This window comes from Clarias gariepinus, chromosome 22, assembly GCF_024256425.1.
Source record: "Clarias gariepinus isolate MV-2021 ecotype Netherlands chromosome 22, CGAR_prim_01v2, whole genome shotgun sequence".
NCBI lineage: Eukaryota > Metazoa > Chordata > Actinopteri > Siluriformes > Clariidae > Clarias > Clarias gariepinus.
Window position 1 is genome coordinate 26,435,105 of NC_071121.1, and position 72,089 is coordinate 26,507,193.

The 72,089-nt window shown below is 38.9% G+C and overlaps 3 protein-coding genes across 3 annotated transcripts; 1 reads left to right on the forward strand and 2 right to left on the reverse strand.

The window, feature by feature from the left end:
• Window positions 1-3,271: 3,271 nt before the first annotated feature.
• e2f1 (E2F transcription factor 1) lies at window positions 3,272-10,179 on the reverse strand. Its single transcript, XM_053481883.1, has 7 exons — window positions 9,069-10,179; window positions 8,280-8,382; window positions 7,959-8,178; window positions 7,146-7,298; window positions 6,811-6,925; window positions 6,461-6,665; window positions 3,272-6,347 (listed from the first exon to the last, which is right to left on the reverse strand). The coding sequence occupies exons 1-7, from the start codon at window positions 9,309-9,311 to the stop codon at window positions 6,097-6,099; spliced, it is 1,290 nt and encodes a 429-aa protein (XP_053337858.1). The 5' UTR covers window positions 9,312-10,179; the 3' UTR covers window positions 3,272-6,096.
• A 5,150-nt stretch (window positions 10,180-15,329) lies between these two features.
• znf341 (zinc finger protein 341) lies at window positions 15,330-28,128 on the forward strand. The gene is made up of 15 exons (XM_053481865.1): window positions 15,330-15,408; window positions 18,438-18,545; window positions 20,832-21,022; window positions 21,154-21,303; window positions 21,485-21,700; window positions 21,939-22,122; window positions 22,291-22,381; window positions 23,424-23,781; window positions 23,968-24,176; window positions 24,505-24,601; window positions 24,777-24,909; window positions 25,686-25,797; window positions 26,421-26,491; window positions 26,761-26,967; window positions 27,109-28,128. The coding sequence occupies exons 1-15, from the start codon at window positions 15,378-15,380 to the stop codon at window positions 27,333-27,335; spliced, it is 2,385 nt and encodes a 794-aa protein (XP_053337840.1). The 5' UTR covers window positions 15,330-15,377; the 3' UTR covers window positions 27,336-28,128.
• A 551-nt stretch (window positions 28,129-28,679) lies between these two features.
• Window positions 28,680-51,794, reverse strand: itchb (itchy E3 ubiquitin protein ligase b). Its single transcript, XM_053482527.1, has 24 exons — window positions 51,676-51,794; window positions 47,836-47,927; window positions 46,227-46,368; window positions 43,695-43,816; window positions 41,396-41,530; window positions 41,107-41,152; window positions 40,863-41,014; window positions 40,622-40,775; window positions 40,436-40,531; window positions 40,087-40,261; window positions 38,641-38,713; window positions 38,379-38,463; window positions 37,804-37,932; window positions 35,530-35,602; window positions 34,571-34,642; window positions 34,260-34,348; window positions 33,947-34,106; window positions 33,286-33,419; window positions 33,045-33,185; window positions 32,788-32,908; window positions 32,281-32,385; window positions 31,328-31,424; window positions 31,076-31,148; window positions 28,680-30,895 (listed from the first exon to the last, which is right to left on the reverse strand). The coding sequence occupies exons 2-24, from the start codon at window positions 47,903-47,905 to the stop codon at window positions 30,796-30,798; spliced, it is 2,544 nt and encodes an 847-aa protein (XP_053338502.1). The 5' UTR covers window positions 47,906-47,927; window positions 51,676-51,794; the 3' UTR covers window positions 28,680-30,795.
• Between the last annotated feature and the right edge of the window lie 20,295 nt (window positions 51,795-72,089).

A 72,089-nucleotide genomic window follows, 5' to 3' on the forward strand; every position in this document is an offset into this window, starting at 1 on the left:
TGTCATGGTTATTTACACTCACCTAGGATTATTATTATTAGGAAAAGGATTATTAGGAACACCTGTTAAATTTCTCATTAATGCAATTATCTAATCAACCAATCACATGGCAGTTGCTTTAATGCATTTAGGGGTGTGGTCCTGGTCAAGACTATCTCCTGATCTCCAGCATTTTGAGCATGGCATGGTTATTGGTGCCAGACGGGCCGGTCTGAGTATTTCACAATCTGCTCAGTTACAGTACTGGGATTTTCACGCACAACCATTTCTAGGGTTTACAAAGAATGGTGCGAAAAGGGAAAAACATCCAGTATGCCGCAGTCCTGTGGGCTAAAATGCCTTGTTGATGCTAGAGGTCAGAGGAGAATGGGCCGACTGATTCAAGCTGATAGAAGAGCAACTTTGACTGAAATAATCACTCGTTACAACCGAGGTATGCAGCAAAGCATTTGTGAAGCCACAACACGCACAACCTTGAGGCGGATGGGCTACAACAGCAGAAGACCCCACCGGGTACCACTCATCTCCACTACAAATAGGAAAAAGAGGGTACAATTTGCACGAGCTCACTAACATTGGACAGTTGAAGACTGGAAAAATGTTGCCTGGTCTGATGAGTCTCGATTTCTGTTGAAACATTCAAATGGTAGAGTCAGAATTTAGTGTAAACAGAATGAGAACATGGATCCATCATGCCTTGTTACCACTGTGCAGGCTGGTGGTGGTGGTGTAATGGTGTGGGGGATGTTTTCTTGGCACACTTTAGGCCCCTTAGTGCCAATTGGGCATCGTTTAAATGCCACGGGCAACCTGAGAATTATTTCTGACCATGTCCATCCCTTTATGACCACCATGTACCCATCCTCTGATGGCTACTTCCAGCAGGATAATGCACCATGTCACAAAGCTCGAATCATTTCAAATTGGTTTCTTGAACATGACAATGAGTTCACTGTACTAAAATGGCCCCCACAGTCACCAGATCTCAACCCAATAGAGCATCTTTGAGATGTGGTGGAACGGGAGCTTCGTGCCCTGGATGTGCATCCCACAAATCTCCATCAACTGCAAGATGCTATCAAATCAATATGGGCCAACATTTCTAAACAATGCTTTCAGCACCTTGTTGAATCAATGCCACGTAGAATTAAGGCAGTTCTGAAGGCGGAAGGGGGTTCCTTTAGGTGAGTGTTTTTAACATGTTAGCTAACATACTTGTTAACATACATGTAATTACGCAATTCAACCTCGTATACACTCGTTTGTCACTTTGTTGAACTTTACATGAACCACAGTATACTTCAAATGAAGGCTCTGCAATGTAAATGCAATATCTGTTTGACAGTTGCGTTGTTTGTCCCAAGCTGACGTTTTTATCGGTGTCTTACTGTGCTCAGTAAAACTTTATCAAATTTGTTCTTGTTCCAAAAAAACTTTTCAATCTTAAGAATGCACTATCCTGAATCGTAAAATGTTTGTTTATAGATGGTGTTCTTACTTATCCAGTGTCACTAGTATTTGTAGAAAATCCTGCATGAAAATAAATAGTAGAGACATCAGAGTGAGTGATGAATAAAAAAAAATAAAAATCCCAGAATGCAATGTGGTGCGATGATGCTATGAGCCTCATTTTGGGTGAATTTTTAGGATAAAACAGATTAATAAACTGTTGCAGTTTCCTAAAAGTGAATTCTGTAATCTTTAAAACAAACGTTTAAGCTAAGATGTTAGGAAAACACATGGAGAGAGAGAGAGAAGGGGAAACTGATTTATTGAGATTGATGAAAAACATTGTATTTTTTTACTTTCACTGTTTGTCATTAAGAAGCCATGTAATAAAGAATTTGCACATTAATTTACTGTAGATTTTCTCCCAAAAAAAAATTTCCCACTGAATGCTGCTTGAAAGATTGAATAGTTTTCTTACAATTCAGAATAAATTGTCAGTTGACTGAATAATGTGACATGATCACACACACACACACACACGCACACCAAACCAGATGAAAAACCCTAAAACTTCTTAAACACACTGCACACCATGGAAACAACAAATAAAACTTTTATACACACACACACACACACACACACACAAACTAAGTGCACACTCGCAAAGTAAAACAAGCTGCCTTTCTGAAAACCTGGCCATGTTCTTTCTCTCTCTCTCTCTCTCACACACACAGACCCTCACACCCACCCACACACACACAGGCAGGCAGGTTATTAGCTCATACTCATGTATGAAGGAAATAGCTTATTAAATAAAACCTCTATGGACTACAAGAAGATATACAAACCCTGTGCTGTGTTCTAATACCATGGACACACACTTGTCGACTTTCCCCTACGTATTTGCCCCTGGCTAAATCCTCCTCACGGTGTTTTAAGAATGTTAAAGAGGAGAATATTACCCAGAAAGCAGGAGGGCTAAAAAAATACTTTTTAACTACTTTTCTTTTAGGACATTTTTACTAGCTAGTAAGCAGGCTAGTTAGCAAAATTACTTTTTATTTAAAAAGGTAAACAAAGGACAACATTTCTGTTTAAATGCTTAAAGCACCTGGAAAATACTCTACAGCTGCAGAGCATTTGGCTGACGCTAGAAAAATAGCCATCTACCTAGCATATAGCTGCTATGTCCATGATATAGACTAATGTAAATATGGAGTGACAGTAAAAATTATACAAATCTGTCGGGAATATCAACATTTCACTCAGATGTGTTGGAAAAAATGCAAAAAAATACTTCAAGAAAAATTGAAGAAAATATGCTCTTAGCATACGGCTAAGCAATCTGTCTGTTGTGTCAGACATGGAAGCTAAATATCTGTGACACTAGTCGTGAACTCTTTCAGAAATCTTGATTTTCTTTAGAATGTTTTTGTAAAAGTGAAGGGAAACGTAACTGTTAAATAAAATAAATGTTAGTTCTCAGGGGAAAGTCGATGAGGCGTGTTTCAATAGTATAGAAACTCAGAGGCTACATTATACCATTATAAAAAATTTTACATTTTAAAGAAAGTAAGTCAATGTTAGGTTGCGAAATTTATATTTTAAAACAACACAAACAAACAAACAAACAAACCCTTTTAACTAAAAGATTTCAAAGTTTTGGTGCGTAAAGTTGACTTTCTGGGAAAACTATGTATATAGCGAAGTAGAGCTGTGTATCATAAGTAGGCCGTCGATGTGATTCGATTTTTGGGCATGGCGATTTTTCTAATCGATTTAACAGTACATTCAAGTTCACATAACAAGTTCATTATCCAATTTGAGATGTTTTTTTTTTTTTTTTTTACAATTTAAACACTGAATATAAACACTGAAATGTTGTGTAACTTATGTTGCTGATAGTTGTTATTTCTTGTACAAAGTGATGATCTTTTTTCCCTTCAAATCTACAGTTCAGTAGGTGATGGTACTGCCCATCAAATCCAAAGAAGAACCAACGATAATCTTACAAAACACGGGTCATTTCTAAAAAATGGAAGCGGTTTGTATTTTCTGGTAAAGTCGGGTTATATTAGGATGAGGAATCCATCAATTTTAGATCATTTAATGTCTGCAAGTTTATAGAAATAATTTAAAAAGTGTGACTAAATTCCAAATCGAAAAAATGACCTATTGATTATAAAAACTGAATCCATCAACAAATGATCGAGTAAATCGCACAGCTCTGTAGCGAAGACCGGCTAGAAAACATACGCAACACAAACATACGTAATTACAGTCGGGGAAAGGGAAAAAAAAAATGCATGAACATGAAATAATTAAATATTTCTGGGAAGTGACTACACTATAATACAGAAGATGATAAGCCACCGTAAAACATCCATTTGAGTACTGACTTTAATCTCGGAATTCTGACTTTAATCTCGGAATTCTGACTTTAATCTCGGAATTCTGACTTTAATCTCGGAATGTTTTTTTCTGAGATTAAAGTCAGATTTCTGAGAAAAATTTAAAACTCAAATATCCTTTTTTGTTTGCCCTAATCCTCTTCCATACTATAATGACAACAAGAAAAATAAATAGAGAAATATTAATAACAAAAATAATTCAAATAAATTCATCTATCGCTGTACAAACACGGATATAAAGAGCAGTTCAGACGTCTGTTTCAGGAAATAAATCTGTTGGAGTTAATCACAGATATGTAATGTAGCTAAACCTAAACTGAACTTTGGTGATGAACTACTGAGAGTGTAATTTCTTCGTTTTTAACCAATCCATACGAAGCTGTTTGTATTGTTTGTATGCAATTAAGCAAGTGATAAAAGTTGTTTAACCTTTAAACAAGGGAACTTGCATACTTGTAAAGACAAATTTGTATTTACTTAAAATCATGAATGTATTAAAACTGCAAGTCTTAGCATGTTTCAGTCCTTTTGTTAGCAGTTGAAAAAAATCATAATGAAAAACTAGAACCTGTATTAAATGGAAAACGAGGACGATCGGGCACGTTGCAATAACATTTGGATGCAAAAAACTAAAATAAAATATACATACAGTACTGTGCAAACTTCTTGAGCCCCCTCCCCCCCTTATTTCATCATATTAAATTCAATTAAATGATGTAGATTAATTCTTTTAAATTAATCTACATCATTAAATTTTTACTGCGATGAGCTGCAAAGTGCCTAAAGATACAATTTCAGGTTAAATTAGTTGTTATCTAACCATAAACATTGAGCTGCAACTTCATTTCCCCGCTCATCTGTTCCAACCTCTCAGCATCACCGTTATACTAATTACCGGCCTGATCAACTGTCATCATCTGCACCCGTTTCTCACTGGCTCATGCCTTAAGTTCGATTTTTTTCGATTTTTTATGCTGGAATGATTCAAAGGTCACTGTTTGGATTAACAAACAAAAAACATACATGTGAAACTGCTCAGGTACAGAGACTATACTGAAAATGAGAGGCAAAAATGAGAGCCGAAAAAGTCCTTTGGAAACATTATATGAAGAAATCTTGGGGGTCAAGACTTTTGCACAGTACTGAATGATGGTTACTTACAAGGAACCTGACTTTTTTGGAGATCATTACAGAAGCAGGCCTGGGCAATATAATGATATCAATTGGAATGATCATTAATCTTGTGATAATTGCATCACAATACTTTTTGAGGATATCGTGATATATTTGATTGTTTTTTTTTTATATATAACAAAATGACTAATAGCAGTTGTCAATTTTACAATTTTGTACTTTTTTTATCTTGTAAAACTTTTTTTTTGTATCACGAATCGTTAAAAAACCTTCAAAAGCCATGATATGATTTCGTTTTTACATTGAACCACTCTGCCCATCCATTTGATTATCAGTTTTATCATATGATGTTATGATAACACGATATTCATTAGACATATAGTGAATATGTACAGAATCAATGCCTAAAATCCTGCTGCAAAGTCTCTGCAATCACTGTGAAGTGAAACGTTAACATCAGCACACGCCAAGCTGTACTATGAAACACTGAAAAGATTTATCGGAAACCGATCGATGAAAAAAACAGCGCTAACTTACAGATGTCCTGCAAACGTACTCTGAAAAAAAGTCCCGAATGAATTCAGGCAACCGACTACTGCAAATCGACGAGGGTGTGTTATAAAACGCTGGACTCGTCTATTCACCTGAGCAAAACCAGTTCGGAATTCTCCGTTTCAACTCTCTACACACACTAACACACACTGTACACACACATCTACGCACATAACTCACAACCCTCTTTACATCTATCTCAAAATTTCAACAATGATAAACGAAAAAAAAGATTACGTTATATACTTATATAAATAAATTAGACTGATTAAGGAAGCGGCTGGGGTAAAGGCTGGTGATGGACGAAAGGAAGCTCTGAGCTGCAGCGGTTGTTAGCACGATGAAGCAGGAAGTGCTGAAAACCTAAACGAGTCTTTTTCCTTTTTTTTTTTTCCCAGATAAATGGGAGAAAAAAAATTCTCAACTTTTTTTGTCAGACAAAATATATATATAAAAAAAAAAGTGCCTTTAAAAATGAGCGCCAATATTTTTAGCCCATTGACACGGGCTTGGTTATAAGTGATAAAGTGATAAAGGAGCGGGACGACTCTCAAAACAGGGGGCCAAGATCAGTGAAGTCGCAGTCGAACAGTTCACTGATGCCCTCGTGGTCCTCCAGACCGAAGTGGTAGTCCTGAGTGTGGGGCGGAGACAAACTGATGAAGCTGTCGATTGGCAGGCCGAAGGGATCCGAGCCGGAACCGGGACCGGCCCGATCCAAAAGGAAGTCCGAGGATTCCAGCGTCAAGGGGTCAAAGTCGGCCATCTCGCCGATACCCGAGAACGGATCCAACATTGCCTCTGGAACAGGAATACACGAATTAGCGTGTGCATGCAATAGGACACTTTTTATCAGTCTTGCGTCTCCATAACTGAACTGTGCGTTATATAATGCTCTAAAATCAAACACTCACCTGTCTCGCTCGCTAGAGGAAGCGGTGAGGCGCTCGGAAGCGTCGCTGATGTCACATCCTGTGCGGATGAGGCCTCGGGAGAGCCGTGAGTAGATGATTTCGCAGGACTGCAGCCTGTTACCGGACTACAAACTCCAGAACTGTCCTCAGGACACAGGAAGACATCGATGGGACCCTTTGTGCTCTTCAGGGAGATCTGGTACCCCTGTGCAACCAAATCATCAGTCAGGAAAGGATCTACTCACACCATTTTTTTACTTTGAGAGACACCAAGAATGAGGCTCTGAGACAGTCCGGGGATTGAAACTCATAGCCCTTTTCCGTTACTAGAATGGAGGTTTGGTTATTACCTCACTGGGCTCGGCGACGGTCATCTGCGTCTCGGGTGGGGCTCGGATCACGATGACGATCTGATCCGGAGGGTCTACGGTGCTGCGCAGGTCCTGACACCTCACATACCCCAGCGTGGTAAAGTGTTAAAGATGAAATCGGACGAAAACTCTTCCACTCGCCATCGTATTGAGCATGTGGGCTAAACGCCTAGGTGATTTATCACTACACACTGAGTATGCAAGTGTTTTAAAATATCACAACTAAAACATCAGTACTAATATATATGAGCTCCTGGGTGCTAGTTCAAGCAAACACACACACACACACACACACACAGAGAGAGAAAGGATATATCTTATTCTCCGAGTCCTCAGTGAGGAGGCGGAGCTGCAGGCCGCACTTATTGATGAGTTTGTCCAATTTATCTTCAGCGTCAGACAGCTCAGACACTTCTTTCTGTAACTCCTGATAGCGAGCGACTGAGGCGCCATCAATATGACTACCGCTGTAACACACACACACACACAGTAAATTTAATGTGCCAGTAAAAGAGGCATGGTCTGTGTCTGTCAATCACGGCAAAGGAGGCGTGGCCTGTATCTCTGACAGTCACAGTAAAGGAGTTGTGGTCTTGGTCTGTCAGTCACAGTGAAGAAAGCATGGCATGTGTCTCAGTCACAGTAAAGGAGGCGTGGCCGGTGTGTCAGTCACAGCGAAGGAGGTGTAGTCTGTATCTCTGTCAGCCACAGGGAAGAAAAAGTGCTCTGCACCTGTCAGTCACAATAAGGGGCGTGGCCTATACATATGTCAGTGAAGGAGGCGTGGCCGGTGTATCGAGCTGACAGACACATAGGCCACAATGAAGGAGGCGCCTCCTTTGTCATGCCTGAGATGCACAGGCCACGCCTCCTTTGTCATGCCTGAGATGCACAGGCCACGCCTCCTTCATTGTGACTTATGCATCTGTCGGTCACAATAAAGAAGGCGTGGCCTGTGTATCTGTCAGTCATGGTGAAGGAGTGTATCTGTCAGTACCTGTTGCAGTTTTTTTTTTTTTTTTTATCAGACCTTACCATAGAACTTGACATAGACACACAGCAGCTCTATAATCAAAAACAATTAAAATTAAAGCGCTATAAATGTACTTAAGCCAGCTGACACGCACAGCCACTGAATGTTGTTCTTGGATTTCTTGGAGATGAGATGAATGCCCTCTAAGACGTTGGTGATGTCGTAGATGCGTCTCTTCTGGACGTCCAGTACCTGCGAGGCCCAGTTCAGGTCCACCACGCCGTCTGGTGACTGAGCCAGCAGGTCCAGGAAGCGCTTGGTGGTGAGGTTCAGGGACGTGTCATAGCGTGACTTCTCCGTGCTCAGCCGAGGGACTGGGGACAGAGAGACAAGCACATGCTAACATGTCTAATGACAGGGAACAGAGTGTATTAAAATCTGTTTAACACCACCTTAAATGCGTGTGTGTGTTTACCTCTGGGTCGCCCGGGTGTAGAAGGAGGAGCAGGAGATGGTGGAGGTGGTCTGGTAGTGCTGATGTACTGGTGATCATTGTCCAAATCCAACTTCCTCTTAACCTGTACACACGTACACAAACACATACATGCACAGAGTGAAAAGAAGACCAGCGATAATTTTAAATGAACCTTCAGATAAACCTTCTGTTTATTCACAACAGAAGGGATGGAACAAAGTAAAGGATAAAAAAAAAAATGCATGAAAAAAGAGAAATATGAATAATTGATGAGCAAGCAGGAAGAAACAAAAAAATGCATAAGAGAAAGTGGGAGAAGAGGAGAAAGAAAAAATAAATAAAAATTAAAAATGATTTAGATGTTTAAAAATGTTTAAAAGGACAAGGGAGAAAAAAGAGGAGAAACAGGGAATATAAAAAAGAGGAAGAGAAGAAAGGACAAACGTAGGAGTGGATAAAGAAAAGGAGGAATAAGTGAACAAATAAGGATAAGAGAAATACAAAATAAGTGATGCTTTGTGCATGTTATTATTGTGAATAATAATGAGTGTGTAAGAGAGAGAGAGAGAAGCTGGGGTCAGCCATGCACGGCGCTGCTGAAGTAATAATGCTTAAGGGCCTCACTCAGGGGCCCGACAGTGGTAGCTCAGCAGTGATGGAGCATGAGCTTCTGATCAATAACCTGCTGAGCCACTACAGTGTGTGTGTGTGTGTGTGTGTGTGTGTGACTGACAGGTGCCCCAGCATGATGTCTCTGTGTGAGCAGGTGTGTGTGTGTGTATGATGTACCGGCGGTCGTCCCGGTGGCACGTCCCTGCGCGGCTGTGCAGGCGCGCTGCTGTGCGGTGTGGAGAACAGCAGCAGGTCCGGTCCTGTGCTCCGGGGCTGGAGGAGCTCCACGCCGCCGCACGCCGGAGAGATGATGACGATCTGATGATCCGCGGTCAGGTCGATGCTGCCGCTGTTCAGGAGAGTCTCAAAGTCTGCCAGGAGGTCCTCCGAGCTGTGACCAGACACCACCGTGTCTGCCATCGCAGATCTGACCTTTCACCTTTTCTTATAAACAATCACTCACTTAGACCAGCTTCCTATCTTATAAGGACGATGATGATGATGAAGAGGAGTGGAGCTGATACTGGTGACCCATTGGATCACTAATCTGCAGAATGTTTTTGTATTTTGAGAACGATGCAGGACTGCACAGTGTACACTTTTAACAACAGTTCTTCAAATGGACTTTATGAAGGTGTTTTAACACCGGAAGTGACGTTTACATTCCTTGTTATTCGGCAGCTCTAAGGAGTGTGGAGAAACCGTCTTTGTTTTGGCATTAATGGTTGAAAATGCACATGCAGTTCAAAGATTAGGCATAAAAAAACAATCAATGCACATGAACATTAATGCATATTATTATTATTAGTATAATTATAATAATAATAATTTATCATAGAGGTGAACTTTACTCTAGCTCAGGCCTGCTCGGTAACAAGTGCTGGTGTTAAAGGAAACTGATGAAAAAGCTTTAAAAGATGAACATTTTTGTGCGTTTTCTAAAATGCAATCGTTTATATGTTCATGCATGAATGAGTGTGAGGAATAAAAACACCTGATGCTTTAGAGAAAAAGTCTAAAAGATCCGGATGTGACAGCACAAAGCTCGCGCGCGGCTCGTTCAGGAAGTTTGTCCGGTTTTAGCAGAAAAGAAAAAAAAACCCAAACAAACAGACCAAATTCAAGAAGCAGATAATCCTCCAGGTGTGAGTGTAAAAGCTCCGGACACGCCGAGATCTCCCTTTAATCCGCTATGATACGCGCGCGGGATCCAGTGGATCGGCCTCGGCGTCGCGCGCGCGCTTGTTTTTGTTGTTTTGTTCCAGCTGATCGGAAGCAGAGGAGCGGATCTTCACGCGCCAAATCCTACTTTGCCGCGAAAACTGGCACGTGCCGCAAAGCCGCGCGGCGATTGGACGTGCCGCCACAACCTCCCTGCCCGGCGATTGGCTACGCCGTCTTGTCAATCATCATCGCCCTTGACAACAGAGAAATCTCCAGAATACAGATATAAAACTCTCGCACCGACCATTTTGTCGAAATGTTGGCCGAATTTGTGTCGTTAAATATTGCAGATATTAATAAAACGTCTTTGTGGTGGATTAAAATTTCATGGAAACATGTAGAACTTTGTAGATCATTAATTGTTGAGAGAATATTGCGTGTTAATGCTGCGGTTTCAGGGGAAAGTTTGCACAAAATGTCGCTGGAAGTTTACCAGAAGGTGGCGTCGTCGAATATTTTGCTAAACAAATTATGATCATTTTTCACACAGAGAATTTTTTATACAAAAAAAATAAAAAATCATACCTAGATGACTTGATGAAGCAAGTTACAGAGACAATGGCTCCATTTTGTTTACTGTAAATATATTAAAGAATTAAGAAACGATACTGATCCTAGATTTGTTCCCAAATACAGTGGCGTACCATCCTCATTCTGTAACAGCTTCCTGCATTTATTAATTGATTATAAAGAAGTAAATGAACAAACAAATAAACAAGTAGCTGATGCAAGTATGATATACTCCTTTATATACTTGATTTTATTTATTCACTAGCATTGGCATGCATCCGTTGATGGTTAAAGAGTTTGTAGAAATAGTTAAAAGTTATTAATAATAATTAAATATTATTAAAAAAAATTAAAATTTTTTAATATGAATTATTAAAAATAATCTGATCAGCCTGGATGTAATCAGTGATATTATTACTTGAAGCCTACATAGATCAAATTCACTTATACCACGTCAGCGCTGTTATTTTAGATGTGAAAATATGAACTAATCCCAGTAAATAAATATTCAGTTTAGCTTCTCTAATTAATATTTATTGGTGCCGGTATATGTTTACATTAGTAGATTATTTTAAAATAGATGATTAACTCTGGGACATAACTGTTCATAACAGTGAGCTTTGACCAATGTACAGATAAAACCTCTCTTATTTATATTCTTCTTACTGTATATAGAGTGCATCCCCGCTATATGGCCCTCTAGACCAGACCAGACTGACTGAAATGCATCTGTGTGATTATTCCAACTGGCACATACCTGCTCATAACTTCACTTCTGCTCAACATTTAGATTACATTTACAGTGCAGGTTAAACTTCAGGCAGATACACAAGTACTTTAAAGGTTTCATTGAATTCTGTCCAGCCAGTTTTGCATAATGCCGTGACATAATCTGGCTGGACAGACATACTTTCTGAGACTGGTCCTACAATGTATGAGACGTAACGATATCACTAAAAGAGCGAGTTCTGACCAATGTACAGACACAAACTACGGTTTATACTGTAGATGTGATAAACAGCTTTCGGCCATCAGTCACAGGTGCTCCAGCAGTTCCAAAATCCTACCACAAGGTGGCAGGCAAGATTTTACACCAGTGAGCGGCCTAGCGTAGAAGAAGAACAGGCGACATATAAGCTGTTGCAGAAGCCCGCGTTACGCGTTGCTTGGCAACCGAGACGCGCCGCGCTGTCACTATGTCGAGCCGTTGGATGGTAAAACTTTGCACTTTCTGTTGTTGTTAAATGTTGAACCCGTGCTGAATTGATTTGTTTATTCAGGTTAAATGTGTTTATAATATAAAACGGGGATGTCCGGACCAGAACATTAAATCCAATACAAATTCACATCAAGAGAAAGTTTAAAGAAGTTTAACTGCCTATTGGAGATAAAAAAACAAACAAACTAAAATTCAACAGTCGTCAAAATCCTAATTATCATCAAAATTTATTATTATTTTTTTTTTTAGAATCCAATAATTTTAGCTTAAATTTTCAGTTTTGTTCCCAGACACTCAGGAATCCCTGATAATGAGCAAGCAGACAACTGGCAAAAAAAGCATTATCTTAAAAAAATTAAAATAAATAAATAAATAAATACAATAAAAATAAATAAACACTCTGTATATTTTACAGATTTAAAACCTATTTTAAATGTACACATTAAAAATAAATGGCAATTAAAAGTAGCCATTTAAAGCGGCTATTTGCTATTTATATCAGCAATTTTAGGTAGCTATTTGTTTTTAAAAAATTAGTTATCAAAGTTAAGGATTTTTTTTTTAAAGATTGAAATGGTTTAGATATCTCAAACTTTTTTTAAAAACCCATCTCCCCCAGATTAAAAAATGTAAAAAAAAAAAAAAAAAATTGAATACAGTTTCCTTTTGAGTGGTTTGTTTGTAGGATTTATGAAGGTTTTTTTTTTTTGACTGTAACCAGTTTTTGGAATTGATCCAGACTTGTTGAACTAAAGTCACAGAAAGAGAGAATAATTTTCCTTTAAAAGGAAAAGCCTTTACACAAGATTTTGCTGCATAGCTCATACACACTTACCTACATGTATACATGTGAAACCCGTTACATATTAAGGTCTCATTGAGCTGAACAACTCTCCCTGTGCACTCCGTGGTCTTAACTCAACAGCTCAGAAGTAATTTAATTTGGGTCTTTTGCAAAACGCACCCAATGGAATTTGATGTACTCCTCCTAGGGAATTTATACGATCGCCACCAAACTGGACCAATTTGATCTCAAAACACTGAATATGAAAAATTGCCAAGGGCTTTTTGATATCTCAAACAGCTCAGCTGTTGCGATGCCTTAAACTTGTGCGGAAAAGGGGCTTATAACTCATCATAACATCATATTGAGTGATCTGAATGGCTTGGCCTTAGGCGTGACACAGGGCCTTCACACCAGATTTTGCTGCATAGTTCATTTATACAATCTGATCTCAAGACATCGAGAGCAGATTTTAGTTTTATTGGCAATGAAACATTAAATGGAAACTAGACTAATCGTCTCCCCTGCTGGGTCTTAGTGCGCGTCTTTTACTAGTATAATTAACATCTGTGTAAACGTGTACTGTTTACTTAAATAGTGTGTGTGTGTGGCAAAAGAGTCTCATTTGAGAGGTTAAAGATCCATTTTCTCTCTCTGTATCAGCCTGCACTTTGTCTGTGCACGTCATTGGACACTGTGTATGGAAGCAAAATAGTCTCATTTAATAATTCACAAAAGGAAATGATGCACACGTGTATCCTAATTAACTTGCGTAAAACCCAATTCACATGCATGAAAAAAAAATTCACAAAAAAACAACTCGCATGCTCAAAATAAATATATATATTCGTAATTTATGTTTCACAAATGCAAGACGCAATTCACAGATCTACAACTTGATAAATTTTTGGAATGTTTAAAATTCACTAGTGTATCATGGACTTCAAATGTGAAAACGTCTTTGTGTGTGAATATCCCTGGATTTGTGTGCGTGTGTATTTGAGACTTTGCTGGCACCAACATGTGTCATTTGTGCTCTTTATTCAATCAGATGTGACCTCACGATTCAACCAATTACAGCTCAAGTAGCTCAGATTTACACACCTTTGATGTATGATGGATATTGATCCTGTTGATGCTTCCTCTATAGCTAGAGAGGATTAACATCTTACTGGATATGCTGAATAAATATGAATGGCGACTCTCAATTGAATAAATTTTTATCAGTAGAAGGATGCTGAGGTTGGAACTGCCAGGCAGGAGGTCTAGAGGAAGACCAAAGTGGAGATTTATGGATGCAGTGAAAGAGGACATGAAGTTAGTTGGTGTGAGAGAAGAGGATGCAGAGGATAGGGTTAGATGGAGGCAGATGATTCGCTGTGGCGACCCCTGAAAGGGAACAGCCGAAAGACAAAGAAGAAGAAGAAAGCTGTCAGATGTGGATCAGATGTGGATCAGATGTGGATCAGAGGTGGATCAGAGGTGGATCAGAGGTGGATCAGAGGTGGATCAGTGTAAACCCAGTCGGGGGAGTCACTGAGGTATTAGTCAAGGATGCTAACTGCTGATGAAGAATAATAATGCATTTGTTGAAGAATGTCGTATCACAATGAACATTGCAGTACAGGTGGTACAAAGTTTCAAGATACCGTTAAGTGTGAAGAACAGGCTTTTTTTGTTGTTTTCACTAGATTCAGTTCCTTAGCCGATTTAGCCGAGAATCTTTATGCAGGTGAACATGCTCATTGTACAGTGCTTTGTGTATAGTAAGTCCCATTCTTTTGGGAAAAGTGTTTGTTTTCAGACAATTTATGTAATCCGTGAGTCAGACAGCAGTGATTCCGTTAGTGCGTATGTTTGTAAGTGAGAATGTTGCCCTACAAGCCCTGCCGCCGATAACCCGCCCCTCTGTTATTCCTGCTGTTAGTAGTTAACAGATTATGGGCCAAACTTTGCTAAGTGATGGTAGAATAATAAAGTTTATTTATTATATATGAGGTTATGAAGGTCTTGACTAAACCAACATGCATGAGGAATCACAACGGAGTTTTCATTTTATGCAAAGGAAAAGTACTATCAGAAGGCAATACTGTAAAGTAACTGATTAGTTTTTAATGACAGTAATTTTGTAATGTAATTAGTTATTTTAAAAAGAAACGTCCCCCAACACTGAAGCGGCTATGGAACAGCATGACATTATAGTCTGGAAAACATGATGGATGTATTTCTGGCTTTGGTGGCAGGTGTAATGTCTTGGTGGAGTAGGACCATAGCTGCAAAAACCCAGTCATCGTCTATTAGAGTAGCTACATGAATCAGTACAGTGAGAACGAGTACGCTGTAAGGTAGAAGCTTGTATATCTACATTATAGTCATAAAGCAGTAAAAAGCCAGATCAACAGACATTTTTTTTTAACTTTCCACAACTCTTTAAATCACTTAGATTATAACATAATATAATATTAGTTCGAATAAACCAGCTTAATATTTGATCTGAATCTGCCATGAAATAGCCTGGGAGGGCACTGGGCTGTATGGACAGACATAGTTTCTGAGACTGGTCCTACAATGTACAGTATATGTGTACAGTACAGCATGTATGTCACAGATGCTCCAGCAGTTCCAAAACCGACCACACGATGGCAGACAAGACAGTGAGCGGTGTAGCGTAGAAGAAGAACAGGCAGAATATAAGCAGGCGAAGAAGAAGCGCGGCTGCTTGGCGACAGAGTCACGGCGCGCCGTCACTATGTCTCAGGCTATATTCGAGGCGTTAGAAGGTAAAAAACTTGACACTTTCTGCTGCTGTGAAGCGTTGAACACGCGCTGAATTGATTTGTGTGCGTGTTTAGTGTTTCCTGAAAGCGGGTGTGTGGAATGTTTGTGTCTTCCGTGTTTTCTTTCTACCAAGCCAGCAGCACGCGCGTTTATTCAGGTTAAATGCGTTTATAATACAAACACAGCGCGCGGATATCTCACGCGCGGCTCAGGGCTGCTGCGTGTTCATCCTACATGTGGGGTTCTATTTATACTGTTATTATAGATAACACTATAGAGAGGGAGAGAGCCTTGAAAAGCCATAACATTCACACACTCCTGGACCACACACACAGCTTAGAATATTAACACAGTCTTAAAGTCAGCAGAGAAGGATGAACTAAAAACTACAGAGCTGAATCAAAGCTTGTTGAAACAAACAAATAAAAACTGTTTTGACAAAAATTGCATAATGAAGGAAAAGAACTCGAGAGATTATTAAATCAGAAACACAGACACTGGTCACACTAATATGCGCCAGCTTTACTGTGACAAACACTCAAACAATATAAACAAGAATTTGATTCACCTTAAATTTGACCTGATTGTTACCTCATTAATGCACCTTCATTGTAAACATTATGTTTCTCCCTCATTACAGTTCTTGTTTGCTGCTTATATATTGTATATTATGTGAACCAGCTGCTATAATGATCCAGTTTCTCCCTGGGATTAATAAAAAGTACTCCATCTAAACAGCTGACGCTAATCACACCAGTTCTGGGATAATTGGAACAAACTGAAATCCAAAACAACAACAAGGATATCTGGACCAGAACATTAAATCCAATACAAATTCACATCAAGAGAACGTCTGAAGAAGTTTAACTGGTTTTAACAAACCAAAACTCCTTCATAAGCAGAACCTTAAAGACGCAGTGAACAACCTGAAACTTTGCATGTTGTTCTGCTCGTGACTGGATGTTGCTTTCCTATTTCAATTCCATTTCTCTTTTATCACTTGTACATAGTGTATGTTTTAAAGCTGAAGTTTTCTATATATGTATTTCTATTTGTATAATCTTATTTAATCTTTTATATTCTTTATTTACATGCTTTCTTTTTTATTATACAGTCGAAACTTGGATTATGAGCATTAGTCTTTTGGAATACGAGGCAAATGAATAAAGTGAATTTGCCCATAATAAATAATAGAAACTACAAATTATTCGTTCCACAGCCCAAAAAAATAAAAACATAAAAATAATTAATACATGATATAAAGTAAAAATAAAAAAATTATCTTGCAATATACCTTAAAAAAATAAATCCAGACAGGTAAGTGTTTGTTTGTGAGTGTAGAAGTAAGAGGAGAGGAGAAATCAGGCCCTCCTGTCTGCCCCTTCTCATCTTACACAGTAAACCTTCCTCTTCTCATATTTGAGATTCTTACACACACTAGCGGAAAGACGCGTGAGCGCATACTAACGGAATCACTGCTGTAAAATAAAAAAAAATAATAATTTAACCTGCACTTTACCTTTGAAAAGAATCACGACAGAGCAGTGTTTGTGTGTAGAGCAGTGTGTGTGTGTGGCCGAGAGGAGGGGGGCGGGGTGTAAAGGCGAGTGTGTGAAGGGGCCCAGTGTCAAATTGCGTGCGCACATAACGAAAGGCTGATACAGAGAGGGAGAAAAAGGATCTTTAACCTCCCTAACTTCACTTTAACCTCACATTCTTTTGCTTTACTTTACGCACACACGCGTGTTATAATAAACAGTACACGCACGCTGTACACATGCATACAAGCACAAAATAAAATGTTTTAAGTGCGCACATGTGGTCACAGTGATCACGTGATACATGATACCCGGTACTCATAAACCAAGACTTGTTTGTTTTCCAAGTAGAAATTTATAAACAAATCTTTGCTCGTCTTATGGAACACTCGCAAACCGCATTACTCACAATCGAGGGTTCCCTGTATTCTTATTTGCATAGTGTTTGAGTACATCTTTTTTTTTTTATTTTGAGGTCATGGCCAGTCGTGTACAAGCATTTCACTGCATATCAAACCTGTTGTATGACTGTGTATGTGACACACACATTTTGAATTTAAACCGAAGAAATCCTCAGGATATGACAGGATCCTGAACGAAATGATCATACACCAGCTTTAAATTCCAATTGACTGTTTTAAAAATCTTTGATCTGGTCCTGGGTGCAGGAATCAAGGTCTAATATCTCCATTTCATAAAAGTGGAGAAATTCGACCCCGATAATCACCAAGGCATTTGTGTGAACAGTAACCTGGGAAAGGATCTTGTGCAGCAAAATTAATGCACAATTTCTGAACTTGCTTACCGAGCACAATGTCCTGAGTAAAAGCCAGATTGGAACTCTACTACACTACCGTACAACCTACACAACCTCACCGAAAACATGTTGGTCAGAATAACTGACCAATTACTTTGTGTAGTCGTTTGATGGAGACAAATACTCTGCTCTGGTAGAAGTTTGTGTAAAAATGTATTATTTCTGACTGAATAGGATGTGTGTCTGAATTCCAATACAACACGTTATTTTTACAGAACGCTGAAACACTTCTCACACACAGTTACAGTACACTGGTTTGACTATATATACGTTGCCCTGTATAGACACGCACAACACACTAGTCTGTCTCAGACGTGTCACCTGGGGCTCTTCTCTTTTTTTTTTTTGGTTTAAACTTTTCTTATTGTTTGCTAAATTATCCAGCTAAATATTCAGTTTTTCACTGAAATTTTATTACTTTTTTTTTGTCTTTTTGTTTTTTTTTGTGCTGTCTTCATGCATTTTGTGCGACAGAAGAAAATAATTCGGGCAAAGCGCTGCAATATCAGCCTCCTGTAATAGCTTTGTTAGTGCTGATGTCATTTAAAAGTGCCCTTATGTTTTTCTAAGAATTTATTTTTTCCATGATCTGTGGCTTTTTGGGGTCTTAACAAGCTCAAAAAGTCATGAACATTAGCAGACTCAATCAGCTAATTGTGTCTAAATCTGTTCTCAGGCATGGACAATCAGACCGTCCTGGCTGTCCAGTCCTTCCTGGATGGTCAAGCTGGCGTCCCTGATCACAACAATCCGAACGTCTCGGGATCCTCCATCCAGGCGATGGGTGAGTAGCGCTTCACATAATCACATACAGTGCTGAGCAATGGAAAACACAAGCTCAGCACTTTCAGATTAGCAGGTGCATAAATGTAGTCATTGTAAAAAAAACAAAAAAAAAATGGTTATAATATTGGTGGGGTGTGTCAGTGTTAAGTCATGCATGTGAACCCCACTTTTGGTTTCTCATTGTACCAGGCGATGTGGTGGCTCGTTATCTAGCTCAGGCCATAGAGCAGTGAAAACACTCTTAATATGGAATTCAAAAGATAAGATGTTGAGAATCACATAAGTTTTGAACTTGGAGACAGAATCGTAGGTACAAAGTAAAAAAAATATTAAACCTCATAAGAGCGTCATTTGAACCTATGAGTAGGAGAGCCTCAGTCTTACTGCTATTTACTTTCAGAAAAACCAAGATATTATTATTATTTTTTAAATCAGAGTCAAGCAAATTTTTTAAAATTAGAAATGTAAACTTGGACCAGTGAAGCCAGTGAACAATTTTAAATTGAACTACTGTGTGTTTAAAGAAAACTCATAAGTAAATTTAACATTTTTTAAAGTCTTATTTTCTTGCCACAGTTTATCTGATATTTGTTCTTATAAATAAAAAAAATATATAATGTGTTATATGATGTGTCTAAATCACTTGTGTTTAATAGATTTTATAAAGCACTAATAATCTGGTTTACATCTATAAACCGAATCTAAGAGGGATGGAGAAGGAGACAAAGGAAAAGAGTCGGAATTACAAGAAATAAAAAAAAAAATCCTTGGCTGTCTATCTATAAAATGTGTCCTGGAAATGTTAAAGTTTTGTTAAAGTTATTTAAATAAGCCAAAGATATTGTGCAATGTGAAAGTCGTATAATGGCACACAACACCACAAAAGCATTATCTGTACAAACACTGACCATTCGGTGGTCCTATCAAAGATGGAGCAGTGAGCTTAAAATGATGCCTAAACTGAGTGCATTTTGAGGTAGTAGATCACACCTAATTTTATTTTGGAAAGTAGAAGCTGGTAATTCGGCTTGTACGGGTCGCATGGTTATGTTTTACCCAAATCCCTAGATATTAAATGTTTTGGAGACTAATCTTGGGATCCAAGTCAGAAAAAACCTTTATCATCCCAATTGGGTACATAAACATTGGCCAGAATAAGAGGAAACTTGTAAACTTGCCCGACTACAATAATATAGCGGCCCACAGTATTTGCGAATAGTAGGTTTTTATTAATCAGAATAGCAGCCCCCCTTGCCTTCGAGTGGAAGTTGGAGTGATGTACTTGTCCGCTCCACCCCTATCGTAATTTATTGGTGTTGCAAATAAATAAAAAAATTTTTCTTGGTGGTTAGATGGTTAAGAGATTTAACATTCCAACTAACAACATTGATCAAACATTCATTAGCCTGTCTAGAAGAAACCTATTTTTGTCGAAGAGTTGATGGAAAAAGTGAGGCTCCAAATTTCCATGTAGCCACAAAAAAAGCAAGCAAGAAAGAGGAAGAGAGAATAATATATATTTTTTTAAAGTACTGCTGACTGGCATAAGCCCTATCACCCATTTAAAACCAGACAACTAAAAAGACTCAATTTAAGTATTTGCTGAGACAAGAGTGCTAAGGGTCAGAATCAGGCTTTGTAAGACGTAAAACAACAAAAACTTTGTAACAACAAATACTTGTCCGCTCTGTGTCGAATTGATTAAAATTTTCCCCGATTTTGCTTAAATGTTAGACCCTAAAGCCTAAAGGTTTAATGATTAATTGTAGCCGGTTCCTTATCACATTTTGTTTTCTCTGTCTCTGTTTCACTGAATAATCCATGACTTTTCATGAATATGTAGGACCTATTGACAATTGGCTTTGATGACACCAGGACTTCTATTGATGTGTCAGCTGTACCAAAACCAATACAGAATAAAATAAAAGTAGAGTCTCATAAACGCTAAGTAGCTTATATAGTTTTATTATATAGTTCTTGCACTATATCTGTGGTTCACTATGTTAACGTTTACTTTCCCCAAATTCAATGCAAAATGCCTGTACCTGTTTATTCTACTAGCGGGGGAGGGAACTGTCCGCTACTAGTTAATCGATCACGGATGGAAGATGGACAGATTAAAAAAATAAATAAATAAATAAAAGGGTCGGCCTGCTCAGGTATACTCTACATGTGGGCAAACCCTGCTGTGCTAGAGCTGGATTATTACCAGTTTATAGTCCAAAGCTTTGTCCAGAAAGTTCACTGCATCAGTTATTTATCATATTCCTTTTTTCCCCTCCAGATGATGACGATGTCTTCCTGTGTGGGAAGTGTAAGAAGCAGTTCAACTCCTTGCCGGCATTCTTGACTCACAAAAGGGAGCAGTGCCAGCAGAACGCCCCATCGCTCGCCACTGTGTCACTGGCCTCCAGCAACACCTACACACCTGTACCGTCAGTCAGCGCTGTGCCACAACCACCAGTCAACAGACAGGTACATATTACAAGGTATTTTGTGTATTACAGGGATAACAACCAAAAAAGGTACTATTCTAAAAACGGAAACGTAAAGGTGGTGTGGTAATTTCATGCACTTCAGGTCTTCGTGTTTTTGTCTCTGTGCAGGTCTCGACGTACATCACGGTGCCGCCATCACCGCTCACACACACCCTGGTGCAGGGCAACGTTCTGGTCAGCGACGAGGTTCTCATGTCTGCCATCTCGGCGTTCACATCCATGGACACGCCAGTCACGGCCATGCAGGCTTCATCTCAGGTGTACACACACACACACACACACACACACACACACACACACACGTTTTATCTGCCCTCTTCTCTTTAACTTGCTTGTGCAAGACTGACATCAGATCTCTTTGTGCTTTTAAAAAGCTTTATGTAGTAATTTCATTTTTATAAAAAAAAGTTTTCCCTTTCTTCCCTCCCTTTCTACCCAGGCCAATTTGAGCATGCCCAGTGCAGCCTCATACCTGCAGCACCACCCACAGGCGTCCCAGGCCCTCCCACTGGCCCAGGCTCCACCCCTTTCTGCGCAGGTTCCCTCCAGTATCAACAGCTCAGTAGTGCAGGTGTACAGCACACTGCCCCCGATGGCTGGAGGAGGAAACGCAGAGGTCCACACACTCGGCCTTCAACCGTTCAATTCTGTTCAGGTACTCTCTCTCTGATTAATGTATCCCTATTTTTTTCTATCTCTGTGTTCTGTCTTTCTTCTTTGTCTTTTTTTCATACTTTTCTTGCTCTCTCTTTTTTTCCATTTCCTTTAGAAAAGAAAAGCTTTTTCTTTTTAACTCTTTCCTATGCTTTCTTTCAGTCTTGATTTTCTCTTTCTGTATTTTGTGCTTACTTTGTTACCTGTCTGATTTATATTTATGTCTCTCTCTCTCTCAGGGTGGTGCTGGTCAGTGTGTGGACAGTCAGACTGCAGTATTCGGCAGCACTCCCGTGTACGGTTCGGCTAAACCAGCGTCGAAGCCGAAAATCTGCAGCAGTACCGTAGCTCTGAGCGAGCTGACCGAATACGACAAGGTCATCATCCCCAAAAAGACCCGCAGTGGCAAGAAAGAACATGACGGTACAGAAGATGGCTTCACCCTCTGTTTCATTTCAAGTAGCAGTTAGAATTTTTTTATTTTATTTTATTAAGAGCCTTTTATTTGGTTAGTATTTGCAGCTTATTTCTGTGCCAGAAAAATGGCAACACACACCTTACTTAAAAAAAAAAAAAAAAAACTGTCCGCAGGTCAAAACAAAGCCAGGTGTCAGAAGCTCCAGTGCAGTTTCTGTGACAAGACGTTCGCTAAAAACTTCGACCTGCAGCAGCACATCAGAAGGTAAACCAGTATAAAGTGCTGCATCCTGAGCTCCCATTATAGTCGCCTTCACATCAACACTACAGGCTGGAAAATAACACACGTTTCTTACAATTATTAACTATCAGTAATTAATGATATACATTTTTATATATATATGTGTGCTTTACTAGTGCTGTCAGTCGATTATGTAATTTATGACTGTAATTAATTAGATTAAATTTTAAATCACACTTTATTACAATTTTAAACATTATGCACCAGCAAAATGTCTTTCCTGTCTTTAACCCCCCCCCAAGGGAATGAGTGCAGTAGTCATTGATTTAGGTGTGCTGTTACACAGAGCTAGTTATGGATACTTAATGATGTCCAGTCTTTTCCAGTAAGTGCAATAAAAGTAGCTTTTGCCAACTGTTTCACTTTCACAGCCTTTTTCAGTGTCTTACAATCACTGTATTCTTGTTATATAGTTTGGTAGTAATATATAAATAGTTGCCCCTTGAAGGTAGCTTGAGCATAAGACTTTGGTTTTATCTAAACTTCCATCCAGAAGTTTTTTATGATCATCGCACCTGGTGATGTTTTTTCAGTCATCTCGGTATTCTCGTTAAACGTGCCGTTATCACTTATTGCCATTTTCCCGCCCTGCGATTATGGGAAGCCATTCGGGTCGAGCTTGGTCATGTGATTAATCGAGAATAATCTAATAAGTGTTATTACTGACAGCCCTAATTAATGTTTAACTGGTTTATTTTAAACAGCATTTAATCAATGTATAATTCTCTAAATAAAAATTCAAGAAAAAGGTGCATTTATGATAAAATGCAGTAAATTTTATGCAAAGTCCAACTAATAAATAATGACAAACGCATATAGTGCAGGTAGTAAAAGGAAGCGTAGTAGGCAGTGTTTCCAGGAAAAATCCTTTTCAGACATCGGTATTCGGGCTACAGGAAGTGAGACAATGTTTTAACGAGTCAGTAAAAGTGAGCAAGCTAATGTCTTAAATTTCATGAAGAACTTTTATTTTTACGCCTGGTTTTCTTTACGTTCTGTGCTGCAGTCATACGGGCGAGAAGCCGTTCCAGTGCATCGTGTGCGGCCGAGCCTTCGCCCAGAAATCCAACGTGAAGAAGCACATGCAGACGCACAAGGTGTGGCCGGCTGGAGTGCACAGCACCATGTCCAGACTCCCCGTCTCGGTGAAAGCGGTCTCCGAGAACACGGCTCAACATCCCGACGCACACGAAGAACAACACGGTAACGGCGTTCCGGATCAGTCCGAGGCGAAAGGATCCGCCCGGGTTCAGAACCAGCAGCTCATCCAGATCGACAGCTCGTACCAGTGCCAGTTCTGCGGCGGCAAATTCAGCAGCTACTTCCAGCTCAAGTCCCACATGACCCAGCACAAAGACGAGCAGGTACGACGAGGTCACCGAGCGACACCCTGTACAGATCCAATCGTAGGCCTGTGTACAAGTTCTTCACAGCGGTCTCCAGATTAACACTGTGTCCTTCCGTTCGAGATGTGTTCCTCTTTTCATATTCGCGGGGACTACTGTTTAAAAAAAAAAAGAAAATTTAAATATTTTTTTATTTATATTTAGGTGTACAGGTGTGTGGTGAAGGCGTGCTATCAGACCTTCCAGAAACTGGAGCTCTTCCTTGAGCACATCCGTTCTCACCAGGAGCACCTGACGTACCGCTGTCACCTCTGTACCAAAGTGTTCCCGTCTCTGTACGAGCTCGGGATGCACCAGTACTCGCACAACTTCTGTCCTCAGCAGAGCACTCGCAAAGACACCGCCTACTACAGGTAAGGATGACGTGGACATGTGTGGAGGGCCGTCATCACTAAATTATTATAATCGCACAGATTTATAGGTTAATGGAGATCAGAGAACTGGGTAAAGGCTTTTGAATCGATGTAAACTCGAAACAGGATGTAGCCTTAAACAATCAAGTTGGATAATATAACCCTTACCCTAGGGGCAATAAACTTTAGTTTATTCTTAAAAGCAAGTGAAAAGAAAAAAAAAAACTTGGGTATATCATCACTGTAAGGGAGAAGAGCGAACAAATCGGTTTATTGTAATGTGTATTGAACTAAAATCAGATTTTGTGCCGTTGTTGTTGTTGTGTAGGTGTAATAAGTGTCAGAGTAAATACTCCACACAGGAAGCTCTGGAGCAGCACATCCTCACCGCCTCACACAACTTCCCCTGTCCACACTGTCACAAGGTACGAGCGCCATCTCACACACACGCACAGCCTGTTGTGTATAAGCATTTCCTTCAGGCTTGTACAAGGCCAAAACTTAATCAGTAAGTTGTATCAAATGACCACCGTTGAGCATCATGAATATATTTGTTACTGTGCTGTGTGTGTGTGTGTGTGTGTGTGTGTGTGTGTGTAGGTTTTCCCGTGCGAGCGGTATTTCCGGAGACACCTGCTCACTCATGGCGCCGTGGGCCGCTTTAAATGCCAGATCTGCAAGAAGCTGTTCAAAACCGAGCACTACCTCAAACTGCACACGCAGATCCACTCGGGTACGGAGACGCTGCACAGAGCGAGAGATAAAACACCGTTCATTAGCACGCGATAAACATCCCACTACACACCTCAGGAGTGAGCCGACTGTAACGTGTCGTGTTTATTAATGAACATCATATATTATTTTACATGTACGTTTTGTCTGTACATGTGTCAGAACTCTGTCTATCCAGATACATCAACTTTTTCATCAGATTCTAATTTATTGAGAAGCACCTGTTTATATTTATTTTAAATCCATGTTCATTTACAGTTGATTTAATCGAATTTTCACAAAACAACTTGGTTCTCTCGTCTATTTTAGTAGATTTAAACTTCGACTAATTCCCTCATCAGTCACCTATTTTTTTCCCCCTCCTTCCTGAAGCTGAGACGAAAACGAAATCATAAAAAAAAGTGTAAACTCCACTTTTCTTCAAAACGACAGAGTGCTGACACTTTAGACGCCTCTACTAATAATGTAATAAACTGCGTATTGCGAGAGACTTTTGAGGGAACGACTGTCTACAGCTGCGTTAACAAAAATGCAAACAGGACCTAACTTGCTTCTTGCATGTTTTACAACATTGAATAAAGTTACAAACAGATAAACAGAGAGAGAGAGAGAGAGAGAGAGATCTAATATAAATATATAATAATGATATAGTATAGATACTGTAAATTATTTGTACTTGTAAGACGTGCATGATTTAATTATTCCTGATAGTCATGGCAGTTACATTTTGTGTGTGTGTGTGCAATAATGTCGTATTTGTGCTCGTCCATGCTGCAGGTGAGAAGCCGTATAAATGTTCGGTGTGTGAAGCCACGTTCAACCGCAAGGACAAGGTGAAGAGACACATGCTGATCCACGAACCCTTCAAGAAGTACAAGTGTCCTTTCAGGTACGGCACAGACTTCACACACGCCCAGGATCATGTTAAGCTTGCATGCGCGCGCGCGCACACACACACACACACACACACACACACACACACACACACACACACACACAACTCTACCCTTAAGTAATATTATAAAATTAAGTACCCTTAAAATTAACTTATAAAGTAAAAGTCAACTAAAACAACAAAATAACAAAACTTTAATAAATCAATTAAGGTGAAATAAATAATAAGTGATGTACAAAAATAAATCTAAATCATAAAACGCACATCAAAATATTAACACAAAAACAATGATCAGAATACAATAAAAAACAAAATGGAAAAAAACTGTACAGAATTCTTAAATATAATTAAAAAAAATTAATAATAAAACAACCCTTTAACAAATAATGGAGAACTATACAAACAAAAACTGCTTTATCGCACTTGAAACAAAAAAAATGCACCTTTTTTTTTTTTTTTTTTTTAAGAAGCCAAAAAATATATAAATAAAGACAATTCTAATTAATTAATCACCGGCAGTGACGATATATTTTAATGCAAACAGAATTGGGTAACATCTATTCTATTAAAATTATGTTGTAATTTATAGTGTTTGTGTGTCTGTGTGTGTGTTTAAGGACTCACGTCGGCTGCACCAAAGAGTTCAACAGACCAGACAAGCTGAAGGCGCACATCCTGTCTCACTCAGGTACTTCATTTCTGAACACATCATGTGTACAGAGAAGGCGTGGCCACTGCATTTCTGTCCATCACTGAAGTAGGCGTGGCCCTGAAGTAGGCGTTGCAGTAAAGATCTGCGTTTCTCAATATATTGAAATATTAACTGAAATTAATTCCACCTTATTAGATAAGTTAGTTTTTATTGTGATTCAGCATGTGGCCAGCAGAGGGCACACTGCACCTTAACTCCAATGTTTTAGCTCGTACATGACTTATTGATTAAATGTGTGTGTGTAGGCATTAAGCCGTTTAAGTGCCAGTTCTGTCAGAAGAGCTTCAGTCGACGTGCACACATGCTCGAGCACCAGCGCTCTCACACCAACAACTACCGCTTCCGCTGCTCCACCTGTGCCAAGGGTTTCACACGCCTCAAATACTACCGCGAGCACCGCTGCCCACTGCCCGCAGCCTCGGACACCACCACCACATCTGGAACAGCTGGAGGTTAATTATTTATTCCTTCTCCTTTGTCAGTCTATTATACCACAAATACAAGAGGAAGGAAACGCCTCAGGATGTGCTAAGAACAGTGTGTTATTGTTCCATGACATTCTGATTATTTTTGTGAACTGTGTATGCGCTTAGGTGGAGAACCCACGGTCGAGGAAGCGGATTACACCGACGCCCCGGAGGAAGATGAAGACAATGAAGAAGAGACGAGCGAAACTGGAATTGTTGGAGCTGAAATGGGAACGGGAGCTGAACTGATGAGCGGAACCGAGGAGGAGGGGGATCACAGTGAAGGCATGCATGAAGATGGAGGGGCAGATCAACTGCTGGAGGAGACGGTGTTTGGCTCGACAGCTGATTGACCGCTCTGTTAAATTCGTCTGGTTTCGCAGGACAAGAAATAAAGCAGATCGATATCGGGAGCGTGACGAGGTTCTCAGGAGGACGCGATCTGGTGTAAACAGCACAGCAAATAAAGCTTTTAAATTTTAATGCTGCAGAGGAAGCACATAGAGATGGAGACGACCCGCGGACCTGTGTCTCTCCATGTGCTTTCATTTTACAGCCTGCTGGTTCAGACTTGGCGGTTTATGCCCGACTTGGCAACAAACTCATGCTCGTTTTTATGCATATTAATTTTTCGTTTTATATTAAAACAGCCCCTTTATTTCCTTTCTCATTGTAGAGAAGAGCAGAGATGAATATTAACACCAACTGTTATACTGAACTGCCTGCCACCTAACACACAGTATGAATGCAGATCAATTCCTGCTTTCTGTTTCACCCAAATGAGGATGGGTTCCCTGTTGAGTCTGGTTCCTCTCAAGGTTTCTTCCTCTTACCATCTCAGGGAGTTTTTCCTTGCCGCTGTCGCCCTCGACTTGTTCACCAGGGACTATCTGAACATTTTGCATTCATACACTTACATTGCATCCAAACTTAAATAATTTTTTTGATTGTGTAAAGCTGCTTTGCGACAATGACAATTGTTAAAAGCGCTATACAAATAAAATTAAATTGAGTTGCTGCTGTAACAGTTCACAGTGTTTGTGTGTGTGTTAAACGAGTGCACTTTATGACTATGTAAATGAGACGTGTAATGTGTCCAGCTTGAGTTCTGGTCCAAATGAAAATAAATTCCCAGATTGTGTACAATGTGTGGTCCGGTCCGTCTCTGCAATATAGAACATTACTTTGTGTCAAACCAATGTTTACTTGTTAGTCTCCATGGATTACTTTTCTTTTCATTTTTTTCATACTTTTCTTACTGTTAACTGTGGTTTAAACCTCCTGAGGGTGTCATACACATCAACATATCAAACTTCTCACACAGATCTTTCTTCTTGCCCCGTCTACATCCACTCCCAGATTAATGGCGGGTCAACAATGACCCCTGACTCCGCCATCATTCCTTTCATACAGAACGATAAAGAGCAAGGACGATACGATCTTCGCGCCTTGATCCGGCTGTGGAAATAGGGCACGAGTTTACTTACAATGTTTACTAGTTAAAGTAAATATAGGAGTGTGTAAGGCAAGTAAGTAACCATGAAATATTTTTTACATGAATATATTTACAAAAAGTAAATATTAGTTGTCAGTTTAACAAATGTGTGTATCTGCGTTCGTCTCCTCGATTCACCTCGTTCTCTTAATCACAAACCTTAAACTCCTGAAGTAAAAGTACCACATTTAACACATTTTATTTACCCATATAATCGTTTATTTAACCTTTTATTTTTTTTTTTACACAAATGTACTGTACATAAGTCAAAGAGGGAGCAGAAACTTTAGAGGAGCCTTCTAAAAGTAATCCCCCCCATAGAGAATTAATCAAATATTCACACAATGTACAAGATTTAGTTCATATATAGTTTACAGAGTTTAGTTTTTCAGTAGCCAGTTTTTTTTAACATGATAGAAAAGTAACCATAAGAGAGCACCACGTTAGCGTTAGTCTCAAGGTAAGGTTCACATACAGCAGGAAACAGATGACTCTGCTCTTATTAATTTTTTTTTTTTTATTCATGATCACAAAAGTCTGTTACGTAATAGCTCATGAGCTTAATCCTGCAGATGTTCAAGAAGAACCTTCCACGTTCTAGTTATAAACCAGGCTACAAAATTATTTTTTACATCTGTTGAGAGAGAGAGAGAGCACATGCGTAGGGGTGTGATTTATTAAAGAAATAAAGTTGTGAAAGAAAGTGCTGAGGTGCTGATCTGGATCAGGTTTAATCTAAACATTAAATCTTTGTGCTTAAAGAGATCCAGATCCAGCGTATACGTCTTCGTAAATGTGACTCTCAGCACTCCAGTGGTCAAGACCAGTATAACAAACGCGCTAAAATCATATTCCGGGAACCGGCGGCTACTCGTGTGCCGATACACACCAGTTATTATTTTTTTTAATCCACAGTTCATCATGATATTGCTACGAAGTTTTGTAATTACTTACTACTTTTAAATATTTACTTACTCCTGTTCTTCCTAGAATTTATCAGCGATGCTTCTTCAACCCTCTTATCCACAACAATAATAATAATAATATTGTACAAACTAAATAGTATGATCTATAAACAAACGGCGATCAGCACGAATCCAGTAGAGCTCCAGAATATGAAAGTAAAAGACATCTTCCAAAGACACCCCCTCTAAAACAGGGGGCGGTAAAGAGCACAGGTGATCAGCACTCGCTTTCCACCTGCCACAAATGATCTGGGTTTTATTGCAGAAGGCAAACAGTGAATGGTGTGTGCGCGTGTCTCTGCTACATGAAGTCTGGAGATCCGTCTGTAAGTTTCACTAGTGATGTTTCTTAAATGTTCTAGAATGTATTGCTCATTAATGTTTTCACTGTATAAACTGATGATTTAAGTCACATTATGGGTTCGCATTAGCACACTGTGTAGCAGTTCAGCTCTCTGTGTGTGTGCAGCTCGACTTATAATCCATAACACACCTGTCACAAGTTCATAAAGTGCTAGGTTTAGTACTAGGCTGGACTAAACGGCGCTCCTGGACCAAGGGTACCAGGCTGGACTAATCAAACAGTGCCACCTAGTACCTTTATCCCGAGCGCTCGAGTTCTAAGGTGCAGGAGAATATCGAGGCCACGTTAAACACGGTCCGAGCCCAGGCTTGAGGGTTCTAGGGTGGACTAAACTGAGTTCTAGGACTCAAGATAGAACCAGACTGAAGACCAGAGCTGAGAGTCCAAGGCTAGACTAAACAAAGTTTAAAAATAATTCTTTGGTTAAAGTGTACCCAAGGCTGGATTACACACGCTCCTAGAACTAGCTCACTAACTATTGTAGTCTAAGCCCAGACTCGAGAGAGGCCGACTCCTACTGTCACTTCTCGACGTTTTATAAGTAGAGCTGCACAAAGGAACATGATAATCATTATCACTGATTTTTTTTTTTCCAGCCGGTCTCTAAACAGTCTTCACCAAAACACCGCAGTCATAATAATGCGATATTATCCACCATGTTTTTTATTTATATTGTAAAAAGATATATTTTTATATATATTACAACTAAATACCCAAAACCCAGTTCTTGTCTTTTCAGTTTATGCTCAGAGAACTCGCAGTAGTGGGGGGGGGGGGGGGAAATAATTTCAGTTCTTGATGATAAATAGTGTGTGTGCTGTTGGTCATGTGATTAATGAGTAAAAATGCATTTAACCCCAGACGGTGTGGCCCAGCGAGAACCTGCGGGTGTTTAACCAGATCTAATAGAAAAAGGTTGCTAGATGAGTTTGAGTTTGTTATTGTGCTGCATCATGATATTATATTCTTCGTGTGTGTGTGTGTGTGTATCACTCCTGCCCGAAGCCCTCGGTCTCCTCGATGGCGAACAGCAGTTTCTCTTTGAGCTGCTCGTAGCTTTTGTACGGAGGCAGGTCGAGGCGGTTAAAGCTGCGAGAGGACACGAGAGGAGGAGTCACAGGTGTGAAGATAATGTCATGTACATATTTTGTTTATAAACTAAGATTAGATTTCCGTAACTGTAGACTTTTACAATTTTTTTTAAGGATTTTGGTCCATGTAGAGTTTATATTTAAAGTTGGGGAGAGTGGAGAGTCTGCATACACTCACCACGTGTGACTGCGGGGCAGCCAGTTCTCCTTTCCTGTTTTCTCGATGCAGAACTTCTGCGGTCCGTTACTTCCTATTATGTAAAAAAAAGGAAAAAATACATCATTATAAACTGAAAATTCCTTCTTGTAACCAAATTGTTAAAAATCGTGGATAAATTAAAGACTTGAGAAAAATGTTTTCTGTAAAGTTGTATAATGGTATATTAATTCATAAAAATATATATTTTTTTAAATAAAAAGACGCACTCACCCATGAGGTCAGGAAATCCGCCGACGGGCAGACGGCAGGTCCCAGTCACAAACTGTAGCAGACGCATTCGTGTCTCGTTGTCCATCTCTTTAACCAGCTACACCACAGGAGGAAAGAGTGGAAAAGTTTTTACCCCTTTGAAATGACATCGTTCAAGTCAAAGCGGGATTGTACAGAATAACAGGACACAGTTCTGAGAGTTAAACGTCATTTTATATCTCTTTATAATCCCCTGCTACACTAAAAGCACTTATCCCAGAGTCAGCTCTCTCAGTACGACGGCACCATGTGATATTTGTAAAACACTATTCGCATGAGATTACTATCACCTGGGGAGCTTGTGTGATTTAGAAATTATATAACTAATATATACAAATTGCCTTGTGTGAGGCAGAGAGACAATTTATGGATGTCCAGTTAGATTTATATATATACTCAGCAAAAAAAGGACCGTCCTCTGACTCTGACTAGCCACATCAGCGGTCCTCATGCCTCCCTGCAGCATGCCTAATGCACGTTCACGCAGATGAGCAGGGACCCTGGGCATCTTTCTTTGGGTGTTTTTCACAGTCGGTAGACAAGTCTCTTTAGTGTCCTGCGTTTTTAGAACTGTGACCTTAAATGCCTACTTTCTGTAAGCTGTTAAGGTCTTAACGACCATTCCACAGGTGCATGTTAATTAATTGATTATGGTTAATTGAACATGCATGGAAAACATTGTTTAAACCCTTTACAATGAAGATCTGTAAAGTTATTTGGATTTTTACAACATTATTGTTGAAATACACAGTCCTGAAAAAGGGACGTTTTTTTTTTTTGCTGACTATATATAAAAAGTGCCCAGTGTTATTTACGTTTCACCTGGTTAAAATCTAATCTTTCTGCACACTGTACTGTCGTCTGGTGTATAGCGATGTGACTCAGCACCCAAAATACTTTTAATACTTCCGTACCTGCCAGAACCACACGATCTGCTTGCTGGTGCGCGTGTAGTGTTTGTAGATGGTGTTTCTCTGCCAGTCTGTCAGATCGATTTCCTGCATGCCGCACAACAACACCTACAAATCGCACGCACACACACACACATTTTTTAAAAATGCAGCACAAACACAGTGTGTGAACGATTTGTTTGAGGAAAAAAAAATGACACGTTTCCATTAAACCATCTTTTTTCTTCAAATTCTGTTTAGTTTTAAAACAAAATTGTATTAGCTAAAATCTAATCATGTTACTTTGTCTTATATAACGATACACTTTTCTAACATACGACAATTTAATTTTATTTGTATGGGGCGTTTAATAATGGTTATTGTTGCAAATAAAAAATAAAACACATAATGACCCTGATGACATCATTCAAGCCGTTATTTCCGTAACAATGTGTCTAAAGCAGTACAAAATCGTACCTCAAAGCAACATGTAGCGAATATAATAATAACGATAAAGATGAAGCGAGTCACCTCGAGTTCTTTGGCATCAAAATATTGCAGGTACTGCTGAGGCAGGACCTCGTTGAAGCCCTCAAAGAACGCCTGCGTCTGTTCCTCGACACCTCTGGACAACCTCCACTCGGCTACCAGCCTGAAGGGCACACAGAGGTCACGCATCAGTTCTACATCCACACACACACGTGTATTAATGTGATCACTGAACTCCAGATAGAGGACGAGTTCAGGTGAGTGATGGAACAAAAATCAGAGTAGAAACGTGTGTGTACTTGATGTATTCCTCCTTGTTCTCCTCGGTGACCTGAATGTTTCCTCCGTCCGGTTTCAGATCGTGTGTCGAGACCTCGCCGAGGATCTCCTTATCCACAGAGAAGAACATCTCCAGACCACACTCCTCAATGTCGTTGTCTCTGTGTACACACACACACACGTATAACATGTTACACGTGTCCTCAGCACTTGTTTTATAAGTATAACCAGTGTGTGTGTGTGTTTGTCTAGGACACTCACTTGATCCAGATGAGTGAGTTGTAGAACTCGGGGTCGATGGACTCGAGGTCCTTCAGAGTCAGGGGTTTGTTGAGAATGCGTTTATAGAAAGGCAGCGAGAAGCCGGTGTCGATGAACTTCCCGTGGAACAAAGCCTGAGGAGTAACACAGTGTGATGAACTGCAGAACATGTTTTAATTAACTTCGTCTGATTAGTTTCTATTCAAGATTCTATTTAAATGTTACTATTTTAGCTGGTTAAGCACCAAAAAATTAAAATTAAGTACAAGGTCTGGACTTGAATTATTAATATCACGAGACTGAGAAACAACCTTACGCCAGGCAATTTTTTATTATAAATCTATTTATATTCTATAAAATATTAATATTTAAGTACCTTAAGTCAAAACATTGTTTTCGCAACAGAGACAATAATAATAATAATAACTGATAATTTTTATTATTTTATTCCTTTTTATGAAAACCTAAATCATTTTCAGAAACGCATTATAATGTGTTTTTGATTTTTAGTCCTGTCTTTGCAAAAATCTGCAGAAAAACACACACACACACTGTACATGCGTTAGAAATGTCTGTGCCGTGGCATTTTAAATAATTCTGAACTACAAAGAGATCTGTGCACGAGCTCATAACAGTAAGGTAAGATATATGCCGAGGTTACCATGGCGATGAAGCGACCGATGAAGCGGAAGTATTTGAGGTGGTCTGGGTTGATGGATGAAGCTGGGTTGATCTGCAGGCAGTAGTTGTCCTTGCCGGCGTATTCAAACAGGCAGTACATGGGGTTGAGCACCTCGTGGGACAGCAAGAAGAACCACTCCCTACGGGACATGTCATGTTACCGTACGGCGCACTGCATCACGTTATGTCGCATTATATCACACTGTGTCACGCAATCACATTCCTTTAAATGATAACACATTACGTCATGTGATATGTTTAAAAAAAAAAAAACATTCAAAAGCGAGTCTTGCCTTGCTACACCACCGTAGTCGAGTCCTTCCTCTCCAGGGAAGATGATCCACAGTCTTCGGCGAAGGTCTTGGGGGTTAATGCTCATTATCTGACAGAGGCAATGTTATGTTATAATTAATTATGAAAAACACAAACTTCTGTAATTAAAAGTTAAGTGATAATACAGACACTTTACCCTAATTTTCATTACAAAATAGATTTATGCAAGTTTCTGACTTTTCTTAGACAACAATTAAGAATTTTACGGAAGTTAGCATACGGTTTAAAAATGACAGATCCCAATGTGGTGATGAATATGAAGCGAGCTCACCTGCTGGAAGGAGTCCTCGAACAGCGACTTGCGGCTCACCGTGATCTTGATGTGTTGCGGCATCGATAATTGCTACAGAAAAAAAAAAAAGGAAATTTAAGTTGGAAAAGCAATTTTTTCTTTTTTTTTTAATTTATTATTGTTTAGGTAGGATGGACGTGAGGGGAAAACGCTGGGTACAGTGCCTTGCAAAAGTATCCCTTAATTTTTTCCACATTTCGTCACGTTATAACCACAAATGTAAATGTATTTTTTTGGGATAACAACAATCATAACATAAGTTACTGTTTCTATACTATAGTGGTTAAATCAAATATCGAATAACTTGATTCAAGTGGTGATCAGTCCTTCATATAAGTAAAGAGCCGTGTTATCATACCGTCAATGTCCCTGAGATGACCAGCGCTTCCCCGTCTCATGTCTCTTGACTTTTATACACTGAACCTCAGTTACTTTGGGGTTAGAGACTGTGCGGTGGCGATTCTCTGTCACAGACTGTGCTTGTACATTGAGTCTGTACTTTTGCTCCACTAGTGACAGTGATGTCATACTCTGATCGTGTCACAGCTCATTGAATGACTTCAGCTCCACCGTTCCACTTATTTCAGCTTCACATTCATGTGTTTGAACGGCCCAGTCAAAGGTCAGGGCTATTTTGCAAAGGAGAACGGGCAGAAATCTTTCACTCTCTGGATGCGCGAAGCTGGTAGAGACACGCCCCAAAAGACCTGCAGCTCTAATCGAAGTGAAAGTTCGCTCTACTCAGGGGGGCTGAATACAAACGAACACTAGACTTTTTAAAATCCCCATAAAATACATTTACGTTTGTGGCTGTAACGTGACGAAATGTGAAAAAGTTGAAGGGGTATGAATACTTTTGCAAGGCATGTGTCTTTCAATTTTAGTAAACAACATTAATGAATGACTAGAGAGTTAAACAGTGTTTAGCCAGTACCCACCGCACACCAGGTCTTGAAGTATTGAACTTTGGCTTTGAAGTCGCGCACGTAGGTGATCTGAGGGCCGTTTTCACTGAGGAGGAGGGACAGATAACACACACATCAAACACAACGAGCGCCTCATTCCTTCAATGACATTCCAAAAACCTAATATAAGCAGAGGCGAAGTTTAGTTTCTAAATGGCTTTCAGTTTTTTTATTTTTTGAACTGTGATCTCAGCCGAATGAAAACTTTCACTTCCAGAGACGTGAAACCAACACGAGTGTAAACATCCAGTGTGTTTATAGAGGTCATGCCAACGGGAAACGTTCCTGCTTTGCACCAGGTTCTTCCTGCTCTACAGGTTTCAGTGTGATGCGATTTAAATTGACTGTACACAAAGAGAAAGGAATCATTTAATAAAAACGCAGCGTCATAAAAATAACCCGTGAAACAATGAGACGGATTTAGACTTGCTGCACCCTGAAACTTTAATAGAATTAAAATACGACGCCTGGAAGGCTTTTAATTTTCCCAGAACACAGCGACATGCCAATGTGTACGTTTTTAAATTTATAATAAGGAACCAAAATCAACGTTAATGTAGCTGTTAGTGTATGAGAAGTGATTTGCTTACTTTACAGCAACCGTGACGAGTCGTTCTTCTAATTAATTGTTAAAAGAAATGCAGTTTATTATATCTAAAGCTATACGAGAAAGAGAGCGTAAATAAACAAGCTGACTGGACCCTGGCACTGGAGACTCCTTTCTTTATTCTTAGTCTGTATTTGTTAAATAAAAAAAAGTGTGTTTTGTCAACGTTACCTTAATGCCGTGGTTCTCAAAGTGTGGGGCGCCCCACTAGTGGTGAATACAGATATGACAGGTGGGGCGCAATGAACGGGAGGGAATTAGTGGAAAATAATGGGAAAGTACCTATTCTAATTCATGCTTTTCTTTATTGACAAAGATCGGACACTCGAAACTAAACAATCACACGCAAAGAAATGGATCATTAATACGAGTAAATTTAAATAACATCAGAGAAAAAGTGGAACCAAAGTGCAACAATAACGGTTTAACGTCGGCATGTTAATTGCAGAGGAACAATATATAAGGCAACATTCGGTATTATATATGTAATTTCATTTATTCCAATGTGTATTCTGATGTTTCCCATTTTTGTTATAAATTACTATTTTATCAGGCAGTACTAGTCTGGCATTTCTAGTTTCCAGTGTGACAACAAAGTTGCTTTTTGATCCTTCAGGCGCTGAACAAAAAGGAAGATCAATATCGTTCTACGCTTTTTGTTGGTGTGCGCCATTTTGCCATGATCCCTAAACCATTCGTTGTGCCGTAGAGAATAATGGTGTTTATGCTTTTAAATGTATAATTTAAGGCGGATGTAGCTTAAAGATAACGTAAAAAGAAATGTGTGTATCTTATTTGCTGGTTTATTTACGCAGCTATTAAATTCGGAGAACATAAATCTAACTTTACCGCGAACACAAACCGGGTCAGAAGCGTAGGTGTGTAGTGAGCATAATAACGTCAATGGATACATTTGTTACATGGATCACAAAAAAGCAGGTGATTTATCACTATCAGCCTAATCAACCAAAAAGCCAGGCGAAAGGAAACCATGATGAAGCCTGTGTTGCGCTTGGATTCATGGTGGGGATGGTGGGATAGAGGAGAGACCCGTGTGTGTTTTGTGTCTTAAACCGCTGGCGGTAGACAGCACAAGACCCAAGAAAGTAGGAAGACACTTAAAAACACACCCCAGTCACGTTAATAAGCCACTCGACTTCTTTGAAAGAAAGCTCTAGATAAGTGACAAAGTAAGCCTGTTATAACAATCGCACGTGTATTTTATCTGTTTTGAATTTGGTGTTATTTGATCTTATTGGTTTAGAAATTGATATTTTAATAAATAGTAAACTTGGCCGATTTCGTTATCATTTTGTTGACAAGTGGGGAATGACAGAAAATGTTTAAGAACCACTGCCTTAATGCAAGATTGTATTTTACATGGACAAATTTATAAATGATTTTAGTCGTTTGTAAATTAAATTCTAACCGTTTTATTTTCTAGTTCAGTCAATCAAAGGCATATTTTTTACGTGATGATGTAAAGTTGATGTAATGTGACCTTTCGGCAAAACTATAATATACAGTAATAGGTGTGGGTGGGTGTGTGAGTGTGTCACAGTGTTTGTATTGTATAAACCGTACAAAATAAATATTCTTATTCTTCTGAACGTGTGAGTGTGTGTGTGACCGAGGCTCACAGGGATGATTTTCCTGTCCGTGGGTCGATGTATGTGGTGGTTCTCCTGTTGTGATCCACAAAGTACGGGATCCCCTCCATGGTGAACCTCATCTCCCAGCCCTCGGGCAGCGGCTTCTCGTTCAGCAGCCTGAACCAATCAGAGGTACGAGTTAAAGGCTGAGCGAATGTCGTTTGCACACTAGCTTCTAGCTAAACTTCCGCTATTACACGACAGCTACTAACAAGGAAAGGTGAAGTCTAGCATGTACGTCCTCTGAACTGCATCAACCCAACCTGGATTTATTTATTTATTTATTTCAAAAGAAGGCACAGAAGGCAAAGCGCCCGTCTTCTGGCCGTACATGGCTGTGGCCCTGCCAGGACTCGATAAAGTCCATTTAAATTCTGAACAAAGCAGTTTAATGTTTAAATTCATACATGTAGCACTGAACTTCCCCAATTCCCTCCATCTGCAGCAGGGTGTGTAATCTTATTTAATCATGGATTGTTTAATAGTATGAACAGCTCAGGTTTAATTGCTATTATATACATCTAAAACAATAAATAAATAAAATAAAATAATTAAATCCTGACCCTTGAGTGCGAGGATCCTCCCACTGTGTGGCGCGAGTCGGGTGGTGCACGAAATACGCTCGGCCATTGGAGTCGGTTCTCTTCTCTGAAAAACAGACACGAGACAAATCAACAACACTGTGGCAAGTGTGTCGCATAACCGTCTTCAACAACAACAAAGCTGGAAATGTAGAATTAGCTGTATATCATCAAGACACACATTTCAGAAAATTGAGATGGCAGTAAAAGATTGATTAATTGGTATTTAAAATTTTTTTTTTACCCCATCCGTGTGGCAGTGGGCCGAGTGGATCAAACTCTTTATTCTGGGCGGCAGCAGCAGCAGCAGCCTGATCCTGAACGTTCACAAAAAACAGGAAAACATTTTTTTAAGGCAACTAGAAAAGCAGAACATAACGAATTTAAGACTTTACAAAAAGGTTTGATTTTGTTTCAGGGCTGTCGATATTCACGTGTTAACGCATTTGATTACTCTAGACTTTTTTTCCTCATAAAATGAATCATACTGTATGACCAAGTTTGACCCTAATGGCTTCCCATAATCACAGTGATGATCGTGATAATGACATGTTATATTAACGCGGATAATAAAATGACAGAGAAAACATCACCAGGTGCTGAACGGCAAGTTTCATCATGAAAATAGATGGAAGTTTGGATTAAACCAAAGCCGTGTGCTCGAGCGACCTTCAAGGGGAAACTATTCTTACAAGAATACATTCAGGGGAAGCTGTGTGAGCAGTGACTCAGGCCACTAGGGCTCTAGGTTGTTGATATTTTAAATCTGAGGGTCTGGGTTCGAGCCCCGTTGTGGTGGATTGTTTTTTTTATTGATTGACATCACTAGTTCATTTTAAAGAAGAATTCACGATAGCACAGATCATCCTACAGCCTTTCAGGAGAATTGTTATAACTCGCAGGCTCTTGTTTTAATAAATTCCTCCAATCTAAAAGGTGTCTTTCTGTGATTGGGGGAAAGGATTTGTTAAACTGAAGTTGTCATTGACGTAAAAAGCTGTGATCCTGCTTAGAAATTCGATTGTGCTTATTTTAGGGCAGAGATTGCTTTTTATTACTTGTTTACTTTTACCAAATGCATTAATCTAACACAAGGTCACTATAGCTTAGTTAGCTTAGCCTGTGTGTTGGTTGGCCGAGGTACTGTATCTTTCTATCCACCTGTGAGAGGTGTTTAAGTCAAAGCAGGAACACGGTGTATAAGATTAACACCTCCCTTTATTTCTCACTAATTCTACACTAATTGCACTTGCAGCACTATTGCGGTGTTTCACCATGATCTCTGTCTGTCTGATCACTTCTGAAACGCCGGCCTCCGGGGAAATCAACGTTTATGGAAGTACGGCTTTCTTTAAAACGTTCAGTTGTCGCCTTTCCCCTTCATAAATTAAACAGCTCATGTATCGGTGCCTCGTGTCGTCATTTATCAGCTGCATTATTGATGTTGCATGTTGTGGGTTCAGTCCATGTTCTGGCTGAATGAACATTACTCACTAGCTCATTCATTTTAAAGGATCTGCTTCACTGATTTAACGAGTATGTGTAAGTCACGTGCATGCTTCGGGGAAATAATAAAGAAAAAAGTGTTGATCATCAGCTAAGATAGCAACTACTGATTAACTTAGACACACACGCACGCAGTATAAATCAGTGAGAGAGGGAGAGAGAGTGTGTGTCTGTTATTCCTTACTCCGCACATGAAGCGCTGGTTAAACTGTTGCATGGCCCCCTGTAACTGGCTCCTCTGATGCTGCCACTGCTCGTAGTTGCGCACCGTCTCCACAGTGGGGCGCTGCCATGTTGTCGTCCTGCTTACATGATCCACAAAGTACACACGTCCTGATTGGTCCAGACGCCGCTCCCAGCTGTAAACACACGACACGTAAGTCCAAGTGTGTTCAGGCAGCTTCGTTTTTTCGTGGCATAACACAAACATTTTCCTGTCATTTAATCCAGAATTCTTAAAAATATATATTTTTTAATGCAAATGTCTCTCTGTAATTTATTTAACATCTCTCGCTCTGTAGTTGAAGCCTTACCCCTGAGGCAGATTCTCGGGTCTCTCCCACGACGTCCTCTTCTCCACATGGTCCACAAAGTACACACGGCCGCTCTGATCCACTCGCTGCTCCCACCTGCAGCCACACGCACACAGATTATTCTTTTTACAATAAATTCAGGGCTGTGTGTGCGAGTGTAGGTGTGTATGTGCGCGTGTTTTATACCCTGGTGGCAGAGGACCGGCGTTACTCATGGACATCCGGTTGGACTGAGGGGTAATCTGGATGACAGGGGCGGGGTCAGGGGTGGTGTTAGGGATCCGCACCGGTGTCTCTGGCTGGGCGGAGCTGCTGCTGTTGTCAGTGACTGAAGGGCATGCTGGGAAAAAAATAAAAATGTAAACAGTGAGATGTGTAAGCGCTCAGAGGAAAAAAACACGACAGTAATGACATCATGAAGACTGACGTGGAGCAGACACGGGTCGCTGTGGGGTGGGCGGCGGTGGGCGAGAGGGTCTGGGCGGCCTGTGAGGTCGTGACATGGAGGGAGAGTCGGTTCCGTTGACGGCGCGTCCGTTAGGAATGTCCACCACGCTCGGGGACGCCTCTCTGCTCCTTCTGAGATTACACACAAACGTCACTGTCGGTTATAAACTGTAATAAGTCACTCACTCAGTTGTGTGTGTCGATGACACAGGGCGAAAGGTCACCTTGAATCGACTTCCTCGTGAAGGTGCGACTCTCCGTTCGTCGTGGCTAAAACAGAGAGGAGAGGAAAATATTCATCAGCATCTCGGAACGGATTAAAATCGCTCATGAGAATTATAATGAATTATAACAAATAAAGCAGAATGTTTGTTTGGATTCCATGGCTACAGAAATCCTGGTGGATGGCAGGGACCTGGGATTCCAGCGCCAATCAAAATTCTAAACCAGTGCTTCTGATACCGAGTTACCATGACAACAAGTAGAAATAACTAGAGAGAGAGAGAGACTCACTGTTGTTGTTGGCCTCAGCAGAAGCGAACGCTGCCGGGTCGACCTGCATGCCGTCCAGACACACAGCCAGATCTCCAACAACATCCGTCTGCTCCTTGTCTGCATACAGCGGCAAAGTCTGCGTCACGTCGCTCACTGTGTACACACACACACCAGGAGGGATGTCGGGATGATGAAATTCTGACTGTCGGTTACACACAACTCTGATTTCTCTCACATCCTGTCACTCTAGTCATTTGTATAGAAGCCAGCAAAGATAAAAAAGGTCAGCTATATACAACAAAATAAATACTTTATATTTCTATTAATTTCACACTTCAGAGATCTAACCCTCGCCTTCATCTACCCACACGTGAAGAGTTAGACAAAGTATAAACCTTAACAACTGAACACTCTTAGATAGGAATGATGATTGTACAATATAAAGTGACGTATTCTTTTTTTTTCCAGCACAACCAAGGCCATTTTACTCTACAGGTAGTCTCCAACCCACTAAGATCCGAATTACAAACGGACCGAACATTCGTAGATGATAGAAAATGTATGTCCTGTAAAGCTGTCTTGACGGTGAATAATCCTAATTTTGGAAAATCCTCAACAAAACAGAGTACAGTTTCCAATACAGTGGAAAACAGCTCTGACGACACTGTGAGATTGACCACTCCTTAGGCGGAGTTCTAGTTTTTGGTCACATGATGGCAGTGTGGGGAAAGGGGACCGAGATTTCGTTAAGTGGATTGGTACGATTTACGTTGTATATTCATGTTAAAGATGAGAAAGACTCACTTCGGCAGACTTAAGAACAAATCCGACCTATGAACGTGATGAATTTGTTTGTAACTCGGGGAATATGTGTATTCAGTTTTATTGCCTTCTACAATGTACCCACAGAAAAATCTCCCATAATGCTTTTCAAATCCTGCCCTAGACCTATGGCAAAAACAGCTGGTGTGTGTGTGCGGTGTGTGATTATACGTCCCGGGTTTCTGTCACAGCACTAAAATGAGGTTCAGCAGGTCACACTGGTTGGCTGGTATGCCTCGAAAGCAACACACACACACACACACACACACACACACACACACACACACACACACACACAGCTCTCAGGAAATGCTTTAGTTTATCTGATTACAAACCATCACCACTCACAATCACACACTGTATATTTCACTGATTTAATTGATTGTTACATAAACCTTCACACAAACAACGACCCTGGTCTCCTCTACACACACTGTATCACACACTGTATCACACACTGTATCACACACTGTATCACACACTGTATCACACACTGTATCACACACTGTATCACACACTGTATCACACACTGTATCACACACTCCCTGTACACACTACAACTCTGTGTTTTAATCTGACGCTACACCCGCATACATCCGCTGTCTCTTATAAATCTGACTTCATTATATTCAAGGTCAAATTAATAATTTAATGGGGGGAAAAAAAGACTCGTTAGGAACATACAACACATTGCATTATGGGAAAGTAAATGAATGCATTCTTGCATGCACACCAAACATACATCCGCCTGCTTGATCTCAACATCACAACGGAATGCACAGGGATAAAAAGATTAAAAAATAATAATAATAAAATAAAATAAAAAAAACTTAACTCACGTGACCCGATGTCCTCTTACATAAATGACACACTTACTATCGCTAACATTAGCAAACACACGCCACGCATAATGACCAAACACTAGGCAGAAGAGGAAGCAACATCACACACACACACACGCAAACGGAAGAGATGAACAAAACAAAGGCCCAGTCAGTACTGAAAACACTTACAGTGTCTCTCACTCACACACACACACACACTTTTTTTTCTATTGACACAATAATTCATGTTTCTATGCCACTTTTGTTTAAATAAATAAATCTTGCGCTACAGATTGAAATGTTTACTGTGTGATCATCATCATCTTCTCTTTTCGAAAACATCAGAACCGTGCATTTTTTATTTATTTATTTTTTTTAATAAAAGCCTATTTACAAAATCACCACAGGGTGGTGTCTCTCACACACACTCAGAGGAAAGAGCTGTTTGCCCACTTCTACATAAACGAGCTTGTTGTGATTAACTAATGTCAAATCTAGTGGCTGAAACCCCTGAGTTAGAGCTCAAATCCACGATTAGGTCGTGAGCTTTCATCTGATTGTTTATACACACGCCTGCTCTACGACGGTACCGTTTCTATAGTAACAGCTAACTCGTCAGGGTGACTTTTTGTTTCAGGGTTATGATCACATGCTGTTGATCCGGCACTCACGCTTCATGTCGTTGCTCTTGAGCGTCTCGCTGATGTCGAGCGTGGTCGAGCCCAGCAGGTTGGACTTCAGCGTCTTCTGGCTCCATACACGGAACGTCAGCTTGCTGAAGGGTGAGACGATCCTGCAGAGAAAAGACAATAAACAAACGGGTTAGAAAAGACAAACAAACGGGTTAGTGGTAGCAACTAGTACACCAGGAATTCTGGATTCTGACCGGTCAGAAGGTGTTGATTAGTTGTCCATGACAGCAAGTAATCTTTGGTAATGTTTATGGAAGGAGTCTCCAATGTCAGACGTAAACCTCCTTCACAAACCTGTTGTTTATGCTTTACCATGAGCGGCATTGTTTTGTGGTCGTTCCCACATCATTAGGCGAACATTAAACTGATACGGGCGGCTTGGCTTCCTTCCTAATGTTTCAAATATAAACGTTAAACAAGGTCATCTGAGCAAAAACTAACACCAAGTTCAGTACGTTTCATAGGAGCCCTGGTGTGTGTGCTTTTCTCTACCTCGGTCAGGTTCTTCGGTCCTAATGAGAATGTGACTCTATTCTAAATTGACTCACTGCAGAAAGTGAATCACGCTCGCCTTGCGCCATGTGCTCCCGATATTGTAATAAACAAACAATTGAAACTGACACTGGATTATCGATAGATTCAGCTACGCATCACAATCCTTTGTGCAGCAGAACTGCATTGCAACATTGACTCCAAAAATCAATTCGTTTAAATATCTTTTTTATTTATTTGTGCCATTCTCTTTCATTCAAGTTGTTAAAATGTCACCTCTATGATCCTACAGGTGGCGCAATCTTCACACACTGCCAAGCAGCACAGCGTGATTTTGTTTGGAATCGTAACAGAACTGGAAAACAATATAATATCGAATAGGGATACAGGTTGTCCCCCGACTTATGAACGAGTTCTGTTATGGGAGCACATTCGTAAGTCCGATTTGTTCTCAAGTCCGACAAAGTGAGTCATTAGCCCTATTCGGATGGGACAAGTTTTACAGGGGGTCGTTAGAGAAATTTCTGTTTCACAGACGTACATTGTGATTTTAATCCCGCCCAAATCTGCCATGTCTGTCTTTCTTTCACACGACCTCTGTAAAAATTCCAGAGCAAATTACCTACAGTTTTTTAGCAAACTTGGCGGTCCTTCTGGTGTGTCTTGGTCAACGCGAACCACAGTACTATCTCCAGCGCGTCAGTAATGTCTTGTGCAACGCCCACTAGATGTTGGTTCCGTCCGAATGCAACTCAGAAGTCATCTGAAAAAATTCTAACTCAAATGTCGTTTGGAAAACTAAAAAGCATACCAGTCCACTTGACTAAATCCCCTTTCCCCACACGCTTAAGGAAATTAATCTCACAGTGAAGTGTTGTCTCGTCACGCCTTTAAATCGTGGAGAAAATCCGGGCGCCATTTTGTCTCTGTTTTCCACTGTATTGGACTCTGTTTTATTAAGAATTTTCCCGAAAGCGGATTATTCACCATCAGGAGAGCTTTACAGGACAGACATTTTCTATTATTGTGAAACTGGTGAGGCCAACTCATTTCACCCGCACACACTTAAGACATTTTATATATTCACTTATACACTGGAAAAATGTATATATTTGTAAATATTGGTATCTGTTGCACTGCAGTTTTGTACAATACGTGTGAGTTACTTCCGCGATCGAACCGGAAGTAGAACCGTGGAACGTTCATATCTGTGGAAATCCGTAAGTCGAATGTTCGTAAGTCGCGGACGACCTGTAATTAAAAAATCGTGATACTTATAGAATCTCAATACAAACAGAATCCATAGAAACTGTATATGATTCACAAAATTATTCAAATAAATATTTCATCATATATTTAGCACTAGCTCTGGGATCTCCATTCTCGGAGAATCATCTGGAGGTCCACCAACCAAAATGAAGGTCATTTTTATGATTTGTGTTCAAACTGTATTTGTATTCCTAACCTTTGAACTTTAAGAGCACGTTTTCATCCATTTTGCAATTTTTAATGACAAATTAAAGGCGTAGATTTCACTCAGCAAACAGACAGAGTGGATTGAAAGTGAGGAACACTGTTCTTCTGCTCGATTAACAAATCCAGGTTGCACTGTGTGTCTCAGTCTCTTAACCCGGTCCTCTTTTACGACAAAACTAACTTTACAAACGTCTTCTCTCTCTTTTTCTCTGCGCTCCTCCCTTGCTCTCAACCTTTTGATAATTTTTTTTTCTTCTAGATTTTTGCATTTATTTGAATTGTAAAGTTGGGATTTTGTGTTGCCGTCATGGCGACGTTCATCTGCGTTACAGCCCTACAGAAACCAGCACGCAACATTCACCCTGATATCATTTGGCAATAAAATAAACCTCAGTGTGTCCGACAGCAGCTCAAGTTCATGAGTCAAATATTCTTATTTGATTCTCATTCGATTCTGACATTACAGTGGATTATTGAAAAGATAAAACTACATGATGATACAAAATGTCGTGTGTGTGTGTGTGTTTCCGTTCCCGCACTCACACAGTGAGACGCTGCTTCCACTTGGGACTCTGTGCGTTGCTGCACTTCTCCGTCTTCTTGGACTGGCCATCCACGTTCACCTCCACGTACAGACCGGAGCCGACCCGGTTCTTCTTGCTCTCCTTCAGCTTGGCTGTGATCACTGCAGGAACGAAAGACGAGAAGGTTATCAGGAACTCGAGAGCCAAGGGTTCGGCTTTTACTTTCAGTATCGGGTGTCCTGGTGGATACTGAACGTCCAGAACTTTAACCACGGATAAATTAATAAATAAAGCTTGTGTCATTAAAAATAGGAATCATAGGCAAATGTTTTAGATTCAATAAATTCCTTAAAAAAAAAATTCTACCAATTTTTACATTTAAGAGATCCAACCTACAAACCCTGCCATACAGCGATCTGTAGTAAAGAAATTAATCTGTAGTAAAGAAATTACCTATCACAATTTTCTTGAACAATATTGCAATTTTGATTTTAATCAGGATTTTGACACACAGACATGTTTTACAGTGTGAATATGAAACAATTTTCCAAAGGAAAACAATTCGATCAAAAACAAACATAAGGAAAAAAGGAAAAGAAAATCACCTAGTAAAGGTGTAACAAAATGTTCTAGAACAGACTTATGGCAAAAAGTAAATATGTGTGTGTGTGTGTCCCTGTTTCTGCAGCTTATTTGTCGTTAAGCTCAGTCTCGTGTTCTCACGCTCTGTTAAGGTGCGCTGCGTTGTGATTGGTTTAAATAGCAAACTGCGGGAAAAGGCGGGAGCGCGCAAAGAAATCGTGCTATAGGGCGATTTAGAAATCACGCATAATCACTTCGCGATTTCGAGACGATTTCAATTAATCGCACAGCCCTAGTTCAGATGTATCCTTTTTTCAACCCGACCCTGGGCAAGTAACTTTATTTCATTTTAATCAGCTATACACACATGATGACTGCGCACAAAAAAAAGAAACAGCACAGATCCCTAAGATTACTTACTTTTATGGTTGTTTTACATTGTTTCTATTACCTAATAATAATAATAATAATAATAATAATAACAACAACAACAATAATAAACACTACACACATTTTGAGAGTTCTACATTTTTGTGACTTCATTCCCAGTAAAAGTTAAATGTACATGTTATAAACTCAAATGCACACTGAGATGTCCTGATGTCTGATTATTTTCTTCTCACAGCGCGACTCAATTCAATTCAATTCCACTTTATTGTTATAAATAACAAATATAAATCAAAGTATAAATTACACACTGACACACACATGTACACATTCACAGCATTTAGCAGACGCCCTTATCTGAAATGACTGATCTTCATCTCATTATCCATCTAAGCATTTGAGGGTTATGGGCCTTGCTCAAGGGTTTGAACCTGCGACCTTCTGATCAGTAGTCCCACCCCTTAACACACACTGAGGTACCCCTGACCCCAGTGTTGATTTTTTTTTTTTAACCAGCACTAGCTATTTATTTATTAATTACAGAGGCACAATTTGTCCTATATTTTATTAAACATGCACGTAAAACAATAATAAAATAATTAAAAATCCCAGAGAGAGATAGACATGATAGAGATGGGAGAGAGAGAGAGATGAGGTACCAGTGATGTGTAGCTGAGCCTTCATGGGCTGGCCGTTCCCGGGCCCTGGTTTGGTTAAGCTGGAGGCCATGGAACAACGTCAGGCCTGAGACCTATACAACACACACACACACACACACAAAGTCACATGATGACATCACTTCATACTCAGCAGATGTTTTAATTACAGTAGTTACACATTCCTCTCTCAGACTTTATCAGGCAGAGACTCACTCCTAAACTGAGGTGATGGATAAATCCGAGTAACAGAACCTGCTTCTCCGTATTCTTAACACACACACACACACATCAATAAAGGTAAATCTTAATATGTGATATTGTAGTGTGAACTGTGTCTGGTGTAAAACGTGTTTATTTAAACCTGTTTTCTTGTTCAGTCTGTAACTCAGTATGTCTCCACTCTGAGGCTCGGTGCTCTCCGCCAGGACACCCAGGTTTAGACTGAGACTCTGCTTTCTGAAATGTGTGTGCTGATGACTGTGATGTCCTTGAGTGCGTGCAATTCCTGTCGTCTTTATATTTTGTTGCACGTCACTTTTTTTTTCTTTTTTGAAATCCCAATAAAATGTCAGCTGATATTCATCATGTAACTATAAAGGCAAATATATAACATAAGGTTATATAACCTACTGTAAAATACATAACCTTAATGTAAGGAGTTAATGTTGTCATCGTGACTGCAGCTGCTGTAGTTTAATTCACTGTGACTGATTCTTTTATGTGGAAATGAATGCATCAAAATTGAAGTATTTTATAATTATAATATTTATAATTTTGTTTTCGTCACTGCTGCTGCAGTAAAATTTTTGTAGTAATTTTTTTTATTTATAATTTGTCCTGTATTAAATTTTTTTTAATGTTTAAACTTTTTTATTTTTTTGTAGGTTAATTTTTTTTTTTTTTTTGCTGCTGCTGTAGTTTAATTTTTGTAGTTTAATTTTTTTATTTATAATTTGTTTTTCAAAATTCTTTTGTGTGGAAATGAATACATCAAAATTTATTTATAATTTTGTTTTTATCACTGCTGCTGATGTAGTTTTTGTTTATTTATAATTTAAGATGGTAAAGCACTGCAGTTCCTATTTACACACAGGCAGGGGGCACAGCGCACTTTGCGGTACAAAATCTTAAAAAAACAAACAAAACTAAACAAAACAAAAAAAGGAGGATATTTCTAAAATCCTGATAATTATATAGATCACAGAGGTATGGTGATAATATCGTATTTGACGTCCCCTGGTGATTCCCGTCCCAAACAGCTCTACGGTGCGCTGTGAGAGTCGTGCTGCACGTGACCTTATACTGACTTTAAAAAGTTTTAAACAAATACGATGATGTAATGCGGTCAAATCCTGGCGGTTACATTAGACCACATGAGGCCACAGTTAATGGTTTTTACACGTTTTCAGCACGCATAAAAAGTGTAAAACAAATCAAGCTGCAGATGTCTACAGGTCACGCCGATGATCCTACTGTAAGACTATCTACGGCTCGTACTGCAGCAGATTTTAATCAGAAGTCTCTCACACAGCGACTGAAACCGTTGTGATCTTCTTTAATAAATCGCGGTGCTGATCTCGGCTCAGGACAGAGGAATTTTTTCATGAGGTGTGTTTCAAAACGAAACCGTGGCCCAAAGCCTCTAGGGTGAACCGCAAGCTACGCTACACTCGCGTCACATTACTCGTCAGATATCTACATTCCTGACTTATTACTCATTACTGCAGTTCATTCAGTGATCCTGAGGCACACACAGACCTGTCCCAAACGCTCCAGTTATTACTGTCGCTGCTCCATACGACACACAAAGACTGTCTCGGTCATGAATTTTAACTAACCATGCAGCTCTCTCTCTCTCTCTCTCTCTCACACACACACACACACACACACACACACACACAGCTCATATAAACATTCAGCCTCAGGGTTAATCATTTATTGATGTTCATGTGGCTGCACTTTGTCACTAATAACTCTGTAAAACAACACATTTAAACAAACTTTAACTGCGTATTAATAGAACGTTTAATATAAACGAAATTAATCTTAAATAAACTTTACAAAACATCAACTTGGTAAAATTATTTTCCTAAAAACTTTATCAATTTAACACGTACTTTGTTTGTTTTAAAGCAAGTGTACTACATTATTATGTTTGTTCATTTTTCATCTAAATAGCAGAAAAATTAAAAGGAAATTGGAGTTTTTTTTCAATATCTTTCTTTAACTGGGTTAATTTTTTAAAGAAATAATTAATAGAAGCAAATGAAAAAAAAAACTTTTTCTAATATTTCAGATCCAAAATTATTGGCACCCCAGACAAAACTGATAAAAAAAAGATTAAAAAACAAATGTATGGAAATGTTTAATATGAGCATTTTTTGAGGAACATTTCTACTCCATTTAACATTCCAAATGAGATTTGATGATATTTCTGGTTAATGAAGGTTTGCAGCAAAGAGACGCATCTGTGTGTGTGAACTGCACACACACTCGTTCACCAACACAACTCGCATGTTACAGGAACTCGGCTGGGAGTTAGTGCCACATCGCCCGTACAGTCCTGACCTCGCTTAAAGACATTTTCACATGTTTAAAGGAGTTCCTGGGAGGCCAGCATCTCAGAGATCATTATCAAGAAAACTTTGTACCTTGATGCTCAAGCTCTAGAGAAACTCTGGGATGAGTGTATTAGTGTAACAGGGGATTATATAGAGAGAAAGTTAATGAGTTTTTACTCTCATAACGGTGTTTAGACAACAAACAGTCCCGGTTTGACATGAACGGCCCTCAGGGAGTTTCTGTCACCACATCAAAGTTGATTTTCATAAAAACAGCACTTTTACAAACTGTAACTACTTTACATTTTAGTGTTTGATCAATGATAAGGTGATGATGTCTGTGAACATTTATTTTGACTTGTTTTTCCACAGGATTTCCAACATCATCCGGATAGTCGTTTTTTTCCTGCAATCTCACAGTAACAGCGTTTATTAGTGTGTTATTAACTTCAGTAATGTGACGAGTCAGGGCTCAAGGATAGAAAAGCTGTTAATATCAACTCTGGTGTAAGTGAGAACTGGAGGGAACTATAACTATAAATAAATAAAAAGCAGTGTTCATTAAACTCATCAGCTTCAGATGGCAGGAGTAAGGTTAACCCCTCTTCATGACGTCATCACTTCACCCTGCTGTTGATTAGTTTCCTAGAAGGGTGTGACACTGTGGTAGTGTTTTACACAGCAGAACTTCACTAACAGAAGAGATGTGTACGGTGTGTTTGCTTACTGGTAATATTACACTGGTGAACTTGTAAAAAATAAAAATACAAGAACCAAAAATTGGAGACGTTTTTAATGTTGTTGTAAAAGCATTTTTAAAACTTTACTCATAAGTTTCACTTTTTGTTTAACACCACACTAACTAAGCGTCTAAACGAAGTGTTTTATCTACAATTATCCCTAAAAAAAATGTTCACGTTTACCATGTTTATATATTATACTTATCCCTATATAGAAAATTACACAAACTAAACCATAAACCCGAACTGCGGACGAGAGTTCCGTCTGAAACTGGGAGCACCTGCCTGGTAACTCAATGTCAGTGGCGGCATGTCAAATCCCTTCTCGCTCTCTTCACACACAGACTACGAAAGACGCAAAGATAGAAAACCGAGTGCGCCTATGTAGTGCGCCCCTCACTCATTTGGGACACGCCCCCGTCTCGCTGACAGCGCGAGCTAATAATAACCGCGTCGTTAGCTTAGCCAGCGACTAGATTCACACAAACATTTCGTTATTGTTTATTTATGTATTCCTTTAAAGAAAATAAACTTCCTACCTTAATAACTTGTATATTAGACTCGAAGCGCGAGCGCCTCCTTGCTTGTTGTTTTGTTTCCTGCCCCGATTCTCCGGCTCACTTCAAGAGATAAACTTCCGCCATGTTCTTGTTCCCGGTAGGGCACACGTGACCGGAAATAAGGCGGGGCGACTGATTGGCGCCGCCTAGTGGCGTGAACGAATACAGGCATGATAAACAAACAAATAAAACAAGTAAATAAATAAATAGACTGCATGAAAGGCTCCGTAAATACATTAAAAAAACTAACTAGTGTTACACGCAGGATTTGTGCATACAGACCTGCTGTTTGTTTATTATATATAATGATATAATAATGTATTTGTTGTTATAAAATATATTTTACCAAACTATAATCAGGGCATTTTGAGGTGATATAACTCACATAATGTTTTTATATGTAAAATTTGAAGAAAAAAAAAGAAAGAAAAGATTTTCAAGGGTATATGTTTTTCTTTCCTTTTCGTTCCTTTTCAACTTTTATTTATACAATTAAAAAAAGCACTGTACTGAACTTCCCCTTTTTTCAAAAAAATTTAAAGTATTTACTTTTTTTTTTTTCTTTTCAACTTGTAATTTATACAGTTAAACCTCATTGAGCAGGGCATCCTGTGGAATATCACTGCCATCTTGTGGACATTTGTCGGCATTACACCAATGTATTTGTTAAAGTGCCACTATTATGCTATGGAATAAGATCACTGTCAAAAATATTCGTGCGTAAAAAAAAGATTTGTGTGTAGTTCTGTCTTTTGTCTGAGCTGGATTCCCAAATATACGGCCACGACAGCTTACAGATACGAGATTTTATAGGGTATAATATGTGTGTGTGGGGGGGAAGTGTCATGTGCAATGGTCAGATATATTAAAATGTAGTGCATGAATGTGTCCATGATATTTATATATCTGACCATTGCACATGCCACTTTCTTAAGTCACTTTTCATGCATATTGGCACAGCCATTGCCACTTTAAAATTTTTATACCCCCCCTATATTCCTATATTTTGTAATATTTTTATTATGCCCCTATTTGTACAATTTATTTTACTAGTTAAATTTATTTACTTTCGTATTTCTTTTTATGAATATTTATTCCTTATATATAGCTTTTATTTTATTTTTAAGGTCACGAGCGGTCGTATAAGCATTTCACTGCATATCGTACTGTGTATGACTGTGTATGTGACAAATAAAATTAAAATTTGAATTTGTGTGTTTCTTACAGTACAACTCTCAAATATACGACTCTGACCGTTCACAGACACAAAACTCGTTTTTACAACTCCTGGTACATGGACGAATTGCGAAATTACGCCCACAAATGTTGTGTGTTTAAAATACGTCATCAAGGCCACATGCACAGGCATTACTATCCGAGGGAAGAGGAATCGATTCGGCGCATGCGCCCCGCCACTGTTTTAAACTCTTAAAATCTTACCTACTATTTTTAAAACTATTTTACTTCTCTGAAACATGTCCGAATCTGTGGAAAAAAAAAACTTACCTGAGACGATGAGAGAGCGCGCGGCTGCTGATCTGGCATTATGGCCCCAGTGGTTTAAAACAGTGACGGGGAGCAAATCATTTAGAAATGGGGTAAAATTAAATCTATTTTTGGAGAAAACTAAAGTGTTTTTTTGACCTTTATACATGTAAACCTGTTTTAAGAGACTCATTAAGCAATATTAGCAACATTTAAAATGGCATTATAGGGGCACTTTAAACTCTTTCCCTTTTTTTTGTAAGATGGAAATAAAAAAAATAAAAAATAAAACAAACGGTTTAAATTACATACCTTTTTTTTATTTTCTACAATCAAACTGTCCTGAAGCAGTGGAATCGATTATTGTGGAATCTCTTGTGGACATTAGTTGGCATTACAACTTTTCTTTTTTTTTTTTTAAACAAAAAAGGACAAATGGAAAGTGTTTAGCAAAATAAATAAATAAATAAATGAAAAAAAGAATAAAATAAAGTTTTTAGCAAAAAAAAGTTGTAATGCCAACAAATGTCTACAGGAGATGCACTCTATTATTTTCTTTTATTTCTTTTCGACTTTTTATTCATACTATTAAACTCCTCCCCACGGTACCCCGTGGAACGTCAATCCTAGTGGACTGTCACTGCCATCTTGTGGACATTAGTTGACATTACACCAATTTATTTTCTAAACGCTCTCCCCTTTTTTGTAAGATGGAAATTTAAGAAAAAATATAAATAAAACAAACGTAAGTTGCCTTTACATTATTTATTTATGTTTTTTCTTTTGCAAAACTAAGAAAATAAAATGGAAAAAATCTTTTTATTGCCACGTAACATTGCTGAGCCTAGACCTGACCCACTAAAGTTTTTTATTTATTTATTTTTTTAACAATGCAAACAAATGTGTTATAATATTAAACACACATTTTTAGTAAATCCTGATTTTGGGATAAAAATAGTAAAGTACTGTTTTAATTATTTATATTCAGGTGCCTTTATAAACTGATGAGAAACAGAATATTTAAAGTAAAGAATGAAACACTGGATTTTGTACAGAATGAATCCACAGCACTGTTTTATTTATTTGCAGATTGTTCAGGAGAATTATAAATTGTGTGTCTTACAAAGATCAGAGAAGGTATGGAGCTCCATTACAAAGGACACAAAAGCAAAAGCAAAGGAACCATCATTTTTCCATTGCATATATATTATGTATTGTATCAATTCATTCCTCAACTGTGGGTGACTCTGGTTTTAACCACTTTCTAGTAATTGCTAGTGATTTCTATCCTTATCCCCGTCTAGTATAATGTTACCAAAATATAAAGATCTGCAAATAAAATTGATCTCTATTTCAAAATTCTGCTCCGAAATTCCTTTTAATCTCTTGCCAATAAGGAATTAGTTTTTTCGACCAGCCTGAAATCTATGATAATGGTAAGCTTGCCTTTCCAGTCAGTACTATTTCCTTTGTGTATTTTCTGTATAGGAGGAATAAAGAGCTGAATGAGATTCTCCCAACTGAATTCTCTCCATATAACTTGTAGATTCCCATTGTGATTTGCAAATTTCCCTCCAATTATCCTCTGAAATATTCAGATTTCATTCCATTTGTCTTTGACATACTATAATGTGTTCTTCTGTACCGTTAAAAAACGAAAACCATCATATAACTTAGAACTTATATAAGAAATAAATATTGCATGGCTGAGCTTTAGACACTGATAAGATCACCTTTATTATTCCTGTCTCTGCTATCTTCAGTACTGCTGGTTGAATTTTATGTTCAATGTAATGCCCTACTTAAAGGTATCTACAGAAGTCACTTGGATTAAGCCCATACTTTCCCTTTAATGATTCAAAGCTTTGAATGTTACTCTTGTTAAACAATGTATAAAATGTGTAATACTCTGCCTGGTCCATTTTCTGAAACGGTCATCTATTCTATTCTATTCGGAGTGAAGTCCGTATCGTAGGCACATCATCTTAATATTCTCGTCGCATCTTCTTTATTTGGTGCCAGATTTTAAATAATAAATTGATCCATGGATTTGTTTCCTCACTCGTGCAACCAGAGCAGAGCTCATCCACCATTCTTCTCTCTATTTCGATCCATCTTAAATTGGACTACAACAACAAACAAGTGGCCTTGTTGAGCTGCGAAGTTGTACTTTTGAAGGCATGGAAGGCCTAGCACGCCGTTTTCTTTACTTAATTGCAATATTTTTAACCTTACTCTAGGTTTTTTGCCCTGCAATAGAAATCTATCTCTGCCATCTCTGCTCTTCAGGACTGTTTCGAGTGCACTGACTGGAACATGTTTAGGGAGGCTGCAACTTACGGCGACTTCACTGACTTGGAGGAGTACACGTCATCAGTGACCAGCTACATCAACAAGTGCACCGATGACGTCACTGTCTCCAAGAGCATCATCTCACGACCCAACCAGAAACCGTGGATTACTGCGGAAGTGCGTGCACTTCTGAGGACCAGAGACTCTGCCTTCAAAGCGGGAGACAAGGTGGCCCTCAGAACAGCAAGGGCCAAACTTTCTCGGGCCATCAGAGAGGCAAAGCGCGCACACGCCCAGAAAATCCACAATCACTTCAGGGACAGCGGTGACACACGGCGCATGTGGCAGGGCTTACAAGCCATCACAAACTACAGGGCGACATCACCTGCCTGCGACAGTGACGGCTCCCTCCCAGATGCGCTGAACAACTTTTATGCTCGGTTTGACAGGCAGAACAACGTAGCGGCGAGGAAGACCACCCCTCCTCCGAACGACCAGGTGCTGTGTCTCACTACAGCTGAGGTGAGGAAAACTCTACGCAGAGTCAACCCACGTAAAGCTGCTGGACCAGACAACATCCCAGGCAGAGTGCTCAGAGAATGTGCTGAACAGCTGGCAGATGTTCTCACCGACATCTTTAACATCTCTCTGAGCAGCGCCGTCGTTCCCACGTGCTTCAAGGCCACCACCATCGTCCCCGTGCCCAAGAAGTCTACTGTGTCATGTCTCAATGACTACCGTCCCGTTGCACTCACACCCACCATCATGAAGTGCTTCGAGCGGCTCGTCATGAGACACATAAAGACCCTGCTGCCCTCCTCACTGGACCCACTGCAATTTGCGTACCGTCCTAACCGCTCAACGGACGACGCCATCTCCACTACACTCCATCTTGCCCTCACACACCTTGACAAGAAGGACACATATGTTCGAATGCTGTACATAGATTTCAGCTCAGCATTCAACACTATCATCCCCCAACAACTGATTGGGAAGCTGAACCTGTTGGGCCTGAACACCTCCCACTGCAACTGGATCCTGGACTTTCTGACCGGTAGGCCTCAGTCAGTACGGATCGGGAACTGCACCTCCAGCACCACCACACTGAGCACTGGGGCCCCACAAGGCTGTGTGCTCAGTCCCCTGCTGTTCACACTGCTGACTCACGACTGTGTAGCAACACACAGTTCGAACCACATCATTAAGTTCGCTGATGACACGACCGTGGTGGGTCTCATTAGCAAGAACGACGAGTCAGCGTACAGAGAGGAAGTGCAGAGGCTAACAGACTGGTGTAAAGACAACAACCTGTCTCTAAATGTTGACAAGACAAAGGAGATGGTTGTTGACTTTAGGAGGACACGAGGCGACCATTCTCCGCTGAGCATCAACGGCTCCTCTGTGGGAATCGTCGAAAGCACCAAATTCCTGGGTGTCCACCTAGAGAAGGACCTCAGCTGGTCCCTCAACACCAGCTCCCTACAGAAGAAAGCCCAACAGCGTCTCTTCTTTCTGAGAAGACTGAGGAAGGCCCAGCTTCCACCAACGATCCTGACCACCTTCTATAGAGGAACTATCGAGAGCATCCTGAGCGGCTGCATCACTGTCTGGTTTGGGAATTGTTCCATATCGGATCGCAAAACCCTACAACGGATAGTGAGGACAGCGGAGAAGATCATCGGGGTCTCTCTCCCCTCTATTGAAGACATCTACACCACACGCTGCATCCGCAAAGCCACCAGCATTGTGGCTGATCGGACACACCCCTCTCACACACACTTTACACTCCTGCCATCTGGAAAAAGGTACCGAAGCATTCGGGCACACACATCCAGACTGTGCAACAGCTTTTTTCCACAAGCCATCCGTCTCCTCAACAAAAAGGGACTGGACTGATAAACACACACACACACACACACTAACACAAACATTATCACACAGCTTAACTCAACTACCTCAAAATATTGGGACTGGACTGACTAATCAACACAAGTGCAGACACACTGACCTACACCACCAAATTATCGTACACACCAACCTGTAAATGCTTCACTGTTTTTAACAATCTTTTTGCACAATGATCATTACTGGACTACATTTTTGCACTAATTCCTCAAATCTTGCTGCTGTTTTAAGGAATGTTTATGTTTACCCACTACCTCAACACCATATTTTATGTTCTGTTATGTCGTGGTTGCGCACTGTCACTTTGTTGTTGCTCTTGTTTGCACATTTGCACGTGCACTTTATGTTGTCTATAAAAATGTTACTTAGCTAGTTAGTTATTGTTAATTTATGTTGTAATTTATGTTAGGTCTCTCTGTCCTGTCTCTGCTAGCCAGTTAACTAGGCCTCTTGGTTAGCTAGTTTAGTGTCTCTGTTAATTTATGTTGTAAGTTTATGTTGCATGTAGCACCTTGGTCCTGGAGGAACGTTGTTTCGTTTCACTGTGTACTAACTGTATATGGTTGTAATGACAATAAAGCCTACTTGAACTTGAACTTGAACTTGATCTAGATATTAACTTAAGCCATTCTGTAAGTTGCTGGTTTGGTATTTTTCTATTGGAAGTGTTTAAAACAGATATAACAATTCCGCACACAGTCAGCTTTTAAACTTAAACTGTAGAGAAGAACAAGATTCCAACAGAGTAGATCGGATAAATTTTTTTAATTTGTATTTATTTGCAAATCATGGTGACTTTTGGGTTGTAAAAACACAAAATAAAATTTGAAATACCCAGACAGGGGAGATACTTTGTAGATCAGAGCAAATTCAAAGGAGTTTCGAAATTTTATAATGGTTTATCTGCTATTTGTTTTCTAAGTCTATACGATAACAGCTTTAATGACGTCCCTCCTACTTCGCAATACCTTTTGTTTAAAGAACCGGAGTTTCTTTTGTGTTTCTGTAGAGTTTTTATCTATTTCCTTAACAGTTTTTTTTTTTATGTTCTGCTTCACCTTTTGGTTCATTGTTGCCCTGTGTTCTTCCTGTAGTCTTTTTAATTTAATTTCAAGGTCCTGTAGTTTCTGCCTTCTGAGTTTCTTCAAATTATTTGTGAGTGCAATAACGGTACCTCTTATAACTGCTTTCAATGCATCCCAGATTATCAACCTCTTCATTATCATTTATCTCTAAATATCATTTAATTTCATTTTCTAAATTCAGTTTGATTTGCAAATTACTCAAAATATCTGAATTTAATCTCCATACCGTAGATCTAAGTTTTCTATCCAGGCCCACCATCATGTAAATGGGACTATGGTCCGAGATATCCATCGAACCCAGTTCAAAATGTTCACAAAGATCTTTTTTAAAACAAAAAAGTAATCTGTCATATGGGGATGAGAGTAGTGGATGATAGTATAGTCCCGGAGCCTAGGATTTCGTTTTCTCCACTATCTTCTTTTTTTTCAATTAGTGCTTTTGAGCTTTAGTAACTGCTAAATCAAACATCATGGTAGAAATTCAACTCTGAGCCAGGTCAAGCAAAGGCATTCAAAAAACTAATAAAATTTCCCTCTATTTTCCCTATCGTCATCAAATCTTCATTCTTTATCTTTTATCTCGGACGTGTTCATAGTTTATTTCTTTTGGATAAAAGCATCTCTTTTCTGTGTAGATTTATAAGATGAAAAATATACCTCTTTGAACCTTATTTTGTTTAATTTTAAATATTCTGTATCATTTAAGTGGGTTTCTTGTAAGAACACGACCTCTGCTCCTGCCTTCTTTAGTTTGGATAAAATTTTCCCCTTTCTTAACTGGACTAATTACGCTATTGACATTAAATGAAGCAGTTTTCATGTTCTGCAAATAAATTGTAGATTGATTTTAACAAATGTAACGTTGCACTTGGCTTCCTCTTAACCAAAACGAACAGGAACAAGTTTGCAGTCATTAAATCCAAAAAGGTATACAGCATAAAGTGAACTTCCAAAAATGAAGTCATTGTGTCGCTGCTTTAGAACCGGTTTTGATCGCCTGTCTGTATGCTGGAATTAGCACAAGAGAGATGTGGTCTGAGTAGCCAAGGTGGGGGTGGGCTACGCCCGATATGTATGGAATAAGATCACTGTCAAAATGCGTAAAAAAAAGATTTGTGTGTAATTCTGTCTTTTGTCTGAGTTGGATTCGAAAATCTACGGCCACGACAGTTTACAGATACGAGATTTTGTGTGTTTGTTACAATACAACTCTGAAATATACGACTCTGACCGTTTACAGACACAAAACTCGTTTTTACAACTCCTCTGTTACACGGACGAATTGCGTAATTACGCCCCTTGTGTAAACAATTTACCGCGACATAACAGTGCTGAGCCCAGACCTAACCAACGAAAAAAACAGTTTTTACAAATCATCTTCCTTCACCAAGGCTTTAAATAATTCAGATCACACGCTTCATAATTTATTTCCAATTACATTTAGTCTGCAAAATTACAGCACTATTCTTCCAGTGTATTTAATAGTGTATTGGACAGTTCATAACCCAATTCCAATAAATTTAAATCTTATTAGTTGTTGTCTATCATTGATAGACATAGTAACACCAAAGTTCTCCCTTGAGTAAATGTAACTAGAAATAAGTACAAATGTATGACATCTCTTTCCCCTTCTCTGGGTTGCAGCTCTGACAGTGGCATGTTATGAGTGTGTCGATAATTGTGAGACAAACCCAAACACAACCCGAACCTGTCCCGATGGATGTGTTAGCTACAAGCACGTTTGGGATGACTGTGAGGATATTCTTGGATGCATAAGGAATTTTGAAAGTTGTTGCTAAAATACACTAAATTAGAAACACTAAATAGTTTCCTGCATTCTGTAGCTGGTCCAACTGAAGTCTTCACAGCTAAGGCGTGTATCAGAGAGGGGTTATGTGAGAGCGTCAGTCTAAACTTGGGATATGCGAAAGTCAGCTCCAACAACAAATGCTGCTACACTGATCTCTGCAACAGTGGACCGATTCCAGGTGGATCCAGCGTGTGTTTAACAATTACAACAATATCTCAGAGTTTCTGGAGACAACAATATGTTTCAGTGTAAAGTCTCTCAGCATTTTCTTCAAGAGTAAAACCGAATCGTTTCCTTACACTGACCTTCGTTTATATGCAGTGATGTGACAAGTTCATGTAAAAATACTAAAATGTTTTAAACCAGCCTACTAATGTATATTTGTTTAGACTACTTTTAATATTCCTTAATGTCATGTCTTAAAGTAGTGCATTTATTTCTATATTTCTTATATATAAGTAGTTTATGCGTGTTTGTATACACATATGCATTTCTAAGAATATTTAAAGAGAAAGATATCTTTTTACTTTCCAGATAGTTTTAGATATTGTTATCATAATTTATGATTTCTGATACTCAGGTCTCTTTTATTCCCCCTGATTATTATTTTTCAACAAGAAAGCTTTAATACAGCTTTTTTAATACTTCATAATATGATATTATATATAAATATAATACTCTAATATGTTTTGACTCGAGTTTACTGAGAAAGAAAACGCACGAGTTAATAAGCCTCCAGGTGTTGCAGCAATAATAATCATTAAATTATTTGTAAAATCTAAAATGTAAACAAATAAAAAACACTTGATGCACATATATGTTTGTTTTTTTCCTTAACATTTTAAGATAAGGTGAATCTTCGTCTTAACGGGAAGCAGTGTCACTTCTGTACTGGAGGAAACTGCTTAGGACATCTGCACTGCGAGGGAACTGAAGATCACTGCATCAAAGTCAGCGGTAAACAAGTGGGGAAAAAAAGTTGTGTCTGTTGTAGCTCTAGAGGATTATAACATTAAACACATTTATGGTGAACCTTGCTCATGGAATAGCTTTGTAATTAAAGAGTAGTAAAATATTGTTTGAATTATTTATATTCTTATTAGTTATTTTTTTATAAGTTGATGAGAGAAAATAATTAAAGTAAGGAATGAAACACAAGTATAAATACATAATTGTTCATTTCAGTTATGCCTTTATTCGTCACATATACGTTACTGCACAGTGAAATTCGCATATCAGCCATGATACAGCGCCCCTGGAGCAGATAGGGTTAAGGACCTTGCTCAAGGGCCCAACCATGGCAACCTGGTGTTGCTGGGGCTTGAACCATCAACTGACCTTCCAATCAGTAACACAGACCCTTAGCCCTTTGAGCTACAACTACTACCCCCTGGGTAGGCAACTTCCTTCTTGCTTCTCCTGCTTTCCTTTTTACTTCTCTACTAAACGTTATCATTTATAAAAGCATAAAAACTGGTTTCTTTCAATTTGTTTCCTGTTTAAATCTATAAAAATGTAACCTCTATTTCACATTCATTAAAATGCAACCAGTCCATAATCTAAGTTCTTCTGGTATCTGATAACGCTCAGTGGAAACCGTTATGTACAGTAGATCTACAACATAACTGTAACCACAGGCTACTTTGGTTTGTATTAGCAGGAGCTGTAGAAAAGGGTTTATAAGAACAAAACTTTGTGTGTTAGCATCTCAAAATACAGTCCAAAGACATGCACAGATTAAGGTAACTGGCATTTCCAAATTCCCTGTAGGGTGTACCCTTCCTCATGCCCCAAGTCCACTGGGATAGGCTTCAGGATGAGAGGCCCTGTAAGATAATTTACATGCACAACTATATAATACAACAAAGCAGGCCACCAGGTATAATATAGGTGTGATATAAAGTGTATGGCACTTGAAAAAAAGGTCAGACTACTATATATCTAGAAAATGTGCAACAAACGCCTCCCTCACACACAACATCATGAATCACCATAAACTCAGGCTTCCTCTCAGACTCACATTTTATCTCCATCTGTTTCACCTTCACACCTCGACTTCTGCAAAACACCAACCATGAAGTTTCAAGTCACACTTCTGCTCATCTGCACGCTTTTCTCTAAAGGTAAAAAAAAAGTGGATAATGGCAATATTCATTTTATTTTAATTTTCTTTTTAGAAATGCTTCAGTTTTTATTTTCATTTTCATTCTCATTTTTCTTTAGCGATGTCACTGACTTGTCTACGAGAACTGCCAGGAGGAATTCATACAACAGTCCTGAGTGGTTCAGATCAGTGTATCACTATGACTTTTTCTGTATTCACGAGTAAGTGTGTTATAAAAAATTATTTATAACCTAAATATTTATTACTTAACTTCCAAGATTATTTTTTATTGAATAAAACTATGTACTTGTAATCATGAGGTAACTATTTTCCTAAAAAAGCACATCAAGCGCAAGTGTTTTTTTTAAATACTACAGCAATCTTTCAACACCAACTACTATAATTTATTTAAAAAAAAATCATATTGTGGTTTTTAACTGAAATAATTGTTTGATTATTTATTTTTTAAATTATTTGTTTAAACTAAACAAAATTTTGCCACTAAATTTAAAATACATAAAAAAGCAAAACTGATAAAAATTGTTAATCTTTTCAGGTGCATGGTTCTTTGAACAAATTTTTCCCAACTTCCAAAGGTCAAAAGGTATGGCATGTGTTAAATAATAATAATAATAATAATAATACAAAATACAAAAATACAATTATGTGTTTTAATTAAAACTGCTGGTTTTGCGTTTTTTTATGCAGTGAGGGTATTTTAATTTGAATTAAAATGAAATTATAACATTATTCACCAACATCAGATACAGTACATGAATACAGAAAACTAATTCACATCTTATGAACAATCAGAATCCAGAATTTATTGCCTTAGCACAAAAAAGAAAGTCTTTATAAACTGACACAAGTGGAATATCATCTAATGCAGATGCTAAACAATTTTGTCTTTTGAATAGCAATTACTAATTTCTAATCTCACCTGATTTTTGATGATTTTATGTGGTTTTGATGTGATTAGTATTATTATTAATTAGAAATTTAACAAAATGGATGTAACATATAATAATAATCAGTATAACAATGAGTTAGTTTTTAATTTTCTGATCATATTCATATACATTATGTGGAATGTTCTACAGATGGTGAAAACCTGCAGCATATTAAGGATTGGACTGTCCAAGAACGTTGTATTAATGGGAGTGTAAATGTGGGAGCCCTGAAAGTGACTCTCCATGGCGAATGCTGCAGCACTGACCTGTGTAACAATGAAACCCTGCCAGGTAAAACAACTACAAACGTTTATTAGTATCTGTTCATACTGTCATTATTTCACATTACAAGGATTCTTATTTAATCTTTGCTGGTTCATCTTTATTGTATGATATATAAGTTATTAGGCATCTTTAAATTTAGTAATCTGATTACAATACAGTAATCACTGTATCACATGTTATTACAGTAATTCTCAGTAAGGTTCAAGACATAATGTTTATTTGATTGTATTTCTCTGGTAAGCTCTTCCAAAGCAGACTCCTAATGGGAGAATGTGCTACACTTGTGATGTAAACAGCTGCTCAAGAACCATGAAATGTGAAGGAAATGAAGATCACTGCATCACTGCATCAGGTGAATATGCTCAATCACTCTCTATACCGAGTCATGGGAGGCCTGTAGTCTATTTCTCTGGGCACGAGGTGGGGTACACCCTGGATGTCAGACACACGCACAAAAAAGTACTCTTTAGGCATGTCCTCATTTTATCAGGTTACAACCACAAATGTAAATGCATTTTATTGGGATTTTATGAAAGACCAACACAAAGTGGCACATAATTGTGAAGTGAAAGTAAAATGATGAATGGTTTTTAAATTTTTCATTACATTAACATGTAACAATTTTTGCAGTAAACATTTTTTTTGCAGTAAAGAATTTTTGTCTATGATCTAAAAACATACAAACAGTATATACAGTTTAAACGCTGCGGCACAAACATTAATAAATACACAATTTTAAGTTGTGGCATTTAACACTTGTAAAAGTGGCCATAGCTACAAATACAGTAATTCATATACAATATCACTGCCTTAATAAAAATATTTAATTCTATATTATTTATATGATGATCTAGAGAATGGAAAACATGCGGTCATGCTTTTATGAAAAATAATCCATTATGGTGGATTGAAAGTGGAGTCATTCATAACTATAACTACAGTATTTATAATAAACATAAGAAGCTGGTTCCTATTAGTTCTTTTAATCATGCATGTTTAAGCAGCTATAAACCGTTGTTCTGTCATCACACTTATTTTTACATTTTAAACATTGAGTTGTAAATAACTGAGGACTTTTCCCAAATTACAAGGTAACTCTCTCTCTCTCTCTCTCTCTCTCTCTCTCTTTCAGATAAAGAAAGAAACAATACACTTCCTATAAAAGGATGTGCCACCAAGAGCATTTGTTATTTGGCGACACCGTTCAGTCAGGATTTCCTAGGAATTAAAATAACAGATGCACAGTGCTGTGAGGACAACCTGTGTAATGGTGATAATAATGGTGATAATAATGGTGATGATAATGGTGATGATAATGGTGATGATAATGGTGATGGGAACTTCTGGTGTATTGCATAAATCAAAGTTTTAAGCCAAACTACAGCCAAAATCTGCGTATGTAGATGTGTTGGGGGTTTGTTTATTGAAAATGTAACATTTTATTTTATTTTTGGTCAAAAGAACGAAATGAAAAAGTTCTCTCTCTCTCTCTCTTGCTCTACTTTTACAGTTTCTAAAATAAAATTATTGCTCACAACATTTACTAACGGAACCTAAAAGAAATTTCATATGTGTAAGTTTAATAACAGAGGAAACAAGTCTAATCATTCAACAGTATCAACTTTTAACTTGAATACAGTATTTTGTTAGATTCTTTACAAAAAAATTATTTGTGTAACTAAAATTCCAGTATAATTACTTTTAACTTAGGTGAAGAAATATTGTAATGGAAGACAAAACCGAGAAAGCAAAAAAGAAGAAGAAAAACTTTTACATCTGATGTTTTTGTAAGAGTTTTCTGAAAAGTTTCTAAAATTACATTATATTCACACCTAGCAATGACAGCTAACCAAACTTTCAAGCGTGAAGGTTTGGTGACAGAAAAAAAAGACTAAGCCCTCAAGAACAGCTCAAGAACATTTTTTTTTGTTAAGATTTTGAAGAAAATAAGTCCATTAATCAATTTTTTTCTTCTTTTTTAAACCCCCTGCCAACGACTCGGGGCTCTCACCCTCTGGTAATGCTTATTCTTCTTCTCTTTAAGTAAATAAAAAAACTAAAAGGTCATAAAAAGGCAATAAAACTGTCAAAAGCACTCTGTCTGACAGAGTGAATCTTACAGAAAGATTAACACAATTATACAATAGTGATGGGTCGTTCATGAACGATTTGTTCTTTTTGAATGAATCTTTAACGTGACTCAGAAGAACGAGTAGTCTCGGAGAGTAATTCGTTCATTTTCTACTGAGCGCGCATGCGCAAATTATCCCCAAAACTCTCTAGGTAATGTACAGGAAAGAATATTGAACGTTTTACCTCAATGAGTCTTCCAAGTCCCTAGTCGTTCATTCTTTTGTCAAGTGACTCCCATAGACGCTATGCAGTGCAATAGATTTAAAAGAACGAACGACTCGGATTAAAAGATATGATGGTGAGCTGCTTATTCTGTTTATAATATGTCCTTAGCTGCATTGTAATATTTTTATTACTGGAACTATAGCCAAAATCTGCGTATGTAGACGTGTTGGGGGTTTGTTTATTGAAACTGTAACATTTTATTTTTGGTCAAAAGAACGAAATGAACTAAATGATAAAAAAAAAAGATTCGTTCATTTTGATGAACTGGATTCAAAGAACCGAGTCACTAAAATGATTCAAACTTCCCATCACTATTATACAATGTAAAGCATACAGTACCAATCCACTTGATTAAATCTCTGTCCCCTTTCCCCACACAGCCATTATGTGGCCAAAAACCTACAGTAACTGTGCCTAAGGAAATTAATCTCACACACTGAGACATCACACAGAGTTGTCTCTGCCCTTTTAAATCGTGAAACACACAAACACACACGCACAGATATTGACTTTACAAGTGAGGCACAAGTGATATCTAACCATCTTTGTTATCTATTTTTGGTCTGTAACCTAACCAAACTGCTGAATGGTCTGCATTTTATTATATTTATATAATAAAATCTACAAACTGCACATAAACTTGTTTGTCTAAAGAAATGTCTTACTTTATCTTATATATTTAATCTTACTTTTGCCATGTAATATGATGAAAATAGAAATGTATAGATATTTTTAAATGCCTATTTAGATTTATTAGAGTTTTTGTAGAGTTCATTTTTTAAAAATGTATTCAGTATATTTAAATAAACAATGTATCAACTTATTTAAATTCCACTCAAGAAAATATAGAAGTTAAAGAAAAATGCACGGATTGGCCAGATGTTCTGCTAACATGTGCTTAATTACTAATTGCAAATATTAAATATATTCCTATAAGAAAAACAAAACTAGTAGATATATTTCCGTAGTTGCTTATTGCAACACTATTTAGGCAACAGAAACTCAGGCAAATCTGAAACCAACAGGAAACGTTATCTTGAGCATCTGTCGTATGTGACCACCTGTCTTATCTTTTCCTCTCTGTAGAAAAGTAAACAAGTTCCATATATCTTGCACTTAAATTTTATTGTGTGCTTTAACATGATCTTTATGTGTGTCTTGGTAATGTGTCTCGTGATCACTGAGTGAAGCACAAAATGATGGAAGTAATTCAATTCAATTCAATTTTATTTGTATAACGCTTTTAGCAACTGTCATTGTCGCAAAGCAGCTTTACACAATCAAAAGAATTATTTAGGTTTGTATGGGATGTGAATGTGTATGAATCAACATGGTCAGTTTGTCCCTGGTGAGCAAGCTGAGGGCGACAGTGGCAAGGAAAAACTCCCTGAGATGGTAATAGGAAGAATTTTGGGTGAAACAGAAAGCAGGAAATGATCTGCATTTATACAGTGTGTAAGGTGGCAGGCAGTTCAGATTTAATAGTTGATGTTAATTGATGTTAATATGGAGTCCAGGTAGTTATTGAAGACCCAGGTAGACTTGTAGGAAATTCCAGTCTGGAACTATCGAACTGTCAAGTCCCCAGAGAAACAGTTGCCAACACCAGTCAGGGCCAGAACCATTTTCTAGGTAGAGAGAATCATCCCCAGACACCAGACGCATCCCAAAGAGACACACGGGGCATCCATGCGACGAGGTCTCTTAATTAATCGGTGTCATTAATCGACTGACGCCGATTAATTAATTAAACCTGTTGGACACGTGAAGTGCAGAAGAGGTGTGCTCCGGTGGGCTACGAACAGTAAAAAAAAAATCGGGTTACGAACAGAATTTAGGAACGAATTATATCTGTGAACTGAGCAATGACGTTGACGGTGAGGTTCCACCGTATTATAGCTGATGTTGTCTCATCATGCTAGGATTTTTATCTCTCTTGAATCTACAAAAAATGCTGCATATTACAAAGAAACCATGAGGTATATGCTCTTGTGTCCTGAAGAGTTTGCTAAACAACTTTTGCGCGATTGGTACTAATCACTGAAACTGGAGACGCCTTCCATAAATTACAGAGAACTTCACCATTAGAGCTTCACTTCAGTTCATGTGATTTAAATATAACTATTTCTTTCTTTTCTCTCTCGCTCTCTCTTTGTCTTTCTTAGATCAAAAATGGAATAATACATTAGATGTGCATCCAAGATAATTTGTGATTCGGCTAGTCTCAGCGTGGATGATGTGTTAAATATGGGCACAACAGATGCAGAGTGTTGTGAGGGGAAGCTGAGAGCATTGCATGAATTAAAATCTTAAATAAAATGTACCCGCTCTGTGCCATGCAAATCTCTACCTCCTCTCCTTGATCATTTCACCTTTTGGCTCTCTATGGTTTCCTTAAAATGAGTATTTATTTATTTATTTATCTATCAAAAAATCTCTCTCTTTCTGTATTCAAATTGGTAACAAAGATCTCTGACCAAAAGTGTTTTACTGAGGAAAAACTAAACTTAGTATTAGTTATAAATGACACTAAAATTCTGAAATCAAGGATCTTAAGGGTTAGTAAGAAAAATTGACATACAGGTGCATCTCAATAAATTAGAATATCATCAAAAAGTTTATTTATTTCTGTAAAAAAGTAAAACTCATACAGATTTTAAGTTTTTAATGATTATGGCTTACAACTAATGAAAACCCAAAATTCAGTATTTTAGAAAAGTAAAATGTTACTGACAACGAGTAATAAAAAAAAGATTTTTAACACAGCAATGTTGGCCTACTGAAAAGTATGAAGTATGAATGTACATCTCTCAATACTTGGTTGGCGGCTCTTATCTAGGTCACTATTTATTTCTCTATAATTACTGAAGCCATGCGGCGTGGCATGGAGGCGATTGGTCAGTGGCGCTGCCAACATGTGTTACGACCCAGTCTAGGGTTGAGTCATACAGCAATGAGGATAAGGGAAAAGAGATACAAGGAAACGGTAGAAATATATGGATATGTAGAGAGTTGTAGAGAGAAAACCAGCTAGCAAAGGAGTCAACGGAAGCGAGAATCGTTTCAAAGTTGTATTGAGGAAAATACAGATACATACAACAAGGTATAGAACAAAAGAAATACCGGATTTAGCTTCAGGGTGGACCAAGGCCAAAATAATAAACAGAAAGTACTGGTTTTAAACAGCTAACTTCCTGAAAGCAAAATAAACCAAAAAACAGAATACTTCCCTAACTCCCTAACAATAAACACAGTGAAAAGAAAAACCCCCCCCACCCAAAAAAAACTGGCAGCCACACCCTTACTACCGGGGAAGAACGTTCAGCCCATATACGCAAGTGAGCAGTTTTAAAAGGTTCAACCATCTCTACCCAAATAAATAGATATTCAGCAATTTAACCAAAAGTCAAGGTCAAAGAACCGGATACAAGTCGTAGGAAGAAGTCTTAACATTAGCTACGCAAGCTATACACATACAGAGTTTACACAGTCTTTAAATAGCAAAATACAAAAACAGATAAAACGAAGCCACGCAGAGTTTTACACCATCTCTAGATAGCAAATACCAAAAAGCAGATAAAAACGAAGCCCAGCAGAGCTCTACACAAACCGAAGGGGAGCTCCCCTCTTCATGTTTGCGACACAGTTAAATAATGTCCCTCATTGATGACGTCAGGACGGTGGGGAGGAAGATAGCCACGCCTGGCTGATGACGAGCAGCATAAGCATCCCGGACTGGAGTTCGGAACGGATCCATCTGTGCACACAAAACAGACACACAAACACAGACAAAAATATACGCGCCCCGGCGGGCCGTAACACCCCCCCACACAAGTGTGAACCACATCTTGGTTCACATTAAACTATAAATAAACACATGATGAACACCTAATTAACTCCGAGACAATGTGTCAGCCACTAAGTTGAGTGTACCTTTCTTATGGGTGATATTCAGATTAAACCCCTGAACAATAAGGGACCAACGCATCAGTCTCTGGTTGGTATTGCACATTCGATGGAGAAATACTAATGGGTTATGGTCTGTGTAAACCTGAATAGGAATGGAACTGTTACCCAGGTATACCTCGAAGTGTTGTAAAGCCATTAATAAAGCTAATGCCTCTTTCTCAATGGTACTATAATGAAGTTGGTGTTTGGCGAACTTCTTGGAAAAGTAGCACACAGGATGATCTAGCCCATGGCTGTCTTCCTGTATGAGCACAGCCCCGACAGCGGTCCCACTGGCGTCTACTTCCAACTTGAACGGCTGACTTAAATTAGGGGCAGAGAGAACGGGAGAGCTGGTTAACAACAGCTTAACCGCATCAAAGGAGGCCTGACACTCAGGAGACCACTTAAAGGGAACCTTAGGGCTTAACAAATTCGTGAGACTTAACACAACATCCGAGAAGTTCTTACAAAAACATCAGTAGTAACCAGCCATCCCTAGGAAACGTCTGAGGCATCGCCTCGTCTTGGGCACAGGAAAAGCATTAATAGCTTGTATTTTCGCATCGAGGGGTTTCACTACCCCTTGTCCAACCAGTTTCCCTAAATATGAAACCACCCCTTTTCCAAATTCACATTTATCCAGATTTAAAACAAGCGAAGCATCAGAAAGTCGGGTAAAAACTAGTTCGAGTAATTCTAAGTGTCGCTCCCATGTATCCGAATATACTACCACATCATCAAGGTAGGCTGCACAATTCGGAACGTCCCCAAGTATACCGTTCATGAGCCTTTGGAAGGTGGCTGGAGCATTACGAAGGCCAAAAGCCATGACTGTATACTGGAGGAAGGTGTCAGGAGTGGCGAAGGCGGAAATCTGGGATGCTCTAGGCGTAAGAGGTACCTGCCAGTACCCCTTTAGAAGATCCAATTTCGTTGTGAATCTTGCTGTACCCACACAATCAACACAGTCTTCTAGTCTAGGCATCGGAAACGGATCAGGCCGAGTCACAGCATTAACCTTCCTGTAATCAGTACAAAAGCGAAACGAGGAATCAGCCTTAGGCACCAATATGCACGGCGAACACCAAGGACTGACACTAGGAACGGCTAATCCATGATTAACTAAATACTCTGTTTCTTGCTTCATAATTTCACGTTTAACAGGATTAGTTCGATAGGGATGTTGCCTAATAGGGGAATGGTCACCTACATCAATATCATGCTCGAGTACAGTAGTGCGAGACGGGACATCTGAAAACAAGCGAGGGAATTTGTAAAGAAGTGTTTGGATGTCTTCCTGAAAGGAGGGTGGCAAACTTCCTAACTTCTCTGGCAAACGTTGTAATACCTCTGAGTTGAGCAGGTGAACAGACGAAACACAATTTCGGCCAAGATACAAACCATCCACCTCTGGAGAGTATACGGAAAGCGGCACAGCCGCTTCAACAGGTGAAACCACTTCTGAGGCTGTTGACAAAACAGGCTGGAGCTCGGAGGGTGGCGTGCGAACACAATACCTTTTCAACAAATTCACATGGCAGACCCGAGTTTTGTGCTTACGATCAGGAGTCTTAATAACATAATCGGTAGGGCTAAGCTTCTGCTTAATTTCATACGGACCAACAAATCTAGCGTTAAGTGAGGATCCTGGCACTGGTAACAACGCTAGAACTTTATCTCCGATACCAAATGAACGGGGAACGGCCTTACGGTCATACCGCTCCTTCATGTCCCCTTGTGTAGACTGCAAAGCCTTATGAGCCCTATCCCGAGCCAATTTTAAACGTTTACGGAGAGTACGAACATAAGCTAAAATCGACTTCTCAGAGGAAGCTGGTGTGGACAACCATTGTTCCTGCAGGACCTTTAGCGGCCCTCGTAGTGTGTGGCCAAACACAAGTTCAGAAGGGCTGAACCCAAGGGACTCCTGCACCGCATCCCGAATTGCGAACAATAACAGGGGAACCCCTTCATCCCAGTCCCTCCCAGTTTCTAGGCAATAGGAGCGAAGCATGCTCTTGAGGGTCTGATGAAAACGTTCAAGAGCACCCTGTGACTCGGGGTGATAAGCACTGGAAACCTGATGAGTTATTTTTAACTCCCTAACCACCTGAGAGAACAATTTTGACGTAAAATTAGTGCCACGATCGGTTTGTATATGTTTAGGC

Excerpts from the sequence above, each read along its gene's own strand:
- e2f1 (XM_053481883.1), bottom strand. The coding sequence starts at position 9,311 with ATGGCAGACACGGTGGTGTCTGGTCACAGCTCGGAGGACCTCCTGGCA. Across the intron at positions 8,383-9,068 it reads TGCCACCGGGACGACCGCCG|GTTAAGAGGAAGTTGGATTT; the intron begins GTACATCATACA and ends ACGTGTGTACAG. Across the intron at positions 6,666-6,810 it reads CCGTCGCCGAGCCCAGTGAG|GGGTACCAGATCTCCCTGAA; the intron begins GTAATAACCAAA and ends TTGGTTGCACAG.
- itchb (XM_053482527.1), bottom strand. The coding sequence starts at position 47,905 with ATGGCCTCCAGCTTAACCAAACCAGGGCCCGGGAACGGCCAGCCCATG. Across the intron at positions 41,015-41,106 it reads CACGAGGAAGTCGATTCAAG|AAGGAGCAGAGAGGCGTCCC; the intron begins GTGACCTTTCGC and ends GTGTAATCTCAG. Across the intron at positions 30,896-31,075 it reads CTGCCCCGCAGTCACACGTG|CTTTAACCGCCTCGACCTGC; the intron begins GTGAGTGTATGC and ends GTCCTCTCGCAG.
- znf341 (XM_053481865.1), top strand. The coding sequence starts at position 15,378 with ATGTCTCAGGCTATATTCGAGGCGTTAGAAG. Across the intron at positions 21,304-21,484 it reads CCATGCAGGCTTCATCTCAG|GCCAATTTGAGCATGCCCAG; the intron begins GTGTACACACAC and ends CTTTCTACCCAG. Across the intron at positions 22,123-22,290 it reads TGGCAAGAAAGAACATGACG|GTCAAAACAAAGCCAGGTGT; the intron begins GTACAGAAGATG and ends AACTGTCCGCAG.